The 61,139-nt window shown below is 52.2% G+C and overlaps 1 protein-coding gene across 1 annotated transcript; it reads right to left on the bottom strand.

The window, feature by feature from the left end:
• Window positions 1-2,237: 2,237 nt before the first annotated feature.
• On the bottom strand, window positions 2,238-51,168 carry CPT1A (carnitine palmitoyltransferase 1A). The gene is made up of 19 exons (XM_069471725.1): window positions 51,069-51,168; window positions 34,246-34,405; window positions 31,791-31,930; window positions 28,331-28,502; window positions 26,162-26,263; window positions 25,251-25,388; window positions 24,276-24,353; window positions 22,218-22,325; window positions 21,387-21,474; window positions 18,066-18,261; window positions 15,306-15,494; window positions 14,532-14,637; window positions 12,941-13,057; window positions 10,974-11,138; window positions 7,320-7,454; window positions 5,882-6,034; window positions 4,965-5,078; window positions 4,650-4,742; window positions 2,238-3,913 (listed from the first exon to the last, which is right to left on the bottom strand). The coding sequence occupies exons 2-19, from the start codon at window positions 34,384-34,386 to the stop codon at window positions 3,827-3,829; spliced, it is 2,322 nt and encodes a 773-aa protein (XP_069327826.1). The 5' UTR covers window positions 34,387-34,405; window positions 51,069-51,168; the 3' UTR covers window positions 2,238-3,826.
• Window positions 51,169-61,139: the final 9,971 nt, after the last annotated feature.

Below are 61,139 nucleotides of genomic sequence, written 5' to 3'. Positions count from 1 at the left end.
GGGCGGGGCCAGGGAGGGGCGGGGTCAAGGTGGGGGAGGAGCCAGGGAGCCGGGAGGGCGGGGCCAAGCACCGCGCGAGGCGGAACCTGAAGTCCCGCGGTTGTGAGAGGCGGGGCGGGGAAAGGCGGGCGCTCCACTCCGGGATCAGCTGCTCCAGGCACAGGTTGGGAAACTGAGGCCCCAGCGAGGCTGGGGCAGCGCTAGGTGGGACTCCCTAGTCTTTTGTTTTTGAGACAGGGTCTGCTCTGTCGCCCTAGCTAGAGTGCAGTGGCGTCGTCACAGCTCACTGCAGCCTCGAAGCCCTGGGCTCGAGCGATCCTCTCGCCTCGGCCTCCCGAGGAGCTGGGACCACAGGCACGCGCCACCATGCCTGGCTAATTTTTCTACTTTTTTAAGAGACGGGGTCTTGCTCTTGCTCAGGCTGGCCTCGAACTCCTGGCCTCAAGCGATCCTCCTGTCTCGGCCTCCCAGAGTGCTAAGATTACAGGCCCGAATCACCTCTCTGGTCTTTTTTTTTTTTTTTTTTTGAGACAGAGTCTCACTCTGTTGCCCAGGCTAGAGTGAGTGCCGAGGCGTTAGCCTAGCTCACAGCAACCTCAAACTCCTGAGCTCAAGCGATCCTCCTGTCTCAGCCTCCCGAGTAGCTGGGACTACAGGCATGCGCCACCATGCCCGGCTAATTTTTTTTTCTATATATATTTTTAGCTGTCCATATAATTTCTTTCTATTTTTAGTAGAGATGGGGTCTCGCTCTTGCTCAGGCTGGTCTCGAACTTCTGAGCTCAAACGATCCGCCCACCTCGGCCTCCCAGAGTGCTAGGATTACAGGCGTGAGCCACCGCGCCCGGCCTCTGGTCTTTAAAATAGTTTTTCTGCTCTCAGGACAGAGCCAGGGACAGGGGCTTGCACGTGCGCATTCCCAACCTTGTAGACACTTCCCAACCTAAGTGACAGAGCTTGAATGTGTAGCTGACTGGTGTGTGGGGATGAGGGGAGTCGGTCAAAAAAATAAGTAACAGATACAACTGAACTCTCAAACTTAGGGTGAGGAGTGAGCTAAATCCATCCTTCACAGAAGCGGAAGTTAATAGGTATCATGCCTGCATCAAGAAGAGAAGACAGCATATTTTGGGGGATGGCTGCAACCTGGCAACCTAACCAGGCAGAGTTCAAAGGGTGTTGGGGGCGGTGAGGGGCGTGGTTGCTCAAACCCCTTCTAAATCAGCCTCCCTCCCATGCCAGCTACCACCCCCTTCCCAATGGTCCTCTTGTTTGCCTTGGAAGACCTAAGATCTTGCCACGGGTCAGCTTGGTTCTCTTCTTCCTCAACCTTCCCGACAGCCAGAACCTGGTGGGGTCACTGCTGTATTCCCAGTGCCTAGAACTAGGGCTCAAGAAATCAGCTGGAAAAATGGGCTTTATACAATCATTTAACAGATGTTTACTGAGCACCTACTATGTGTCAGGCACTGTTCTGGGCACTGGGGCAAAGGTATGGACTAATAAATGAACATAAAGCGAAAATCAACAGGCCCTACTTACTCAGAAGCTTTTCTTCCCAGTCGAGTGTAGGGACCTCGTGATACCCACTCTGCCTGCTTCGGGGCCTTTTTTTGCATATTTCTCACCTTTGTCCCAAGTGCCCAAGCTTGGTTTCTGATTTATAATCCCCTTTATTAATATAACAAAAGAGAAGCAAATAGTGTAGTAGACTGGGATTAATGTTTTATTAAATGATAACCTACATTCATACTGTGCGTTTCTAAGATTTACATCCAAAGAGCATATTGTATTTACATGCAATGGACAGTCCAAGATAACAAATTCAAACCATGGCTGTGTTAAGACTATGGTTTGTTCCGCATTAAATTAAATACATAATACTCTTACCTCCCCCTTTCAACATGTACAATAAAAACTCTTCCTCTTTTTAATGAATATAAAATTGCATTGATAACTGCACTGATTAGCAACAACTACATTTGAAACAGTTAAAACCTGAGAGATAAACCCATATATACTGAAGCGCTAACACCGCTACACTTGAATTCCTGTGTGAACACCACGGTAACACAGACTGCTCAGGGGTTGATAGTGCGTGGTCCAGGTGGCTCTGACAGAGACTGATGCCGCTGACAGCTTTTGATTGGATGCTACCCTTGCCCTGGGCCGAGGGGCTATTTCCCCCCAAATCTGCTTGAGTTGCATACCACAGATGGTCGGGGGTTTTGTTACTATTGTTTTTGCTTTTTTTTTTTTTTTTTTGTCTTTTGTTTTCATTTCTTCTTCCTTTTAAGAGAAAAAAAATCTTTGGCCCATTGAAGTGGAATTTTTACATGACAAAATATACATAAAGAAAACACACATGTGCTCTTCAGCAAGCGTCCCCCATCTATGCCAACAGTTCACCCCTCGATGTTGTATGATTGGAGCGCAGAACTCTGAAGGAGGCAAGCCCAGCTAGAACAAAGTGGTCGGAAAAATAAACACATGATTGAAAAAAACAGCTAAGCTTGTCAGGACGGCCCAGAGGCAGTGGGAATCTCATTGCATGATGCTTCACTTTTACATTAAATACTGAAGATGACTCAGTGCATGATTGCTTTGTGGTCAATCAGACGCTTTCGGCAAAGGCACTCCTATCTTTAGTATAGGTTGTTGACCTAGCACCGTCACTCAAGACACTGGTCACCAGGGGGACCTGGCACACTGTTTCCACAGACCTCCAGCTCCTCTGGAGACAGAGTGGGTCTTCTCTCTCACCACTGGTGTAGGGGGGCTGCCCATCTCTTCCCCAAGCCCTGCTCCCCTTGCCGTCCGCGTGGGCGAGCGGTAATCATGAGGCGCATGTTACATTTCATTCTTGAGTGAATTCTCCAGACACATTAACATCCAACCATCTTATTCCTTTTGTTCCCCTCTTCGGAAACACACTTGTTGTTTCTTTTGTTGCTTAATGACAAGCAGGCAGTTCCATGGGAAGACTCCTGCACAGCTGCCCTCTAAGGGCACTGCCTAGCCGGGGGAGGGAGGGGACCGTGGGAAACGCTCATTTGGAGTGACCCATTCAGGAAACTGAGAAGGGAACAGTATACCCACATTCCACCCAAAGACTTCACAAAATAAATCTTTCACTGGTCTTCCTTACATTTATCTAGGGCCTGTCACTTTTAAGGCACTGGGTTTTGAAGACATGCAAGGTCAGTAAAACTAAAGACGTGGCATCCTGCTGGCCCTAAACACGGGAGGCAAGTACAGACAGACTACCAGACCAGATGGTGACAGCACTTCCACGGGGACAAAAACCTGTTTCCAAAAGCACAGCATTTTCAGTTAGTGCATTACAAGTGTGTTAGCTACAACTGTTGACAGCAAAAATTTGAGCAACACTTTCTTTTAACAGAACAACGTTTATACAGCTCTGATGACATTAAATGCCCTTAAGTACCAGGTATTTGGTCACCATCGAGGTGCCATTTCCATTTCCAATCTGTGTGAAGTCACAACCCTACTAATTCCTTCATTAGTTCAATATTTTAATCCCTTAATAAATACAAGCTGATGCAAAGACCTTAGGGGGACTTTTAGCAAATGTCCCCGAAGTGAGGACAAGCCTGGAAGTAGTAGGGTCATGCTTCACATGGTGGAAATATGCTGTTCACTTACTGATCTAGGAGGACAAAAATGCCAACTTTTTCTGGAACGAAAACTTCTGAGTTTTTTTAAGAGCAATTTTTCATCCCGAACTACAACCAAGATGAATACCTATTTTTCATTTGGTTTGTGTCAGAAGAGTTCATTTTCCTTGCCAGCACCTCTAAGGGAATTATTTTTTCATGTTGGGCTTGAGCCCAAACAAAGTGACGATTTCATTCATTGCTTGTTTCAGGTGCTTTCCAAAACGGTGAGAATCCTTTAATTTAAAAACAAAAACAAAAACACATTAAAACGTGGCGATATCCACATTTCAAGCCTTGTCATTTGTAATCCAACTCAAAGCTTATTTCAAATTTCTTTTTGCCAGTTCTCTAAGATTTGACCTAATGGCTTAATGATTAACTTATCGATTCTGGAGAAATGTTGGGAGGAACGAGATGACAGCTGATGTGTTTGTGTCGGTGTGTTTTGGATCTCAGGATTTCCCTAGCGTCGATGCAGTACATAAAACACAGTGAGCAAATGAATGCCGATTTTCTCTGTTAGCAGTGAACTTGGCATTGCTTGTCCGGTTACGTACAACGTGGAAAGGAGAATGTAAATCAGAATTAATAAACCACGCCAGAACGGAGGTCATGTGTTCCATCCACAGAGGACGGCGTGGAGCCCAGCTCCATCATGAACGCATATTTCTTAGCGTGTGCACACTGTTCTTCGTCCACCTTCCAAGTGTTAAATAAAGTTACAGAAACACTTTAACACTGAGCGTCAAAACCACTTCTACCCACAAAGGTAAATGTGTTAAACCAAATCAGATATATTTCTTTAAAACTAGGTTAAGAGAATTTTGAATTTCATTTACTTCAAAATGTCCAAACCAAAACAAAGTAGATCACTGCATTGAAATTTTCTGTCAAATTAAAGATGTGTTCCCATAAAAATAAAAAAGTGAACCCCCCCCCTCAGAAAAGGGACCTTCTTTTCATACTTACTGTCTCGGGGCAAGAGAACTTGGAAGAAATATGGAAGTTGATGAGGTTGTCTCCCACGATGATGTACGACACGCCGTAGCCATCGTCAGCGACCTGGAGAACATGGAGAGTCTCAGTGCACGGCTGGGAGGTGAGACGCCGTGAAAATGGGACGTTCTAACACTCCAGATATAAGACCATCGTTGACGTGTACAAGTAACCAGCAGGAATCCCTTCATCATGGCACAGCGACACAGTGCACAGGGCGCTCAAACCTGAAACGGGCCCCCCCCCCCCCCCCCCCCGCACACATCACGCGGCCCCTGGCGCACTCACCGGTCCGAAGCCCCCTCCGCTGGACACGTGCTGGGGGTTTCTCTCCAAGTCAAACAGCTCCAACTGTTGATGAGGGGTCTGGCTGGTCGATAATCTCCAAGGCTCAGATAAAACCTGTTGAGTGAAAGAAGAAAAAGTTCAAACACCACTTTTGCTCTTCTGCCCCCGAGAGGCCCCCCTGGGAAGAGAAGAAAAGGTTTCCTTCAGATGCCAGAAGTCTACAGTGTCCTCAGTGTCCTACAGAGGCCTCGCTGGCTTGTACCTCTGCAGGGAGGATGCAGAGCGGGCCAAGGCTCCTAGACGGGGGAGCCAGTACCCGCAACAGCGGCTCAGACCGAGCAGGGGCAGATACATCAAGTGACGCAGAACAGAGGCGGTGGTGCCTGACTTGCACCAGGTCCCAGAGCCAACTGCTAAATTTTCAGGGATTTTTCAAGCTGTCTGTTAAATGCAGCTGCTATTACAACTTCAATTTTAGCCAGGCATGGTGGCATGCACCTGTAATCCCAGCTACTTGGCAGGATCGCTTGAGGCCAGGAGTTTGAGACCAGCCTGGGCAACATAGCAAGACTCTCGTCTCAGAAAGAAAAATTAAATTTTATAAACTTACAGTAAAATAAATTATATTAAAAACAAAGGTAAACACTCAGAGCTCATCACTTCCTAATTACTTTAATTACCTAAGCTCTTGAGATCACTTATGTCTATGAAGGCAAGAAGCTAAATCTGGCAGCAAAGTGCTCCAAGTTATTGCAAAAATGTAGAACTAAAACTGCCGCTCAGATTTTCTGTCTCAGGATCGCTATGCCCACAGACCCATCTGTGTGACGCGTTCTGCTCTGAAAGGCTGTCCTAACTCGCTGAACTGTGGTCTAGCCGGCACCACTGAGAGCGCCGCCAGGGAAGAGGTGACTTACTTCCTTAAGGAAAGGGGAGTCCATGCCGAGGTATTTGGACACGACGTACAGGCAGAAGAGGTGACGGTCGATCCCTGAGCCCGTCATGGCGAGGCGGTACAGGAGCTGGTGCTTCTCAGACGCAATCTTGAACAGTCTGAGTTTCTGCTCCACCTGCTCGACAGAGGGTGAGAAGGACAAGAGTCGCACGTCGGGTCGGGCAGTACGGACCCAAGGTTCAGACCCAAAGGCAACGGGTAACTTTCCCTCCAGGGGCTGCCAGAAGCGCCAGCAACCAAACGCCCCTCCCCAGAGCCCGCCGCAGAGGGGGCAGCTCCAAGGCTACAGCGGGGTTGGGGCAACACTTTCGGGTCCTGTGTGCAACTGCCTACCTGGCGTCATTGCACGTTTTACACAAACGACATCACTGAGTAGGCGGGAAAGCTGAAGCTGCAAACTCCCCTTGTTGGAAGTGAAGTTCTGTCCCCTCAGTTCACCGCCACATTACTGTGGGTCCTAAGCAACCCTCCAAGGCGGTCTGGCCAGCAACTCTGCTAGAACAGCACTTATGAGGCCTTTAAATCTGACCCAAAAAGGCTGCCTCAGGCTCTTCTGGGCTCTGTCGCATAAATCACAGGGTCAGGGCACCCTGCCCATGTGGCATCTGCACTTCAAGGCTGTTTTGAAGGCATCGAATGACAGATTAGAGCCCATACAGGACCTGGACTTCAAGGCTGTTTTGAAGGCATCGAATGACAGATTAGAGCCATCTGTGATGACACCAACTGATTTCTTTCCATATAATTGAGAGCCTTTTCAGAAGAATGTAAATTTTCTGCAAAAAAGAGAGCCCTGCTCCATGCTTCCTCCTCGGTCAGTGAGCACCTGTGCCCTGGGGCCAGGTGCACCTGGGCACAGACCTCACCTCAGTCACTAGTCGCATAGCCCAGCACTCGGCAGCGTTCATCTGAGCCTGTTTCTTTATCTATGAAGATGAACTGATTACACTGCATGGGGCTGTTGCTGGGGTTTTACAAGGCAGCGTACAGAGAACTGCAAGGCCCCAGCCTGGCACTCAGGGACCCAGAGTGGCAATAGCTTTAATAACTCCGAGTGGAAGGTTCCCACGTAACGGTCACAGCTTCTCACCCTGACACCGACCACCTGTACCGTCCTGCGGCATCTACCTGCTATTCCCGCGCTCGTTTGTTCTCGTCTCATTCAAAGTCTCTCAGGAAGTAGAATCTGATCTGCAGAAGTCTAGTGTGCAACACGGATCTCTTTGTGCGTGTCCCTACTGTCACCTTTTAATACTGTCTGACCCCGTGAGAGGAGTGGAAGAAAACAGCTGAATGTGGCGTCACTGGAGCAGAAATCAGAGGAGCTGGCATGTCAGCCTCCAGATTCCTTTTGTGACAGTGGGAGAGCACTTTGTGTCCCCAACCTGATGGCACCTTACCGTCTGGGCCGGGTCCACCATGGCCAGCACGAAGTTGCAGGACTCGGTGGTGCAGGAGCGCACGGTTTCCGTCCTCCCCTCTCGGAACAGCCGGGTCATGGAGGCCTCGTAGGTGAGGCTGAATTTGCCCATGTCCTGGGAAAGGAGAAGCATTTTAGTGCAAGGTGGGGCACGGTGACGTCTAAGGCGCAAGGAGCGACTGGGTAAGGCCAGCAAGGGGCGCTGGGCTTCGCCAGCCGTCGTTTTGGCGCGTGGCTGGTTACATGGCGGCAGGCAGAGGCGCCTTTGCTTTGGGAAGGGCGGAGTGAAGGTGGGGGTGAGGGGCTGGGTTTGGCCTGTGGGCCACAGCCTCGAACTCCTGGCCTCAGGCGATCCTCCTGCCTGGGATTAGAGTGCCAGGATTACAGGCGTGAGCCACCTCACCCGGCCCCGAAAACACTGTAATTTAATCCAGCATTAACTTTTAGGATTGCTTCAGATTTGTACAGTCAGCACACTGAACACATTTTTTGTGTGCTGCCCCCTTTTATGGATAGAATTTTCACAATACTATCTGTCCTGCCGGTGGTCACTCTTGCCCCACGCGTGTTTCCCTCCGTCCTGTGCTGCTCGAGCCTAACATGGGGACGTAGGATTTACGATTCCAGCTGTGCATACGCGCGGCCCCTTCTCAGCCACCCTCGCCAACATGGAATAAAAAAAAACTTTACAAATCCCATAGGCAAAAAATTGTCTTATTTAAGTTGCACTTTTTAGATTCCTGGTAAGATTAGGCTTATTGTGTACATTCACTATCTGTGTTTTTCATCTCTCGTGAACCACAATTTCTGCTCTGACTCTGTTTTCCTTTTGGGCTGTTTACTTTTTCCAAAGGGAACCACTTGGCCAGACTTCCCAACTCCGCTTACTCACCAAATTCATCCTCACCCCATGTCCCCGCCACACGCCCTGCCCGGGCCTGCGCTGTGCCAGGGCCACTACGATCTTCTCATCTCCGGGCTCTGCATTTCAGACTTCGACAGAGCAAGGGTCCACCTCCCTCTGCCCGTCTCCACCTGACTCCTCTTCTTTTCTGGAATGTTGCTGGTTACTCTCTGGTGTCAGCCTTTCCAGACAAACTTCCAGATCCACCGGTCAAGCCCTCTCCTAAAATCTCCGTGGGCCCTTCGACTTTACTCTCATAAATGTGGGACCTGGGAATGTTCACCCCTCTGCGGTGCTGAATCTTTTTATCCAAAATCACAGCCTTTTTTCCCTTTCCTTGGGGGGCTTCTTGGCCTTTCTTCGCAGAGTCTGTTCGGCTTTATAAACCTATGCCCAGGGGTGCTGGGTTTGTGTTTCTCGTTTCCATTGTATTTTCTGCTTGGCTGTCATTTTTATCCCAGGAAGACACTGGTCGTTGTATGATTCTGCATCGGGCCTCCTTACTGAGTGTACTTCTTTATCATGAAGGCTTTTGGGCCGGGTGCGGTGGCTCACGCCTATAATTCTAGCACTCTGGGAGGGCGAAGCAGGAGGATTACCTGAGCTCAGGAGTTCGAGACCAGCCTGAGCAAGAGCGAGAGCCCATCTCTGCTACAAACAGAAAAATTAGCCAGGCATGGTGGCGCATCCCTGTAGTCCCAGCTACTCGGGAGGCTGAGGCAGGAGGATCGCTTGAGCCCAGGAGTTCGAAGCTGCAGTGAGCTGTGATGACGCCACTGCATGTATTCGATTTACTAACACTAAACCATCCTCCCGTCACTGGTATATGCTGTTCTCGGTGGTTATTCTTTTCCTTTACCAGTAGATTCTATTTGCTAACATTTTATTTAGGGTCTCTACATTTACATTCACAGCTAAATTGGTCCATGCTCTCTTTTCTGTGACTGTCAGGGTCAGCTGCAGCACAGTGGTAACAGACATGGGTTCTGGAACCAGCCGACCTCGTTCCAATCTCAGCCTTTCCGCTTGGGAGCTGCAGATCCCAGACAAGGACTTTCCCTCCTTGGGTACAAGGCAGAGAAGAGAAAGTCCAGTCCCCAGCTCTTCCGCAAGGTTTAACCAGCTCCTGCCAAGCTCATGGCACAGAGGCTGGCGCTCTGCCACCATTCAGGGCGATGCTGGTTCTGGGACATCACCTGGACAGCTTCCTTTCTCAAGTCTCTTCAAGGCTACACGAGTGGCTCTCCCACAGCTTGTCACTTTCATCCATGGACACAGATCTTTTCAGGTTTTCTACTTTGCCTTAAGTTAGTGTCACGACTTTGTTTGTCTCAGAATACAATGTTATCGAATTTCAAATGACACATGGTGTTCTCTTATCAAAATCCGCTCTGTATCTGAGGTACGCCTCCTTGTACAGTCCTCACGCTGCATATTTACGGGCGAAGATTGCTTATCAACTCTTAAAACCCAGTGTACTGGGTGTAAGACCCGACACCCCCGCTCCATTGTATCTTTCAGTCACCGGGTCCGGCAAAGGCAAGGAGCTAAGTTACCATCTCCCGAGTCCCTTGTGCTCCGTCCTGTGCAAACCGCTTTGGTTTACGCATCGCAGAGAGCATGTCATTTGGGAAAATAAAGCTTCATGATCGTTCTAATTTTTATTAAGAACCGTATTATCACCAATATCATCAATTTCAAGTGCAATTTTGGCCTATTTGTTCTAGTTTATCTGATCTCAACATTGCCTCTTATTTTTCTGCATTTGTTTATTTTCTTAACTTCAGTTGGAGAGGACGTGGAGCCTGCAGGTGTGGACTCTAGAGCTGGCTTCGTCCCTGCCAGAGAGTCTAACGTCACCTTGCCAAGCAGCCGCACCTCTCTGCACCTGTCTCCTCACCTCTAACCTGGGCTAGCAAGGGTGCCTTCCCGAGCAGAGACCAGGAGGCACGGTGAGCGTGCAGCACCTGGACCACTGGCTGGCCCCATGCGACACTCAACAGCAGTACAGCTGTCACCACGGGGACGCCACGTGCTGCAACTGCGTACGGCACTCACGTCGGAAAACAGCTTTCCCATTAAAAACAGGAGGTATCTCGAGCCAATGCCACAATGACTCCTGCTGCCCCGGAAACCAAGGCCTTCTCTGGGTGGAAGGCTCCCTCCGACGGGCAGGAAGTCCCACTTCATCCTCCCACGGGCGCAGGGCCGTCGAGTGCAAGCCAAACGTGACTGGTGCCGAGAGAAAGGACATGGAGATACCACGTCCTTCTGCGTGTGTACAGGGGCTGTGTCCAGCCTGTGGCACCTCCAGGGAGCTGGTAGTTTCCCCTTTTACGGAGGGGATGTAAAGGCCAGAGACGTTCAGAGATCTGCCGTAAGTATATCCGATTTACCCAATTCTACGATACGGGGCTTATTTTAAGGTGTAACTCTCCCCTCTGGAGAGCGCTGAGACCTCACTTCGCTTCCATCTCCTAGACTCTCCCTCTCCCGTGTAGACAGGAGCCTGCCCCTACCCAAGAGGGACTGTGCGAGCCTCACCCTGCTGCACAGGGAAACCGTCCACGCTGCCACACCCACGGAGACCCGGGAGACCTGCGCTTCTGTCGCCAGCAGCTGCGCTCTCCCGTGCCAGGTTTTGGCCTTCTCCCCACTGGGTAAACGCTCTGGGGCGTGTGCGCAGGTGCCAAGAAGTGCTCACGACAGACAGCCTGGCTCGGCTCTCACCTTGTAATGCGCCAGCTGCAGCGCGAGCTGCACAAAGGCGTCCGGGCTCGTGCGGCACTTCTTGATCAGCGCCTTCCCGAAGTTGTCGAACGGGAAGGAATGGAAGTCCACGTCGTTCGCCAGAAGATTCGCAGTGTTCAGGGAGGTCTCTATAATCTCCTGACACTGGAGAGAAAGGAGAAGATGGTTGCGCTTACTAAGGGGGAAGAAGTCCTGCCACATACCCCGAGGGAACCGTTCTGGGGAAGACAGTTTTCAGTGCGGCCACAAAGGTGTTGCTTAAAGATACACGGATCATATTTTCTTACTGGTTCTTTCTAGAAAGGTGATCCAGAAGCCCCGGTAAGTTAGCATCAGCAGCACAGTGTCGTCCCCCGCTCCCCAGGGGCAATGGGAACGCGCTTGGGGACTGGGGGTCCTGGTGTCCAGGGAGGTCCCAAAGGGCATTTCGAACAGTCATGGGTTTTATTTTATGAAGCCCATTGTTACTACACAGGAGCAACTGAGAAATAAATTTTTACAACAAAATTTAAAAAATAAATGGACAACTATATAATGAAATATCATTTAGCACTAAAAAGAAATGAGCTATCGAGTAGGCAAAGACATGGAGGAAACTTAAATTGCTCATTAAGGGAAAGAAGCCCACGGAAAAGGCCACATGCTGGACGATCCGACTTCACTCGTCCCTCCTTATCCATGGGGGCTACATTCCAAGACCCCCAGTGGATGCCTGCAACCTCGGGTGGTGCCGACCCCTACACACGCTAGGCTTTCTCGGTCTGACAGCAGAGACGGCCACCAAGAGACTAACGGGCAGGCAGCCTCTATAGTGTGCATGCGCTGTATGACACCAAGAGTGAGCCCTCACGTGAGCCACACACTTTGGGTGACAATGATGCGTCAGTGCAGGTTTACTGGTCGTAACAGACGTACTGCTCTGTGGGACACTTGCTAGTGGGGGAGGCTGTGAGCGTGGGGACGGGGGTGTGTGGGACCTCTCTGTACTTTCCCCTCAATCTTGCTGTGAACATGAAACTGATCTAAAAAAATAAATTCTATTCAACAATGTTTTTTAATAAATGATAAGTGATGTGGTCAGCTACGAGGACTCTAAGCAGCGGGTGAGTCTGCAGCACGACACATGGTACTTCATTACATGGAAATTATTTACTGGGCCGGGCGCGATAGCCCACGCCTGTAATCCTAGCACTCTGGGAGGCTGAGGCGGGAGGATCGCTTGAGCCCAGGAGTTCAAGACCAGCCTGAGCAAGAGCGAGACCCCGCCTCTACTAAAACAGAAAAAATTAGCCAGGCGTGGTGGTGCATGCCTGTAGTCCCAGCTACTTGGGAGGCTGAGGCAGGAGGATCACTTGAGCCCAGGAGTTTGAGGTTGCTGCGAGCTATGATGATGCCACTGCACTCTAGCCCGGGCAACAGGGTGAGACTCTGTCTTCAAAAAAAAAAAAAAAGAGAGAAAGAAAATTACTTCTTAGTCCCCAGGAATTCCTGCTTGGATTAGATGAGTTAGGATTTGGTATTTTCAACCCCAAAGTTCCTTCCTCAAAGGGCTCCTACTGAGTGAGCTGAATCTGAGGATATTTAAAAAGAACAAAAATTAAATTTTGAACATTACAAATAAGCAGTTTAGAGTATCTAAACTCTAAACGATATGATTTTGTTTTTTACTTTTTCACTGTGAGCACTTTATAGATTTCTAGCTAAGTTCAAGCTGGAAACTGCACTGTCGAGCTCAGCCAAGAGCTTTAAATTGAAGAAGAAATATTTACCGAGGCTTCTGAGGCAGCAGGAGCTATGACAGCCCCACGGCCCGAGTGAAATTCCCTAAAAAAACAACTTTTGGTCTTAGTGGTCTTCAGCTGAGCTTGTGAACACTCAGGAACTACAGCTGGAAACTCAGTTGGAAGAGTTTAAATTTGCTTCCCACCCTCGGTGACCGGACTTACTTCCTCTGGAATGTCCCACTGCAGCCTGGTGGGGTACGGGATGCTTGGATTGGTGTCCCCTTTGCAGTGCCCGTCCTCTGCGTAGCCCAGCTGAAAGCTGTCCGCGGCCATGACGTACTGTCAAAAACAGAAAGATGCAAAAACAAACTCAGACGCGATCGTAACTGACAGTTGACATAACACGTGTTTGATCTCCAGGTGGACAGACCCCTGCACCTTACGGAGATGGTACAAAGATTTACCCATGGTGCTAACTTGTGCGCTTACAGCATGCTCAGCACCTCACTCTCTGCCCGGCCCCTAACCAAGTAGGTCTTCTCTCCATTTTAGAGGCGCCATCAGTGTCTGCAGCGCCTGGGCTCCTGTCCGGCGGTCCCTGGAGTCACAGGCCACTCTGTCAGCTGGGCAGTAACAGTGAAACACCACCATTCTAGTCGGCCACCCTGGTCAAGAGTAAATCCCTTTACCCTCACCTTGCCCAGAGTACTTAAAAAAATAAGCCTGGACCCAGTGCGGTAGCTCACACTCGTAATCTCAGCACTTTGGGGGACTGAGGCAGGAGGTTTGCTTGAGGCCAGGAGTTCGAGACCAGCCTGGACAATAGCAAGACCTCGTCTCTACAAAAAATTTAAAAAATTAGCCGGGTGCGGTGGCACGTGCCTGTAATCTTAACTACTCTGGAAACTGAGGCAGGAGGTTTGTGTGAGCCCAGGAGTTTGAGGTTACAGTGAGCTATGATGACACCACCGCACTCTACCCCGGATGATGGAGTAAGATTCTGTCTCAAAAAAAAGATGTCTTAGGTAAAAGGCACGCTGCGTTTTCATAAACCAAGACTTGAACATGCTTGCTTCTATTTGGCCTAAAATGTTGTAGGCAGGAAAACCAGCAAATCCAGTGAAAAGGGGATAGTTTATTTTGGCCGGGCGCGGTGGCTCACGCCTGTAATCCTAGCACTCTGGGAGGCCGAGGTGGGCGGATCGTTTGAGCTCAGGAGTTCGAGACCAGCCTGAACAAGAGCGAGACCCCATCTCTACTAAAAATAGAAAGAAATTATATGGACAGCTAAAAATATATATAGAAAAAACTAGCCGGGCATGGTGGCGCATGCCTGTAGTCCCAGCTACTCGGGAGGCTGAGACAGGAGGATCCCTTGAGCCCAGGAGTTTGAGGTTGCTGTGAGCTAGGCTGACGCCACGGCACTCACTCTATCCTGGGCAACAGAGTGAGACTCTGTCGCAAAAAAATAAATAAATAAATAAATAAATAAAATAATAAAAAAGGGGATAGTTTATTTCAGAATAAACCGAGCTTCACATCTGCCCTGAAGTCACCGCGTGGGAGCCATCTGCCATTTCCTTATTTCGGTTCCGTAAGGAGATGGCATTAGATGCGCTGCTATTGAAGGAACCGGAGTTATAGGAAATGAAGACAAGAACGCCTTAATTTAGTGATTTCTCCCTATATGCAGTGCCAGTACGTGTTAAGAATTCAGATTATATAATTAGACATGTCACAAAACTAAACTCAGTCTAGGGCTTGGATTTTCCAAAGCAATTTCCACATTCCGGTTAAAGCTGCAGAAACCCACCTCCCAAAGATGGCCCATAATGGGCGCGTCCGCCCAGGAGTGCTCCGCGTTCATGCCCATCTTCCCGTTCTTGAAGACGATAAACGTGAACGACTTGTCAAACCACCTATGCGAAACAAACGTGTTTATGGAACTTCAGTTTTCAAAAAATTAACAGAAACCACACCAGTGTTTCACCCCAGAAGGACGAGTTTACTTTGCACCTGCCCCTAACAGAGAGCAGGTGTTCCCAGGTCTCCGCGGAGAGAGAAGAAAGTACAGACAGGATGCTAAGCTGCTGGTGTCTTCCCCGTACCAGACACCAGGACGAGCATCTATGTTCTGGACACGGGAAGAGCATGTGTTACCACAGGCAACTGGAGAGAGATCCGAGGCTCTTCCTGTAGGCACGCAGCCCCCTCCTCAGCCGACCTTTGCCCCTAACCCAGAGGGAGACAGGCCCCACCTTACAGATAAGGACGGAGTGGGGGGGGGGGGCTCCCAGAGGGGCTCGGCTTCCTAACAGTCATGAGCCGATGAGCCGACACGAAGGTCTAACCCCACGCCCAGCCCCATCCACCTGCCTGGCCCCGCAGCCTACGTCTCAGAGAGTCTCAACATGCTACTCACGCTCTGTGTGTGCGACCGCTCTGGCGGAGGGGAGAGAGTTAGAGGCAGTGTTTTTATGCCAGCATATTCCTTAGCAGCATCTACCCGAGGCTGGGTGCCAGCCACACGGCTATTTCCTCCAAGCTCACAGGCAAACTACCTTCTTTCAGAACGCAGGGACGATACCTGTCGAAGCATCTGCCGTGCAGCAGGGACTTGGCATAGCTGTCCATTGACTTCTCTGGGTCTTCCTTGTTGTATCCTTGTTCAGTCTCATCTAGCGTCACGAAGAACGCGGCCTTTTCCACGGCGTCGAGAGACTGCTTGTTCTTCCCACGCCCAAAATAGGCCTGGCGACACCTGGCCCAGGGGACTCTGCAAAAGATGAGACCCACTTAAGTACAGTCGAACCTGCAGTCACCTAGTCTGGTAACAACTCCTTGCATGTGACATTTGAAATGACACAATGACAGCTTTGCAGTTTCTCAGGAATTTCTCGAAGGAAAACTACACGTTTATGATTTTCTGCACCCGGGGCTGCCTGCCTGCTGTCCTACAACTGTTTGCTGGAAGGGACCTCATCTTCTCATGGCCTCTGGACCAGAGCACAGACCGTGGTGTGTGATTTTTTTTTTTTAAATTGTTTTAATTCTTACTTATTTATTTGAGACAGGGTCTCATTCCGTCGCTTAGGCTGGATTGTAGTGGCCCAAAGTTCACATAGCTCACTGCAGCCTTCTGGGTTCAAGCAATGATTCCATCTCAGCTATGACCACACGTGTGTGCCACTGCACCTGACTAATTTTTTAATTTTTTGTAGAGATGGGGTCTCACTCTGTCACCCAGGCTGGTCTCAAACTCCTGGAGTCAAGTGATCCTCCCATCTCGGCCTCCCAAAGTGCTGGGATTACGGCACGAGCCACCACACCTGGCTGGTGTGTGGTTTTTGTTCAGTAAATGTTGAATGAACAGAGAGCAGAACGCAGACCAGGCCGGTGAGGGAAGCCACCCGGGAGTGGCAGGCTCCCAGGAACATACTCACCTGGGGACTGTCCCTACCCCACTTCACCGCCCCCCCCAGGAACCATCCTAAATCACAGTCAACACGTAACAGCACTTCCCCCCTGCCAGGCTCTGCTCCAAGCCTTTCCCACGTGCCACCTCACTGATCAACACTACGTACCCATCTTTCAGATGAGGAAACTGAGGCACACAATTAGGTCACAGCTATTTTGTGAAAAGGATTTAAAACCGGGCTGTCAGCCCCCAAGTCCATGCCACGAATGACCACATGACACCCCTGTGTCGAGGTCCCGGTGCCCACCCTAGCTGGGACCAGCAGAGCTGATGTGACACCCACTTGCTTCTTGAAAGACGCGCTAGCCGGGGCTTCCTCTAACGCTCCTGGGTCTCTCTCACTTGCTCCCCCAGGCTCCTGCCCACCCTTCCAGACCGGAGTCGTCCGGCCGTCTTCCCGCCCTCTTCTCCTGCTGACTGCTTGGCTGTGACAACCCCTGGTGCCAGCAAGCCCAATGCACGCCCCAGCCAGGGGGTGATGGCGACAAAGGCTGGTGCGTACTCAGCCCCTCGAGTGAGGGGCTCGCACAGGTAAGATGCTGGCACGTCCCCAACCAGCGGAAGCACTGGGGTCAGTGGGCACTCACGGAGCCATGGGGGGTGAGCCTGGTCCCCGGCACCCCTCCTCAGCAGCACTGACCCACCTCCCCAGGCTCCCCTGCTGGGTAAGTCCAGACATTCAGGGGCCCCCGGCAGGGAGCTCACCTTCGCCTGAGCCACTTTCCTGCGGCTGCTCCTTCCAGCTTCGGGAACCCTGCAGCGGAGGCTGCTCCATGCTGGATTCCCCGAACAACCCTCGTCAGTCCCATTCACAGGCCCCTTTCAGGGCCTCGCTGCTTGGGCACTGAAAAGCTGCCCTGCTTTCTGGGGTCCCCTTCTCCATGCCCAGCCGTAACAGTCTCTCTCGTCGTCCACCTATGAGCGTGGCTCAGCCTGAACCGGTCCCTGGTTGCAGAATCTCGCCCAAATGCAGTGGCACCCAGGGCCCTCCCAGCCTGGCACCACGGCCCGGCTGCCTGGTCCACTCCGAGGTTCCTCCTGCTCTGCTGCCTCGAGGCTCCTGGACACTGCCACCCTCCGGGCTCACCCCCACCCTCTGCCAGACACAGCCAGCCACCTGTGGTCGCTCCGCCGGCGCAGAGCCTCTCCTGATCTTTGCAGATGGGCACCCCCACCTGCCCCTCCCACCTTGCTCCCAGCACTAGCGCAGCAGTCACACTGCTGGGACGCGGCAGCGCTCAACCAAGGGCACCGGGCGATGTCTGAAGACGCTTTTGGTTGTCACAACTAGGCTGTTGCCGGCACCCAGTGGGTAGAGGCCAGGGGGGTTGCTTACCATCCTACACCGCACAGGACAGTGACCCCAACAAAGAATCAACCAGCCCCAGTTATCTTGGCTCCATACGCCAGCGTATATAGAGCCAAGGTTGAGGAGCCCTGTGCCATTTATACAAGCTAAGTCCTGAGAAGACAAGCCTTGGCCTTTCGGCGAGGCAAGGAAAGTTAACGCTAACGCGGGGGCCTTGGTTTAAATTTGTTCTGTGTCCTAAATCAATAAATATGCCCATGGCCCAGTGAAAACGCCTAACTCCTCACTTCTGTGTTGTGGGCCCTTGGTGTCTCTTCACACACACAGCTGCCTGCCACACACACATGGCCCAGGGGCCCCCCCCTGTAACCTAACTGCTCTTGTGACCCCCTGGGACAGGAGTGGGGCCTGTCCCAGAACACGGCAGGGCCTTGGGGGCTCAGCCCCGTGCCAGGGTCACCGTGGGTCAGACAGGGACGGCCCCCAGGCAAGGAAGAGCACAGCACCGTAAGGTGCCTCCACCACCTCTAGAGACAGGACAGAGGGCAGGGGCCGCTCACCTGTCCCCCGCGGTGAGGGCCGCCAGCTTCGCCTCCCCAGGCTGAGGCTTCGACTGGTCGTCCAGAATCCTCTGAATCTGCTGCTCGATCTCCCGGGGCTTCAGCAGCCTCCCGTCGTGGTAGAGCCAGACCTTGAAGTAGCGTCCCTGGTGGTACACGATGATGTGCTTGCTGTCCTTGAGGTGCTGGATGGTGTCTGAACCGGGGCGTGGGTTGGAGACAAAAAATCCAGGGCCACAGGTCAGGGGAACCCTGAGCTGATTATGTCTCACTTTTTATGTATTTATTGAATTTTTTTTACAGACAGGGTCTCACTCTGTCACCCAGGCTGGAGTGCAGTGGCGTCATCATAGCTCACTGCAGCCTTGGACTCCTGGGCTCAAGGGTCCTCCCACTTCAGCCTCCAAAGTAGCTGTGACTACAGACATGAGCCACCACGCCTGATTATTTTTGCAGAGATGGGGTCTCACTATGTTGCACAGGCTGATCTCGAACTCCTAGCCTCACAGGATCCTCCCATTTCGGCCTCCCAAAGTGCTGGGATGACAGGTATGAGCCACGCCGCCTGACTACCCACCTACCTCCACGCCTTACTCTGCACTACTTGTTCAGTTTGATGAGCCCGTCTCTCAGGACTTCTTAAATAATTAAGCACAGAATAGAGCTGAGAGTTTTGGAATCAGACAGGCCTCACTTCTAAGCTCGCCTCGGCCACTCATGGGATGTGTGTTCTCGAACGAATTACTCAACCCTCCTAAGCCTCAGTTTCCTCGTCTGTAAGATGGAGGTAACACTCACGCCCCCTACACGGTTGCACAGGCATTAAAAGACGATACCCACAGCGCTCACACGCAGTAGGCATTCAGATGGCGTAGTTATTCTACTAATGACAAGAGGGGAACTCAGAAAGTGTTCTGAAAAACAGTTTCTGAGAAACACCTGAGAATGTTCTGAGAAGGGAAGTGGAAAATTACTAAGACAAAGAGGACTGTTCCATAAAAATTTCAAAAACAGAGAGAATCTTTATTAAACATAAACATCACAGGAATATGATTAAGTCAATCCATCCCACGAATATTTATCAAGTCCTCACGTACCGCTCAGTACGAACAGTGACAGCTGAACAAGACAGACAGTGTAGCGAGGAAGACACGATAAACATAAATAAACAGAGGACGAGCGTCACAAGTGTCTGAAGAGCACAACAATGGGACCAACCTGGCCTGGACAGGGGAGGAAGTCCTGCCACCACCCGCTAAGGAAGCGACATCTAAGAAGGACCAGGCCAGAAAAAGCCCGGAGTAAGTCAATATGCGTGCCTGGTCTCCTGTGTAAAATGTTTGGCAAACTAGGAACAGAGGGGAACTCTCTTCACCTGCTGCAGGTTTCTGCCAGAAACGTGGACCAAACATGTTTTTCTGAGACAGGGTTTCCTACGTTGCCCAGGGTGGGCTCAAGAGATCCTCCCACCTCGGCCTCCCACAGCCCTGAGAGTACAGGTGCGAGCCACCATGTACGATCCAAAGTGCATTTGAAGCCTTTGGTTTAAAGTCAGAAACAAGGCAAGAATGCACTACGACCACTTATATTCCACATTACATCCAAGAAATAGAGGATAAAGGGATTAGACGGGAATTATCAACGCCGTCATTGGAAGCTACGATTAGCCACATAGAAGATCCAAGAAAACCTACTGGCTGTTTAAGTCAACAAGACTGCAGCTAGGTGTGAGCTCAGCTTGCATTCCTGTAGCCCCGTGTGTGGGCTAAGTCGTGCCACACTATACATACGTTGAAGTCCTAACCTCCAGGACTGCAGAATGTGGCCTCATTTGGAGACAGGGCTTTTGAAGAGGTAATTTAGGTAAAAAGAGGTCAGTAGGGTGGACCCTAATCCCATGTGACTGGTGTCCTGATAAGAAGAGGTTAGGACACAGACACACACAGGGGGACGGCCATGTGAGGGCACAGGGGACAACGGCTATCTGCAAGCCGAGGAGAGAGGCCTCGGGAGGCAGGAGCCCTGCCCACACTCTGACGTTGGGCTTTCAGCCTCCAGAACGCTGAGAAGGTAAATTTCGGTTGTTTGCGCCGCCTGGCCTGTGGTATTTGCTGCGGCAGCCCTAGTTGGTTACACTGGGCAACCAACACCTTAAAAATGTATTTGAAAAGGAGTAACAGAACAATAAAGTACCTGGAAATAACTCTAATGAGTAATGTGCAAAACCCTGATGGAGGCCGGACGTGGTGGCTCACACCTGTAATCCTAGCACTCTGGGAGGCTGAGGCGGGATGATTGCTAAGGTCAGGAGTTCGAGACCAGCCTGAACAAGGGTGAGACCCCCGTCTCTACTAAAAAATAGAAATTAAATTAGCTGGACAACTAAAAATATATAGAAAAAATTAGCCAGGCATGGTGGCGCATGCCTGTAGTCCCAGCTACTCGGGAGGCTGAGACAGGAGGATCGCTTGAGCCCAGGAGTTTGAGGTTGCTGTGAGCTAGGCTGACACCACGGCACTCACTCTAGCCCGGGCAACAGAGTGAGACTCTGTCTCAAAAATGAAAAAAAAAAAAAAAAAAAAAAAAAAGCCCCCCAGGTGGCTTTTGCACAAGGACACGGCGAGGACCACCTGGCTACACCTCAGGGCAAGCTGCTGACCAGGGTTCGCAGAAGGACTGGGCTACAACAACACAGTCACAAGGCTGCATCAGCTCAAGACCTTCCACATTTAGCTCCAAAAGCAGCAATGAGGCGGGTGCGGTGGCTTATGCTGCAATCCTAGCACTCTTAGAGGCCAAGGCAGGTGGATCACCTGAGGCTGGGAGTTCCAGGCCAGCCTGAGCAAGAGACTCCGTCTCTGCTAAAAAATAGAAAAATTAGCCAGGCGTGGCGGTGGCGTGTGTCCGTAGTCCCAGCTACTCAGGAGGCTGAGGTGGGAGGATCGCTTGAGCCCAGGAGTTTGGGGCTGCAGTGAGCTAAAACTGTGCCACTGCATTTTAGCCAGGGCAACAGAGTGAGAGAGAGTCTTTTAAAATAATAATAATAATAATAACAACAGGAGTATTTAAGCAGACCTGGAAAAAATACACTACAAGACAGCCTCCTGTGAAAAAGAAATTAAAATCTGGAAATAAGTCAACTGTCCAGACCTAATAAAGGCAAAGTCAAGTCAACAGAAGGAGCGTTCACCAGCCTAAAATCTCAGGAAAGGTCAGTACACATCAGCTTGGTCCCTTCGACACTCCTCTGACATCCCTAACCCCGAGCAGGGGACGGAAGGTGCTCATTTCCAAAGGGAGCCCCGAGGAAGCCTCACTCACCTGTCTCCTCTCCCGGGATCCGAGAAGTGTTGAACATTCGTTCCCACTGAGCAGAGCAGAGTGGAACTGTGGATCCCAAAAGACGAATCTGTAACAAAAATATATTTCAAACAAACAAACTAAAATTCCACACGGGGGAAGAAAGGAGCAATTTAAGACCACACATTTACATTTTGGATTTGCTGTCTGCAAACGCTGCCTGGTTTGACTTAGATCCTTTCTAGTTGTTCCCTGGGATGGTTCGTGGGGGACTTACTGAACCACGCCAGCCTACAGCTTCCTGCACAGCTAAATCCCAAATGACACATGCAAACTGATTACTTATAACTAACACTTAAACCAGAGGGATAGTTAAGGAAGAAATACCTTACTTCTCGTGAGAAGCTCACCAGCAGTGCTACTTTCCTTCAAAAACATGGGTTTCTTTTCAAAGGGTAAATTAGAGAACTAAAGGACAACAGACACATATCTATTTAGGATACACAGGAGAACTAATCTCATAATAATCACGTTGGATAGAAGAAACTAGACCAAAAAAAAAAGTGCATAATGTATGATTCTACTTACACAAAGCTTTGGAAATTGCAAACTAATCTGGGGTGACAGAGCAGACGGGGGGCGGGGGGAAGAGGCAAGAGGGAGAGGTCACACGGGGCAGAAGGAACTTTCGGGGTGACGGATGCATTCACTGCCCTGACAGTGGTGATGATGGTTTCACGGGTGTATCGCTAGAGATACGTCAGAAGTTAGCAAATTGTGCTCTTTAAGCACCTGCAGATCAATTACACCTCAATGAAGCAGAATTTGTTTAAAAAGCAGTCTGATGCGTACTGGTTTGATCTCCTCCCGGTCCAGCTGGCGTCTGTACAGCAGGATGGCGTGGATGGTGTTGCCCGCCCTGGCCGCCTGAATCTGAGTCGGCAGAACATACAGAAAATCCTGGAAAAGCAAAAATGTGACAGTGGAGGGAATGTTCCCAGGAAAAGATGAGCTGATTTAAATACATCTGAGTGCATCTCCACACTGGCAAACATTTCCAGAGATGTATTCAGTTACATCTGCTGTGCTACGAAATAACTGTCGTTTAACGTTCTGACTCTGTCAGTTTTACGTTGTTCGTATTTTATAAGAACACAAGTCCCCAAGTGTTCTTGAGCTATTAAAGATTTTGCCCCAAATATCCTCATATAATACACAGAAAGGAAAGTAGAAATAAAGTCAGGAGCAATTAGAGAATGAGGAAGATTACCGAATGAGAAGTAAACAAAGGTTAAAATAATCATGTACACAGCACCGTGCTGGCCCTTCTCTGAACTTTGAGACACAGTTCTGAGTATTGCCATTTTCTACAACTTGAAGAAAAGGCCAAGGGACACAGGTCTAAACTACATTTTGAAAGAGTCTATGTGCAAAGTGTGTCCGTGGTTACATAGGAAAGTGCCTCTGTTTGTAGTAAATGGACACACAAGTGACCAGCAGGGGTGGGCACTGGGTGGGTGGCTTACTCTGAAGCGGATGCAGGAAGAAAACACTCTGTGCTACATGGACAATCCTTCTCTCAGCCGGACACTGTTTCAGATAGGATAAAAAACGGTAAGAGTTGGGACTGCAAACTAGTACAACCTATGCGGAAAGTAATATGGAGATACCTCAAAGAGCTAAAAGTAGATCTACCATTTGATCCAGCAATCCCACTACTGGGCATCTACCCAAAGGAAAAAAAGACATTCTATAAAAAAGACATCTGCACTCGGACGTTTATAGCAGCACAATTCACAATTGCAAATATCTGGAAACAACCCAAGAGCCCATCAATACATGAGTGGATTACTAAAATGTGGTGTGTATGTATACCATGAGTTCTACTCAGCCACGAAAAACAATGGTGAACTAGCACCTCTTGTATCATCCTGGATAGAGCGGGAGCCCATTCTACAAAGTGAAGTATCCCAAGAATGAAAAAACAAGCACCACTGTACTCACCATGAAATTGGTATTAACTGATCACCACTTATGTGCACGTATGTAGTAACATTCATCGTGTGTTGGGCAGGTGGGAGGAGGAAGGAGGGAGGATGGGTATGTTCATACCTAATGGGTGCGGTTCGCACCGTCTGGGGGATGGACACGCTTGGAGCCCTGACTTGGGTGAGGCAAAGGCAATATATGTAACCTAAACATTTGTATCCCGTTAAGATGCTGAAATTAAAAAAAAATAAGAGAAAAAGGAAAATATTGAAATGGAGAAAAACAGAAAGAAAAAGCAGATGGTAAAGAGAAATAAGGAAAAGAGAAAAACTACAAGTGAAGACCAGAAAGTTGCAGCAAGAGGGAGAATGCTATTCGCCAGCTACTGAACAGTGGCCGAGAACCCGGATGAGGGGTCTTCTCACACCCCAGTGTTTGAAAAGACAAAGCGAGACCAAGACACACGAAACTACCCTCGACTCATGACCCTCTGGCAGCTCAGCACACAGAAGGCCGAAGCGCCGCACACTGGGGCGAACTGTCTCTGAGCTCTGGGGGGTTTCCTGGTGCGAACCCTAGAGGCCACCGTGACACTGGGTTCTGGTGCCAACTTAGGAGTCAGGAAAACAGCAGTACAGGTACACGTATGGCGAGGAATTCCTGTGTGCCGTGACCATATTTTCGCAATCCAAACTTCTCGGCAGTAGCTCAGTGCCTTTAGGGTGCCCTTGAACTACTCCGCAAAGACAGAAGGGCATTCACACGGTTCTCTGGCCCAGAAGGCAGGGTGGAGAGGAGCACGAGTCAAGCCCCCCGAGCTTTCCCAGACAGCCCAAAGGCCGGTGAAGACGCCACTTCTGCAGGACGGACACGTGACCCCCCTGTACCCATCAGACAGCAGGCGGGGCCCGGAGGACTCACCATGGCGTAGTAGTTGCTGTTCACCATCAGCGGCCCTCGTCCTCGGAGGTAGACGTACTCCTCCCACCAGTCACTCACCTAGCGGCACAGACAGGAGACAACCCGACAAGCTCAGCAGGAGCAGCGCTCAAGGCACAGCAGCCCAGAGCCTCGGGGAAGCGCATTTAGTGCTCCCTGGCGGACATCTCAGTGTCTAATGCGGCCTTTCCAGAAAATGGAACGCATCCTAACTAGACAGAATGCACCATGTGGGAAACAGGTCAAGACCGCCAGAAGGGGCCAGGCGCGGTGGCTCACGCCTGTAATCCCAGCACTCTGGGAGGCCGAGGTGGGTGGATTGTTGGAGCTCAGGAGTTCAAGACCAGCCTGAGCAAGAGTGAGACCCCGTCTCTACTAAAAATTGCTTCCCCTGCCAGGCGGCTCCCGGTGCCCTCCCAGCACGGGAAGCTCAGCTGGCTCCCACCATGCACTGCACCAGCTCAGCCTCTGTGCTGGTGGTGATGCTAATGAGAGCCCACCGAGCCGAACTTGACCCCAGGGAGGCAGTCAGCACTGCCCTGGCCAGCGAGCTAAGAAAGGATGGCCTTGGGATCCAGAGGACCAAAGACGAGGACAGGAGCAGGTCACCGGGTCAGCACGTCACTGCCGCGGGAGAATGAGCGCACAACAGGGTTCCCCAGGAAGACTGAGAGGACTCCCACGTGCAACAAATGGCATCATGCCCAGTGTGCGGCGCAGATTCTCCTGCCGGAGTGTCCACCTGCACCCAGGGGAAACTGTCACTGCAGCTGCATGGCAGTCCTAAGAGCACCCTCTGCGCGTGGGCAAAACCATCGCTGTAACTTCTCCTCGGTCCTGAGGTGTGACCCTGGCCATCTAAACCGTCATTCCAGCTGTCATTTCTGTCCCCCGCCCCCAATTAGCTTTTCATACAGAAAAATTCCATCAAGAAAAACAGCGTGCAGGCAGACTCACATAATTTGTAGCCCACCAGGACTTTAGCTTCAAATACCACTGTAATTTTGGCCCGAGACTGACAGCAAAATCGTGTGCCAGCACCGTCATCCGTTTGAAGTCGTCTTCCTTCATGAGAGGCCTCACGGATTCCAGATACTGGGGGTACGGAGAAAAACACCAACCAAGTTAAAACACATTGACCAAAGCCCACGGGTTCCTCGCCTGTGCCTCAGGAAAAGTCATGACACCGTGAAGATTTTAAAACCTTCCCCAAGTTGGTCTTACCAGTGATTAGGCAAGTTAATTCCAATGCAAAATGCTGTTGTAGGTTAATGATAACTAAACAGCTAAACTTATTGTCTTTACAAACACCCCAAATCCTACATCACCACAAACCCACCAAACTAAATTCTAAAAGTTGAAAAGAAAAGTTAACAATGAAATTTCAAGAGTGTCTCTTTTGGGGGCTGGGTGTGGTGGCTCACACTCATAATCCTAGCACTTTGGGAAACCGAGGAGGGAGGATTTCTTGAGGCCAGAAGTTCAAGACCAGCCTGCGTAACATAGTAACGCCCCGTCTCTACAAAAAAATAGGAAAATTAGCCAGGTGTGGGGGAGCACACCTGTAGGCCCAGCTATTAGGGAAGCTGAGGCAGAAGGATCACTTGGGCCCAAGGGTTTGAGGCCGCAGGGAGCCATGATGATGCCACTGCACTCCAGCCCAGGGCAAATGAACAAGACCCTGTCTTGGGGGTAAGAAAAATCTAAGATGTAGTGATACATTAGGGAAAAAAAGAAAGACTTCCTATAACAACCCTACAATGTAGCCAAATTTTAGTAAACTAACTTGCAGTTATAAGTAAGAGATAAGCCTTAATGACAAGACGGTTGCCCGGCATTGCACAGTGTGAGACCAAAGTCGCACCCACCCTGCTCACGGTATCCCTGACGGCTGGGACGGGCAGGCGAGGCAGTGAGGTCTGGAAGCTGTACAGCATGGGTTTCCGGCCCGAAAAGACCTTGATCATGCCCTGAAAGAAAAAAGTAACATTTTCAAAGATGAGACTATGTTAAAGCGCCAAAGGCAATTCTCAAAATGTGCAACTTGCAACTGTTGACTGATTTTCCGTGGCGACTTGTCCTTCCTTTGGTCCACTTTCTGCCCCAACACTGGCAGGCTCCAGCAAATAAACACCAAGCCCCCAAAAAACCCAGACCGAATAGAAGCCAAGTTTGAAAGAGGCTTTGAGATGCCTGGCCAGGGCCCTCCCTGGGCCTGTGATGTCGCAGCCTGACTGGGCTTCTGCACGTGGGGACCGTGGTGTCGGGGTCCTGGGCTCAAGGCTACAGGAGCAGTGAGCAGGGTCTGGCCTGAGGGCCTGGCCCTGAGCCAACCCCAGTGGAAGCAACGCTGTCCCTTCTGTCATCATCTCACCTCCTGGAGAGCACAGCTGTGGACCCTTGCTTAAGGCCAGGTGACTGAGACTTGTATGACAGCTGGTCACCTCATGCAACCAAAACAAAGGAATTCCTAGGGCGCCAGTATGGGGAAGCAGTGAGTCCTTGGTGCTGAAGAGGGACTCAGCTGGACCTCAGCTGTGTCTGCCACCCAAGGGAGCGTCATTTAACCTGCTCTGGGAAGCGTGGGAAACCATCCCCGAATCTCTCCTAGGTGCTAAACTCTGCTTCTCTAGAAATCAGAAATCTGACACCCAAACAACAGCAGGAAACTGGTATGGGAGAGAGTGGAGAAATTTTACACCCAAACAACAGCAGGAAACTGGTTTGGGAGAGAGTGGAGAAATTTTACACCCAAACAACAGCAGGAAACTGGTTTGGGAGAGAGTGGAGCCCAGGTGTGTGGGGCACGGCAGTGACATGGACGCTTCTCCCACAAGCAGGCCCTGGAGGTCGGGACAGCAGCCCGGCCACAGCAGGGGCCACCGAGCAGCAGCTCTGCAGAAGGGCAGGGTCCAGTGCCAGGTGCAGACAGGTAACCAAGGCTGACACGCTCCTCCCACATACACTGAGGAACCCACGGATTCGCCCCAGCAGAGAAAAAAGGTTTAGAAGAAAATGTTCTCATGATGGCCAGGCTCATGAAAATCATCCAGACCTCTTCACAGAGCATGTGCAGACAGCACTCAGCCCCCAAGACCCAGGCTGGGCTTGAAGTGCCCAGTGAACCTAAGGCCACAACCCCAAATAGGCAGAGGGCACCCACAGAGGCCCACACCCCACTCGGGGGCCTGCAGTGGTTTACAGGGACCTGGGCCCCAAAGACGGAAGCCTCGAAGTCCAGAGATGATTCCCACCTTAGATGGTTTACCTTCAGAAAACCTGAGCTCCTAAAAACATTTAGATAGGGCCAGGTGTGATGGCTCATACCTGTAATCCTAGCACTCTGGGAGGCAGAGGCAGGAGGATCACTTAAGCCCAAGAGTTTGAGACCATCCTGAGTAACACAGTGAGACCCCATCTCTACAGAAAAAATAGAAAAATTAGCCAGGCGTGGTGGCACATGCCCCTAGTCCCAGCTCCTCAGGAGGCTGAGGCAGGAGGATCGCTTGAGCCCAGGAGTGTGAGGCTGCAGTGAGCTATGATGATGCCACTGCACTCTAGCCCGGGTGACAGAGCAAGACCCCATCACAAAACAACACCAACAAAAAACCAAAACATTTAAATAGGGAAATTTGGACAAATATCCACAAAGCAAAGCCATTTACCTTACATAAGGGACGCCTGGGTTACCAGCCATGGTGATTTTGGGGGAACACTCGAGTCTGGCCAGACAGGTCAGCCAAGGTAACCGCTTATTGCCCGACTATGAGTCGGTCAGGAAAGCTACCAGAACTGGAGGGACGGCCTTTGTCTGATGAGTGACCTGAACCATAAACCTAGGAGACCTTAACATCAAAATGCTGCAGAACTCTCTAGCGTCATCCGAGAAAACACTCTCTGGCTCACTCTTCTATGTCACGGTGACTCAGGCCTCTGCAGCAGGGAGAGGTCGAGACCCAAGTGACAACCCAAGTGTTGGGAGGCCCCTTCTTGCAAAGGCACCCACGTGGGCCGCACACCGAGGGTGGTGCCATTACCATCCAGATCTTGGTGGCGCGACTGATTTTGCCGTGCTCGGCGAACATCCAGCCGTGGTAGGAGAGTAGCACCTTCAGGGAGTAGCGCATGGTGGCGATGAGGGCCACCCAGAGGCCAGTGCTGAACAGGACACCGCTGACAATGTTCTTGGTCTGGCTGGACATGTAGCCACTGCAGAGACAAACCAGGACAAGTTGCAAAGGCGTCGTCAGCGTAGAAAGGAGACCCCGAGCTGCGGGGCAGAGCAGCCTTCTACGGCACGGTGAGGGACAGCAGCCCCCAGGCAGAGTCGGGGGACACCCACAGGGACCCGACTCCCAAAGACTCATGGGGGTTTCCTTCTTGCCTCAAAAAGCACCAGCCCCCTCTGCTCTGACGGGCCTCGAAACAAACCCAGGCTAACGGTGCCATCTGCAAAAACACGCAACTTCCTCCAGGGTCTCAGGACAAATGGAGAGGGGACGCAGAGACTGGCACTTGCACAGACCCTGCACCATTTGCTTTGGCTCTTTAGGATTTTTTTTCCCATCAGACGTACTCCAGGATTTTGCCTGTATTCATAATCTCAAACTATTTGTCACGACTATGGCCTTAAGTATTTATATCAAAAGAGCTTGTTTGTGACCTAGACAGGAATATTTATCACAAATTAAGAAACAAATCATATAAAATAATCATGTAGACAGTAAGCTTAAGGAGAGGCGCGGTGACTCACGCCTGTAACCCCAGCACTCTGGAAGGCCAAGGCAGGAGGATTGCTTGAGCCCAGGAGTTTGAGGTTGCAGTGAGCTACGATGACACCACTGCACTCCAGCCTGGGTGACAGGGCAAGATTCTGTCTCAAAAAAAAAAAAAAAAAAAAAAAAAAAAAAATTTAGTGCAAAGCTCTCTTTGAGAGAATGTGCTCCTCCGGAGGCTGCGGGAGCTGGGAAGGTGCAGAGGCAAACCCCACATGAGACATGTGACTTCACTTTGAAAGCAGTGGCCTAGGGACACAGAGGTCCTCTCTACAACAAAAACACTGGCCCTTAACCTGGAACCTGGTCTTTCTAAACACAGGCCGGGGATGGCCCAGTTTACCAAAATAGGTTTAAGAGGGACGAAGCGACAAATCTCATAAAGACCCAGATTATAAAGGGCTTTAAAAGCCAACACTTCTAAATATAAGCCAGGCTCAGGAGACGCCCTGCACCGGACAGTCCACGGAGAGTCTTCGCTGACCCCGCAGTAGTGAAGGTGCTTGGGCGAGCTCCACACACACCACGCAGGACAGCTGTCCGCCACGGCCCGTGGACAGGAGACAGGCCCCATGGGAGCACCCAGGTCTGCCAGCTGCTTGCTGAGTGACAGGGGTGACAGGAGTCCCCGCCGTGCCTTCCCTGGTCCCCAGGCGGACGAGGAAGCTGGCAGGCATCCAGGCCTCCCACGCTTCCACTAAAATGATGAGGACTTTTATTCTGTCTCTCGCAGACGCTTATAAAGGCATGAGCCAGTGTTCTCGTGCCAGCTCGGGCTGTGAGCAACCCGGCTGCTGTGTGACTGCTCAGTGACTCCTGGGTGTCCAGGGGCTTCCTGAATAGGGAACAGGGTGTGGAGGGCTCCTCTGCAGACCACGTGCAAAAACAAGTGCAGGCGTCAGGGCAGCTACTCAAGCCCTCCTGAGAATGTTCAGACCATTAAGTTACATCTACTGGATCCCTGATTTCCAGTCATCGGAAATCCAGCTATCAGCTGTGAGCAAGTGCTCATTTATGTCACATTTCTGCCAGTTTATTTTCTTACTCCTTTCCAAGGGGACAGTGTTTACATGCAAACAGCAGGAAGGCACCATTATAAGATCCAGAACGTCCCTGTTTAGCGCAGCCCTGACCTAGCATCGTACGTCCCACCAGCAACTGCTGGCCCGAAAGACAAAGCCCAGGGTCGGAGCAGGACTGGGAGGTCACTACTCCTCCAGGCCCACAATGTTCACCAGTGTAAACAAACAGCACAACTCTGGGAGGCCGAGGCGGGAGGATCGCTCGAGGTCAGGAGTTCAAGACCAGCCTGAGCAAGAGTGAGACCCCCCCCCCACCCCCGTCTCTACTAAAAATAGAAAGAAATTATACGGACAGCTAAAAATATATATAGAAAAAATTAGCCGGGCATGGTGTCGCATGCCTGTAGTCCCAGCTACTCGGGAGGCTGAGGCAGGAAGACTGCTCGAGCCCAGGAGTTTGAGGTTGCTGTGAGCTAGGCTGACGCCACGGCACTCACTCTAGCCCAGGCAACAGAGTGAGACTCTGTCTCAAAAAGCAAAAACAAAAACAAAAACAACAACAAAAAAAAACCCAGAAACTGAATCAAATGTCTGGCATGGGACAGCAGGGACACTTCCGAGATACTGTGGTACTTTCACACTAGAAAGTAAAAATGTGTGTTCAAGTGCAAGGGTTGCAGCCACCCAAGGGGACCGTGGTTGCCCACGTTTCATCGTCTGGACACTCGAGCAGCAATAAAGCGGTGGTGACCAGTCTGCCTTCGTCTCATTTAGGTTCGGGGTGGGGGCTGGGGGACCTCGGCAGTGAATCCCAGCTTCCCCACTCCTCTTTCTGTGACCTGGGCAGGCGGCCACATCTCTGAGTGCTTCCTCATTGGTACAAGGGAGACCCCAGTTCGGGGTCATGGCAGTGTGGGGTCTGACCCCCAGATCCCAGGTGGGACTGAGGACCATCCCTGGAACCTGCAGGAGTATCGGTCAGTAGACGTGTGCCGAACGTGACAAAAGGCACCCCTGCCCCCCCACCCCCGGGCCATCTCTTGGTAGAATGAGAGCCCACTTTCAAGCTCCTAGAAACATCTGGAACTCTAAAAGGAGGGAGTGATGGGGTTGTAAGCCACTCTGGCAGGGAGCTGGGAGCTGAGGTCCCCCGAGCACTCCGCAGCAGGCAGCCCAGGGGTTGCAGAAGCCCAGGATGGATGGACTCCAAATGCCAAGGAATGGCCACAATGGCAATCAGCCCTTTGGGCAGAAATCCCTTTTGAGGAACCTGCTGCCACGCTAAGTGCACTGCCACTGTTGGCCACCCCCTCGGGCCCCAACACCCTCCATGGGGGTGCCCCAGGGCCACCACTGATCTTCGTCTTCAGAGGAACCACAGGGGACTACAAACCCCCAGGGGGACCCTAACACCAGTCCAGGAAGGAGGAGGAAAGGTGACGTGAAAATAGCAGCAAGAGCTTCAGATCGGACCCAGAACAGTAACAGTCCCTCCGTGTAAGGAGACAGAAAGCAGCAGTGAAGCTCTGGAGGCCGAGCCAGGGGGATGGCTTGAGCCCAGGGCTTGAGGCTGCGGTGAGCTGTGATCACGCCACCGCAGGGCAACAGAGCGAGGCCCTGTCTCAAAAGCAAAAAAAGCAAAAGACAACAATAAAACTGGCAACCTCCCAGACAACTGGAGATTTCACAGGATTACTTACGTCGTGTCAAGGGTCCGGTTGATTTTCGCAATTATTCCCAAGGAGGGGTCGATTTTGGCGTACATCGTCGACATCACGCCCACCACCACGATGAGCCAACTGGAGGGGCTTGCCGGGTACACGCCGGTGATGATGCCATTCTAAACACAGACACGCAGAGCTGTGAGCCTCACCCTCCCCCGCAAACCATGCTGTGACTGCGCCCCACAGCTCCTGCCTCGGACCGCTGAGACATCAGGTAGAGGGAGGAAGGTGCCTGCAGGTTGTGGGCAACTCTCGCTCCCGGGAGCTGGAAATCTTCCCAGAGGTTACGGCCCGCAGCCATTCCAACTTTTGTCCCCTATTTCTGAGCCAAACCCCTTCCTGAAACAGTTTCCCCAAGAGTGGCCCCAGGATATTAGAGTCGTCCAAGGCACTAGTTTAACATACAGGTTCCTGGGCTCCACCCGGACTGAGCCTCCATGCCCACTGGTGAAGGACGTCCCAGAGCCACCATGAGGTCCTGAAGTCTTCTCCCCAACCTGCTACCGTCCAGGACGCCCCAGACCCTGGCTCCGAACTGTCGCTCCCCACTGCTCCTGCCTCAGGACACAACTTAACCCTGAAGTACTTATAGGAGACCTTGCTCCACATCGAGAATGTGCTGTAAAATACCCCAGTCAAAAAGACAGGAGAGGGCGGGCACGGTGGCTCACACCTGTAATCCTAGCCCTCTAGGAGGCCGAGACCAGAGGACTGCTTGAGGCCAGGAGTTCGAGACCAGACTGAGCAAGAGGGAGACCTCATCTCTACTAAAAATAGAAAAATTAGCCAGGCATGGTGGTGGCACATGCCTGTAGTCCCAGCTACTCGGGAGGCTCAGGCAGGAGGATGGCTTGAGCCCAGGAGTTTGAGGTTGCTGTGAGCTATGACGACAACCACTGCACTCTAGTCCCTGTCTCCAAAAAAAAAAAATAATAATAATAATAAAATAAAAGGGAACAGCGTTGGGGGAGGATTATATGAAACAAAATTGGCAAAAATGCTGAAACAAGGAGGCGAGTGGTGGTGATCATTAATTGATTCTCTTCACTTTTGTGTTTGAAAACTCCCAATTGAAAAGCAAACTCTTACTAAAGCCATCCCAGTAAGATCTTGATCTGACCAAGATAACAGACTTAGACGCTCTCCAAGCCTTTCTCTGAATTCTTTGGGAGGATATTTGCACCCCCCACGTGTCAGCCCCACTGAATTCACAATCCCCAAAAGATATTCTCCAAAGTAAAAAATTTTCTTTGAAATACATGAATTGATTACAATTAAATAGATAAGTAAATAAAAGGGAGGGAAGAAAGTTCTAGATACATTGTCTCCCATTCACTGTGGCCTCCCCCGTCCTTCCAAAACCAACCGCACCCCGGACCCCAGCTGACCCCTCTTTCTCTGTGTGATCAGTAAACCAAGTTTACCGGTTCTAGTAAACCAGGAGATCAGCGCGGCACATGCTATTTATCGCCTATTTGTGTATTTATCTGTCTCTCCTTTCCAGGTCTTTAAAATCAAAGAACAACACTTCCACTGGGTTGAATATGATGGCCACGCTTCTATTTTCCTAGACTCCAAAGGCCCAGCTCTCAGCAAGAGTCCCGTGGGTCACACTCAGCTTCCCCTGTAGGTGGCGTCCTCCCCCACTGTGGCAGATCACAAGGACAGCAGGCGAGAGGCACTGGAGGTGACTGTCCTTCCTTTGGTCATTTGCCTGTGCCCAGGACCCCACCAGCTGAGCCCCAGGGACACCTGTGCAGCTGGGCTGCCTCCCAGGGACTGGCCCGCCTCTCCGCTGTCCCTGCTGCCACCTGCTCTTGCATTTGGGTCTTCCTCTTCCGAGCCACCCTCAGAAAAGGGACTTTGGGGAATCCACAAACTCAACAGCAGCTGTCTGGGGCGGGGGTTCACTTTCAACTTGATGAACATTTTTCATTTTTTTCAAACATGCATTTATCCCTTCTGCGATGTTTAAAATTAAAGCAAATGAAAAACAAGACATGCTTAAAAAAGAATAAATTTCCAATGGTAAACGGATGAGAACATGTGGAGTTAACTGTTTTGAATGCATGTAGTTTTCAACGTTTGAATATTTGATCAGCAAGGTAGTTATTACATGACCTTGCTGAAGTTTGGGAAAAACCCTTTCTCGACAGGATGTAATGGATTCTGACTCAGAGCAGAAGACATGGGTCCCAGTCTTCACTCTGCCTTCCGCCGAGCCGGCCACTGGCCCTCGGAGCCTCATCTCCTGCCCACTGCCCAGCGCGATTCACTCCAGGAGTTCTGTGGCCAAACTATATGCAAAGGTGCCTTATAAATTACGTGCCAATTACCAGCCTAACACACCTATATCTCACGATAGCATCAAGAGACCCATTCTTAGATGTTAAAGTCAATACTGTATAGATTGAAACAAACGTCAGAAAACCTTGAATCTGATGAACTTCTTCTTCCAGGAGTGAAGTCCGGAGAGATAGATTTGCTTAAGGGCTTCATGGCTCAGCTGCAGGTCGATCCCTTCCGGGGTGACCGTGAACTGAAAGGCCACGGCTTGGTGAGCCTCTGCCATCTTCAGTGATGACGATGACCTGGAAGGGGAAGAGCGTGTCAGTAGATACTAGGAGGACCCCTCATCTAGAAGCATTGTTCATTCTGGATTTAAGTTTCGACTTTTCATTCACAGAGCCAATGCCGTCACCACACTTGGCGTCCACCTGCCTGCCCAGCACAGTACAGACAGTTGCTGCCTCTGCTTAGGAGCCCCCAACTCCCTGGCCATCACCCCAAAACCAAACCTCCCAGCCAGCATCTCAGGCCACCCCCCCGGACACAAGGTTAGTAACTTGCACAGCAGAGACAAATCCCCTTCCTGCCGCCAACCCGCTGGAGGCCGACAGAGCATTGGAAACCCCAAGCCCCGAACCCCTGGTCTTCAGGTGGCAAGGCCAGACCTGCGCCAGACGCCTCGGCCCTGGGCAGCATACGGCTGCTGTTCTGATAAACCGCTTTAGGGTTTGAGACAGCACCGTAAAGATCACAAAAATCACATGCGCAGAACCCTCCAGAACGGGCGTCCACAGGACGGAGCTTCCTCCTCAGGTCATGGCTGAGGTCACACTTCCTTGGGCAACCCCAGGGCTGAGTGGCGCGGGCATCACTTTATCCGGCCCCCAAGCACAGCCCCCCTCAGCCAGCTTCCCCGCCCAGCAAAACAAGCTGCTTTCGCAAATCTGTAGCATATTCTTGCCTCCCCTCCACCCCGGTCCTGCCGCTCCAGCTGTCTCCCTTCGCAGACTCTGCCGCACCTGCTCAGCACCAAGCCCTGGGCCTCCCTGCCTCCCGGGAGCCGGCCCCTCCTGCCCGCCCCATGCCCGTGGCGTGCGGCCTCCATCCCTTCCTACGCTGTACTCAATGGACGCAAAGGAAGCTAAGAGAAAAAAACTATCAAGAACCGTCATAAAAATCCAAAATCGTGTGTTCTCCTCACTGGTCGGCTTTCCTGTTTTTGCCCTGGATGCCCACCGAGGGCCACGTGTAGGACCTGTCAAAACCGGTGGGTGTCACCGTTCCAAAGACCCCCAGCCACAGAAGCCAAGCTCACTGGGTCCCCAGCCAGCCAAGACACAGAGAGACCCCACAGGCAGGCCTAGATCAGCCCTACCGTGCACTCCTCTGTCCACAATGAACACTCACCGACGGCCTCCAAAGCGCCAGCCGGCAGGAGCGGCCCTGCCGCCCCCGCAGCTAGACAGTGAGGCCAAGAGCAAGCAAACAACGCCTGGGCAGCACTCGGGGTCAGAAGAGGAGGGGGTGCCCAAGGGACCTCCTGGGCGATGCTGAAGCCCAGGACAAGGACCAGCCAAGGGCAGAGCAGGCAAGTCCTTCAGGCCCCGGGCAGACTTGGAGGCAGGGAAGGGGGTCAGCAGGGGCCGTGAGCAAGGCCAGCAGGCGGGGGCCAAGGGCAGGTGGCCAGGTGTGGAGAGGAAGGCAGCGGCTGGCATCCAAGGGCTTCAAGGAAGGGTGCTCGCTTCTATTTCTGTCCTAAAGACCATGCTGGATGGAACGTGAATGGGGGCAGGGAAGTAGAGGCAGCTTCCAGGAGAGTGGACAGGCCTGGCCCACAGCAGCGACAGTGACAGTGGGAGGATGACCTGCACAAGACGGGCTTCAGAGGCACCTCGGGCTGGGTGTGCTGATGGCATGGACCCTCGGGCTTCTTGCCTGAGCCATCCACTCAGCGGAGCCACTTACTGACCAGGAAAGTCTCCGTGAGGGAAGGGGATAGGCGGGGGGTGGAAGCTGAGAATTCACACGTGGACCCGCTACACGTGAAATGTCACCAGGGGCATCCAGGTGGAGAGGCAGAAGGAAGGAGACTGGGGACTGTCAGCACACGGAACCGAGCTCTGCTCTGGTGACTTTGAAAGAAGAGCAAGTCAGCAAACCCACCTCCCGCTAGGCTATGACCTGAGCTTATGGCACTTTGCAAAGCACACAACAATATTTCCATATTACTTGGTGGGTGTGGCGCGAACTCCCATGGCCTGGCTCATTCTGAAGAAATAGATCCCATTTTCAAAAGCAGCAAGATTGCCAAGCAAACGCTTGCAAGAAAGAAATATACACTGTTGAAGAAGACAAAGCAAACAGCTCTGAATCCACTGCTCGAAAAGCTGTCCCCTCGGCTCTAAGCCTGCCCCAGAGTCTCACGGTTAACTCTTGAGCCCTCCCCAATTAAAGCCTTCACAGTAAACGTGCCACAGGCGTCACAGGCGAGAGCTCTGACAGCCGGCATGTGGCAAATAAAACGACCTGACGGCTACCCTTCCCCTCTCAGTGAGGTACTAGATTTCAGGGGCTTTATAGAGCACACGAGGGGATTAATGGTAGAAGATTAGACACAGTGTTTGCAGCCAATTCTATCCAGAGCTATGCATCCAATGTTTGCTCAGAAATCTCCCCTCTGCTAGGGAGTCAGACACACCGGGACTACATACAGCACCTTCCCAGGAGAAAATGCCCCTGGCAGAGCTATCTGAATTTAACGAAGGATTTGCTCATTTTGGTTGGTTCAGAGTAAACCTAAGGATACTAAATGCCCCTAAAATGGACAATTTGTTTTTCCAGTCGATTGCAGTAGCAGAGATGAGCTGTCCTGAACCAGCCGCTCCCTCTTAGGGCCAGAGGCAGTAATTAGTGAACCAGACAGCCAGGGGCTGAGCAGCTCCCTGTGCAAATCTAAGGGGTGAAAATCCCACCCTCAATCCCAGTATCTGCAGCCTGATGCTTAAAAGCATTTATACAATAGTCCCCACCCCAAGTCCACGGTTTTGCTTTCTGCTGTCTCAGTTACTCACAGTCAGCTGAAGTCTGAAAATACTTAATGGGAAATTCCGGAAATCAACAATTTGTCAATCGAGAAAATCTGCACACCACTCTGAGCAGCGTGATGAACTCTCGCACCGTCCTGCTCCCTCCACCTGGGAAGGAATCGCCCCTTTGTCCAGAGTATCCACACTGGACACGCCACTCGCCTGTCACCACACAGGAGAACACAGCATATACAGTCGTCCCTCAGTACCCGACGGGGATTAGTGCCAGGACCCAAGGATACCAACATCCACGGATGCTCAGGTCCCTTATATGAAATGGCACAGCACTAATATTTGCATACAACCTATGCACATCCTCCCCTGTACTTTAAGTCACTTCTAGATGATTTATAATACCTAACACAGTGTAAATGCTATGTAAATAGCTATACTGTAATTTTAAATTTGTATTATTTTTAGTGTTGTATTGTTATTTTTTGGAGTTGTTTTATCCCCAAAATATTCTCAGTGCTTGGTTGGTTGAACGTGAAGGTGTGGAACCCACGGATGTGGAGAGCTGACTGCATAGGGTGCAGTACTATCCAGGGTTTCAGGCATCCACGGGGGTCTTGGAACATATGCCCCAAGGATAAGGGGCGGTCACTGTAATTATAATACTGCCTTCTGTGGCCCTCGGGGAGTGCAAATCAAAATCCTAGTAAAACACCACTTTGCACCCAATAGGACGGCTAGAATCAAAAAGATGCAAGACAGCAAGTGTCGGTGAGGATGTGGGGAAGTCGGAATTCTCACCACGGCTCGTGGGATATAAAATGGTGCGGCCACGTTTGCAAACCCCTGGCAGTTCCTCGGAAGGTTAAACACAGAGTTAGCACAGGACCCAGCAATTCCACTCCTAGGTATCCGCCCAGGAGAACTGAAAACATGGATCCACACAAAAACTTGCACCCAGAAGTCCACAGCAATATTACTCAGAATAGCCAAAAGGTAGCACTATGTCCTTCCACTGAGGAATGGGTAAACAAAATGTGGTCTAGCCGCACAACAGAATGTTATTCAGCGATAAACAGGGACACAAAAGACCGACACCTGCTACAACGTGGATGCACCTTGAAGACGTGCCACCGCGTGAAAGGGGCCAGACACCAAAGGCCACACATTGCATGATGCCGTTTACTCGAAATGTCCTGAACAGACACACCTACTGAGACGGAAAGTGGACTGGCGGCTGCCAGGGGCTGGGGGCAGAAGGGAAGATTGGGAGGTCACAGCAAAGCAGCGGGAGTTTCTTTTTAGGGTTATGAAAATGTTCCAAGAGGTGTGGTGGGGACGGTTCTAAGTGTGCTAAGAACCACTGAAGCGCGCACTTCAGATGGGTGAACTGCGCAGGGTGAGAATGACATCTCATAAAAGCTGTTGCCAAAAACATGCTGTCTCGTGAGACTGAAGTGTCGTCTACTAACAAACACACACTGAGCGGGGCCGGGCACGTCATCCCTCCTTCCTTCCCCGTCCTGCCCACCACAGCGCTGTGACAACTGCTACCTCATGACACGAGGGGATTTCTGTGCAATATTTTTTAGGTATGATACGACATTGTGGTTATTTTGAAAAAGATGTATCTTTTAGTGATATGCACTAACATATTAGTAAATGCAATTTTATCTCTTATCCCCTCTGGGATCTGCTTCTCCGTCATCTGTGGTTGGGGTGGATGAATCAGCCACGCGTGGCAATGGCCACACCAAGTCCGTTGGGCCCGTCCCTCTTGTGCATGTGTCTGAGATCTCCCAGTGTCTTACACTGCGTCTGATGACATGGGACACTTGTCCGCTGCCATCAGCGCCAGGCCTGCCACGTGTGCAGAGCTCTCCAGCCACACTCCGAGCTCCCGGGTGCACACCTCGCCCGGAACCTCGCAGCTCCGCGTTGAGAAACAGCCGCACACCCAATCCGCAGCCAGGAAAGACAACCAGGACAGCCAAAGGTGTCCGGGGCCAGAGTGCTTGGAGACTCGAGGTGAGGCGAGGTGAGCCGCCTGTGGCCCTGGTTTAGGTACTGAAGACAGGGGCCGATCAGGTGAGCACCCGTGGAGGGCAGCCCGGGATGTGGGGAACTGGGCGAGGAACAGGACAGGGCCACTTTCCGCCGCCAGGGATGCCTCAAAGCCGGAGCCCTGCTGACTCCAGAGGTTTCAGGGCAGGGAGGGGAGGAGGAGAGAGGGCGTGAAGGAGAGGAATGAGGAATGAGAGATGGGGGGCGAGGCGGCCCCAGCTCCCCTGGCCTGGTCCACACTGGCCACAACGTGGAAATACCTGAACAGTCAGCATCCTTGACCCACCCAACAGGGTTTTTAAGTCCCTGGTGTAAAAAACAAAAAAGGAAAAGCCAGCCGCCCTGCCCCCCCCAATCTCCCTCCCCCCACCCTCTTACAGGTGCTTCCTCCTGGGCAGGGGGCCACGCCCTTGCCCACGTGTCTTACCTTTCACCCAGTGGGTGTGGATGCAGCTTGGTGACCTCTCCCACCTCCAGTCACTGCAAACAGCAGCCAGAGTGACAAAGACACAGTCAGCTTCAGAACGCTGACCTTGGCTGGCAGGTGCCGCTGGCTGGCGGGTGCCGGTCAGCTCCAGGGTGGGGCCCTCACTCATTCCAGACAACAGGCAGAGGGTCCCTAATGTCTCTAAAACTGAGGGACTCCATCCTCAGATGGAAACATACAGGAACCCTAACCAGATTAAGCCAATTAAGCCCTTCATGCCCTCCCTCCTCCTTCCTGGCCCCCACCAGAGTCTGAAAACCTCTGAGAGGCAGCTCATTTCCTGCTTTGACCATCCCTGACAACAGAAAGCCACCGGTTCCTCGGCTGCCCTCTGTACAAAGCTTACAGCAAAGAGAATCCTCACCCGGGATCTGCGGCCCCAGGGTGCTGGCTCAAGTGCCCGGACAGGGGCCGCAGGTGGCTCCCCCTCACCCACCTGCAGACAGTCTGCCAGGGAGGCGGCGAGCAGCTGAGACTGGGGGCGGGGACAAGCCAGGCAGGAGGGCACAGAGCTGGCAGAGCATGCGGGGCTCAGGGGGAAGGGGTGGGGGAGGCAGGTGTCCAGGTGGAAGGAGGCATGTCACTGACAAATCCCAGGACCTCAGATGAGCTGAGACAGCCCAGTGAACATTACACAGCAAGACTGAGAAACCGCAAACATACAGAAAGGTACAGCGTAACACCCACGTCCCCTCCTGGAATGAACAGATATAGACATTTTGCAGTATCGACTTGAGATGCCCCCACTTTTAAAGAATGAACCAGATACAACCTTCCCTCCAGCTCCCCAGAATGTGGGGCTTATCTTCCCCACACACGTGAGTTCCCACAACCACACACAGCACCGCCGCGCTCTGCGCATCTTCTGCGACCTGCTCCTTGTCCACACAAAGTTCCGGAGATGCCTCCGCTTCTGCCCACGCGCTCTGGCCCTGCCGTCCTGCACGCCACTGCTGGAAGAAACCAGTTTGCACCGTGTCCCTCCCTGCCAGGGCTCAGGGGCCTTCTGTGTTCACTTTTACACTCTCACAGACAGAGGCAGCGAGTGACCTTGTCCGCGTTAGAACATCGTATTTTAATGGGGAGACCCTCAGGGGAAGAGCTCAGGGTGGCAGCAGACCCCCCTGGTCCTCTGGGGGAGCGTCCCTCATCTCCGGCGGGCCTGCCTGCTCTGCCCATGTCCAGCCCCCTCAGGATGCTGGTCATCGTGTCCTCTTTGTCCTCACTGAAGCCCTGTCTCCCTGTCTACCATGTCAGCCCTCCCAGGGGGTCTGAGTGTCTCGCCCACCTCACCATGAGCCTGGCCAGGGCTTCCCCAAGAGTGTGACACACCGGCCACTTTGTCTTGTTCTCCTTCCACTCCAGGTGTGGCCAGAAGGTGCCACTTCTTTGCTACAGCAGGGGCTCTGACCTGCCGGGGAGGCCCTGCCCGGGAGGCCCTGCCCGGGCTCACTGCCGCCTCTCCCTCCCTCCTTTCGGTAAGGGTAAGAGGCCAGGGACACCCACGTGCTCCGTCTCCAACTCTCCTTCCTAGAAGGCCTCCTTGGAGTCCCAGGCACTCCCTGTCAGGCTGGGCACCCAGGCTGGGAGCCCCAGCATGCCGGGAAAGGGCCCTCGGGCCAGCTGGCCGGGCCGGTGCAGCCGGAGGCTGAGCCTGTATCTGGATCCAGGCCACCTACACCATGCAGCCTCCTTCCTTCATCCCTTCAGCCTTCCAGAGGGGACAGCAAGGGACATGGCAGGGCCAAGGTCAGGCAAGCGGACAGGTATCCAGGTGGAAGGAGGCAAGTCGGGCTGGTGGCAGCTCCCACACACGGTGCACAACTAAACCATTGGTATCCGTGGATTTGCCCTCCTTCCCGTTCCTCCTTCCTCCCGGGTGAGGCCACAGCTGTGGCTTCCTGGTTCACCGGCTGCTGCCGCTGGCCCCAATGGCTTCTGAGTAGCTGGTGGGCCCCCTGTACCCCCGGGTCAGACAGCCTCCAGGCCCTGCCCAGGGTTTTCACTTCAACCTATGCCTGCTCCAGGCTTCAAGCACGTTTCACTAATCCAAAACTACACGGATGAAAAACAAATCTCGCCACCTTCCCACGTGCCCGCACCCTCCCTCCACCAGCACCTGCCTCGCCTGGGCAGGAATGGACAAGCGCTGTTCGCACTCCATTCCCCACCTCGGGCTGATGCAGTCCCCAAAACCTGCTGATACAAAGGCACGCTGGCCCCAGCAGTGACACGCCTGCTCCCTGGCCGGCCCCACCTGGATGGCGGGGGCAGCTCTGCACTCACTGCCTCTCCCAGCTCTCCTTCCTCCACGCCACGCTCCGCACCAACATCTCCCAAGAGACCTGCTCGCTGCTCTAATCCACGCCCCCCAGGGCTGGCCTATTTGTAGCGCCTCTCCTGAGATTTTCTTCCCTGCCCGGATCCCTGAGACACATCAGAGCCTGGGATGGAGAGAGGTGGCGTTCCCAGGGACAAAGTTTACACGGCGTGACTGCCGGAATCCAAACAGCACAGCATGGTGCACACCTGCACTCCAAGTTCAAGGATGGCTACAGGAGAGAAAGCATATATTGGAAAGGAAAGCAGAAAAGAGAAGGGGGAAGAAAAGTTGCAAAGAAGAAATGAGAAAATATAGATGGATGAGGAGAGAACGTGACCCCCCCCCCCCACCCCCGGCTCCATCGTCATCCAGTCACTGCCTGGAATAGGGAACACGCAGGAACAGAGCAGCAGAGGAGGCCAGCCCCTGCCTAAACAGGCAGGCCCCTCGGCGACTGTTCCTGACATAAGGCCACTTGCTGTACCCCAGACCAGCGCAGGGGTAAACCAGAGGTCTCTGCTGTGGCAGCAATGCCCAGCTGCTTCCAACACGCCAAGACAAAACCCTCTGTCCGTGTGTGTGGTCCGGCACTGTGGGGCTGTGGCCGGAAGGTACAGAAATCATTTCTGAGAGGCTGAGCTTGGGGCCCGGTTCATGCCTCTACCCAGAGTGAACAAGAGCCCTGAAAGGTCGTCCCCGGGAGCCCCACCTGGCGGGAGCTCACACACACCACCCTGCCTGGAGTGCGCCTGGTGCCTGCCAAGTCCCAAGCGGGCATGGGAGCTATGCCGTGGCCACTCCAGAGTCAGGAGGGGGCTAACGCAGAGACTCATCGCCCAGGTCTGCGCCAAGCAGTTAAGCACCTTAGGCTAATCGGCTCTCGGATGAACAGGTGAAGAACGAGATGCTCAAGCTCGAAACTACGACCTATTTATCACAGTTTTTAAACATTTGCATCTCCTGTCTCAAGTTCATCTATGCTGTGGTTGTTATCGTCACCCTCCGAAGCTCAACTCTCTGTCACCAGCCCCTCAGCCAGGCCCACCGGCCCTGACTTGGGGCTGCTAACTCTGACCCACAGCCGGGAGCCTCCGGCTCTTCCTCGACTTCCATTCTCTCCTTTCTTCACACATAGCATGCAGCTCCCTCTCCCAGGGACCTGCTCTGATGGCCACGAATCCACGTTGCCAAAGCCCGGGAATTCAGCAGGATACACTCAGCAACTTCACCTGCGCTCGCTGGCACGTGACTTTCCGTGGTAAGTTATGTGTTCAGACTTCCAAAATAAGGTGTAAGTTTCAAGGACACGAATCCAGGTGTGATTCTCTGAATCAAATCGTGAGGAGCACAGATAGTTCTCCAACACTGAATGGTAAATGGAAAATTTGGGGGGAAGATGTTGACATATCCCATTCAATTTTGGTAAGATCATTTTCGTTTTAATGACTGTGCACAATACCTCCCCCAAATCCTTGGCCAATAGACTGCTCTGGTACTTTGTTTTTCCAATGTATTCACTTTGTACCCTTTCTCCATAATCAATTCCTCTTACCTAAAACCTTTCACCTCTGAGGTCAGCAGCCTGCGAAATCCTAACAATGGCCCCGAATTCAAGAAGCCCGTCCCTGCAACAGGTCCCTCCCGCGCTCCCCCGCCCATAGGCGGTGCCTAGAAAAGTAGGTAAAAGGTCAGCAGGATGCCTGCTACCGCCCTGGGGAAAACGGAGATGTCGAAATCACCCTCATAGTATGAAGCAAACAATAAAACTTGATGTGACAACGGACGTCCAAAACGGTCTTTATAGCAACCAAAATGTAAATAAATTCTGTGCGGCAGACGACTTTCAACATAACTTTGCAATGCACAGGTCCGAGACAGGAGGGCGGGTGAGTGGGTAGGTAGATACACAGACAGGTAGACAGATTCCTTTTTGTGCTTTTAACAATGAAAATACAGAAAACTCCTTCTGCCGAACTCTTTGGCACATGCTAGACAATGTGATCCACATATACATATTTTTATTAATGTATTTGAGCAGCTCATTTAATTCCCTCCAGAACCCTAGGAAATGAGTACTGCTAATGTCCCCGTTTTCTAATGAGAAAACCAAGATGTCAAGAAATTTGCCCAAGGTCACCGCTAGTAGACAGGGGAGCTGGAAATCAAACCCAGGTTCAACTCCAAAACTCACGTTCTTACCTACCAAGGTGAAGTGGTAGGTACTACACAGAAAGTTCCACTTAAGATTCCCCGAAGTTACAAAACAAATATAAAATTAGGTCACTGTTACCGGAATGATGTGATTGCAGCCAGCAATAAACTACAGTAACTACAGACACGATCTGTGCCAACTCTAAAATTATTCACATGCTCCAGTCTTCCCGCTGGAACTGCACAATTCACAAGCACACAGAAGCAGGCTCTGCCTTCTATGAAAACCTAGCTAACAACTGCCCAACTTGGCTAGCGGGAAACAACTGTGTTGGAAATCCTCTGAGAAAAGGTTACCCGCAGGAAACAGCTTAGCTCAGCATGAATACCAGGCAGGGTCTCCAGGAACACAGCCTGTATCCCTCACCTGGGAGCAAGTGTGAGGCTGGGTGACACCGGCCCCTCGCCCTGGAAAAGCCCAAGAAGACCCTGCAGCAGCTCTGGTGAAGGGCAGGGCAGTTATCTTGTCATCTACAACACAATTTGGATGCCCAGGTGACCGATGCCTGGGAAGCTTCTTGCTCGGCGAGACAAAGCTAGTGCCAGCCTCCAGGACTGGCTCCAACTTGGGGAAACCACATTGTGCCATGCATGACTTCCCGGGTGGCAACCCAGGCTGGCCTGGTCACTGCTATCCAAAGAACTTCAGAGAACGTACCAGGAAGGTTCTGGAAGGGTGACATCAGCCCAAGGGTTTCCCTAAAACCAGCATGCATGTGCTGAGTCTTTTACAGTCAGGTGCAGACAGAAACTAGCTTCTCTCCAATTGGTGAGTGTGAGCACACACCCTCTGCACCCCAGAAGCCAGAGGTCATTTATTCACCTGAAGATGTGCTTCTGTGCTCTTGCAGTTTTTCAGTAAACGTGTATACATGCAAACATAAATATTATTGCGCAAACCTGATGGAAATAATGTAAGCAAGGATTCACTGAAAACTTGCCTTATTTTTTTTTTTTTTTAAGACAAGGTCTCACTCTATTGTCCAGGCTAGAGTGCAGTGGCATCATCATAACACAGTGCAGCCTCAAATTCCTGGGTTCAAGCAATCCTCCCACCTCAGACTCCCCAGTAGCTAGGACTACAGGTGCACGCCACCATGCCTGGCCTGGAACTTTCATCATGGAAGGTTGTATCTTTAATTCATGACACAGCATTCAACAGTCACAATAGTGAAATTGACCGCACAGTGAATTTCCTGCAGTGAAGTACATCATAGTGCACCATTTGCATTGACAGGGTAAATATGATGCATCAAATCAGGTTATAAAAGAAATTCTCAATCACACTTTTTTCTACAGTTCTTGAAAACAACACAGCTTGCATCTACCAAGGTACTGTGAAAATAAAGCAAACTGAAGTGCAGACCTTGCATTACAGGGTGTCAATAAGTAATGGTTAACCAGGTAAATATAGAGAAATGTAATCTTAGAAAAATAGGAATTAGGGAAAAGCTACTGGGGATCACAATTTTATAAAGAAAATACCCAACATATTGACAGGCCCAATTACCTGGCCTATCTACTCAGATCCTACTTGGAAGGTAAAGAGCCTGTGCTCCGCTGGCTCGCGCCTGACCTGGCTCCAGACTGCTGGGGAGAGGCACACATCCACCCAGGGAGACCCCAAACCCCTCATGGCACCAGTATTCCGTTCCCAGAAATACTCCTACGACCATGGAGGTTGTGCACCCTGCATTTCCCTTGTGTATTCCTCATCTTTGCACGCAGAGTAAACTGAATTTATCAAACCACACGTTCCCATTTGAGGACTGCAAAATGCAAGTAGTGCCCGTAAAACCCGCCTGCAGCCAGGACACAGTTTCCTAGAAGCCGTATTTATTTCACACACTCAAAACTCCTTCCACATCCGACCTCTTATTGGACTGTCATAAAACTCATGTGACACCGAAGGACAGTTGTTAGAGCCACCATCCTACAGATGAGGAAAAGGAAACCCAGAAACATTCGAGGCTGATTCAGTGTCACATCCAGCCCAAGTGGGGTGGGGGCCTCTAAACTGAGGCCCTCTGGCTGCCCACTGGTCTGCGAAGCAGCCTGGGAAAGAGAGAGAGAACACACAGATCTGGGTTCAAATCCCAGCTCTACCGTATACTCAGATGTGGGACTTTGAGCAAACGTCATCGCCTCTCACACAAAGTCCCCAGGCACATACAGTATGCATAACACCCACACCCCACACAAACTGAAGAGCAGTACGGTGACCGGCCCCAACACACGTTAGGTCTTTAATGCAGGAACACAGTCTTCGTACCTTTCCAACTGCCGCCACGGGCCACTAAGGCAAGTGTGCCAAGAAGGTGGATCTCCTGTCCTTCCTCTTTGCACCCCCATGTCAAATCTCAACGCCAGCACTTGCTACCTTGGCCTCCTTTCTAACTTTGACATTTAACTTTTAGTAATTTGCTGATGCATTTTAAGCATATGGAATTGGGCCTCACATTGCACCACGGGGTGTCACTGTGTATCAAATCTCTTTTAGGGCACTACAGGAGCAGATTTGGAAAAATCACAGACAAATGCTTTAATGATCATTTCATAAAAAATCAAATTTGATTTATAGCATATGACAATTTCTTAAAAGTAAGGTTATTTTATATTTGCTTTTAATACAAACATGTATTACTTTTTTAATTTGGCAAGAGGATTCTAAAAAGATAGAATTAACTCAATGTTCCTGCCCTCACGGAGCTCACCCCCACCAGGGCATCACGACACAGCATGCCGAACGCCCTGTGGGTGGCATCACAGGACTCCAGAGCAAGCCAAGACCAGTGGGACAAGAGGTCAGGAATGAAGAGGATGGTGTCAGGTCCAGAAGTTCCCAATTATAATATTCAACACGAAGGACATGAACTTCCCATAACACAAGCGGAACTAATGGTGCTCCAAAGGGCCCCACCATGTCAGGAGGCTGCAGCAACCCAGGGGAGAAAGGACGCCTCACAGCATTCTGTCATTCCTTCAGCAGGTATCTGAACACCTGCTCGGGGCCATGGGGTACGTGAGAAAGGCAAGTTTAAGAGCAATTTAGGGCCGGGCGCGGTGGCTCACGCCTGTAATCCTAGCACTCTGGGAGGCCGAGGTGGGCGGATCGTTTGAGCTCAGGAGTTCGAGACCAGCCTGAGCAAGAGCGAGACTCCACCTCTACTAAAAATAGAAAGAAATTATATGGACAGCTAAATATATATATAGAAAAAATTAGCCGGGCATAGTGGCACATGCCTGTAGTCCCAGCTACTCGGGAGGCTGAGACAGGAGGATCGCTTGAGCTCAGGAGTTTGAGGTTGCTGTGAGCCAGGCTGACGCCACGGCACTCACTCTAGCCTGGGCAACAGAGTGAGACTCTGTCTCAAAAAAAAAAAAAAAAAAAGAGCAATTTAGGAAGATAAATAGCAGGACTCGGCGCCAGCTGCATGTGGGGGCTCAGGGAATGGGAAGAACGCAAGACGACACTCAGGTTCCCGGGATGCACCACAAACCACCGGCATCAGCACTGTGTAATACTCCTTTCCCTTTTTACCTAAAGCACTCCCAGTGACTAGCCAGTGACTAGCCAGTGACCCCCAAGAAGCAGAGGGATGGCCACCCTACTTCCCCACCTTGCAAGGTGACAGTGACCTTACTGTACACTCCGGCGGAGAGGCACACCTCACTCTGCAGCAGTTTCTTCATTATTAGCTTCCCTCCCACAAGAAAAAGGCAATGGCAGACATTCCTCAGAACTGAGGCTGTCACTCTACTCCAACAGGGCAAGCTGGCTTCAGCCCAGGGACTGCTGGGGACCCAAGGTTCACCTAATATTTGCATGGGGTAAAAGCTGAAGTTTACAAAAGGCAACAGGTACTTGCAATCAACAAGCAGAAAATATTTTGTACTTGTGTTAGCCACAATAGATTTAAAAAAAAAAAAAAAAATGCCCCATACAGCCCAGACTAGTTCCAAAATCATCAAGGAAACTTAGAGTGGTGGCGTCCGGAGAGGGGATGCGAGCGAGGCCGACTGCTCTGGATTCCCATGCGTTCCCCTCTAACTTTGCACCGTGTGCTGCTAGTATCGTTTATTTTTAAAACAAACCAAAAAAAAAAAAAAAAAGGTTCTCGCAAAGAAAGCTTGACACTGGCATGAGCCGTTCTAAGACAGTTGAGGCTTCACTGTGAGAGGGACTCTCTCAAACACGCTTTAAACATACAATCCTGACTTCTCAAAGCACCAATTCTTCCGGAATTCAAGTTCAGGCTTCCCCCAGAGGTACAACTGTGGCCTGCCAATAATAACCATGCGCAGTGACTAAACACTTTTTCCAACAAAGGAAAAAATGCAAACGATCAAAGTGCAGAAGCAGCCCCGGGCCTGAGCAGGCGGCCGTTTCCGCCTCCCACCGCCACCACCTTCCCCCGCCTCTAGACTGCAGGCAGCATTTTTAATTGCTAGCTTGGAACGCGTCCGGCCACCGCGGCTCCGCGCCCCGCCCCTTCCCCACCCCTGGGTGGCGTCACGTGACGGCGCAGAAAAGTAGGGGAAAGGTCGCCGGGGCCCCGCCCCCGCGCGTCCCGGGCGCTCAGATCCTGTTCCACCCGCCGTGCCCACAGAGGCCTTCCGGAGCTGGCTGACGCGCGTCGCGGCGGCCACCCCGGCCACAGCGGGCGCAATGCAACGCGCTTCTCCGTGGGAAGGCCGGGCCCTGCAGTGCTCTGCCTTGGGTACAGTTAGGAGGTCAGTGCGTCTGATGACTGATGCCACATCCAGTAGACCAGAAGCGCAGGCACTGCGCCCAAGAGCCCGGGGCGCGTCTGGAAGGGGTTCTCTGCGAAGCCCGAATAAAAATTAATGGTGTTTTTATGAATGAGCACGCGGGGCCAAGGTTGGGTAAGCGCAGGCCCTTGCCCAGGACTCCCCAGAGCCCAAGCTTGACCGCTCGGTGACCGCTGGGCCGGGGCGGGGGCCAAGAGCCGCGGCAGCAGCAGCGGAAGGGACCCAGTCTAATCCCTTCCCCTTCAGGTTAGGCAGTTTGTTTTTAGTACAAACTCGAAAGATTTTGGCCTGTGCATGATGCCAATTTCTGCCACTTTGATACAAAGTATGTGTACTCCTAAAACTAGCCTTTTTTTTTCTGCTTGATTCCAACGACTGTAAAGATGGAGTTCAAGTGCAAGGTCTAGTCTAGCAACGCTTCTTAGGAAGGAAACCAGTTAATTTACGAGCGAAAGAGCCCATGCGCTGCTAGTACTGAGGCAAAACGAACCCAAAGAACCAACTCTGAATGCCGATGCGCCCCAAGGCAACGTACAACTGCAACCTCACTGGGCTCCGCAGGCACCCGTCTCACCTGCACCGAGGTCCTCACACCTCCGGCTGCGCTCTCGCTGCCAGGTGGCCTTAAATAATTTGGAAAGGGAGAGGATGTTGCTGGTTTAAATGAAAGACCAGCGCTGTTCAGCCATTTTTTATTCATTAGGTTTGCGGCTTAGAAGGAAATAAACATACTTAAATATCTGGAATGGCCAGAAACCGGACGCCTGTGGAATGATGTAACAAAATACACATTTCAAAAGGTTAAACTGATTTTCATTTTACTCGGTAACTTACAAAGTTACCAGCTTTCTGCTAAAAATCTGCTCTTAGTATTTCAATACATGGAGCCGAGGGAAAACAAAAGCCTGTCCTTCACTGGGAACATTGAGTCTGTCCTGTGTTTAACCTAGGAATTACTTGGGATTTTTAACTCTCGAGTTGGGAAAAAAGTAAGATCGGCCCTCATCTTTGTTGTCCTTCGGCTTTGACGAAAGCCAAGCACCGATTTACATTATAAAGGCGCCGATCCACGGCCTTTCCCAACAAAACCGACGAAGCCGGCTGTTGGCTGCCACAGCGGTGGTTCCTAGCTGGGGGATGCCCAGAGTGGGCCGACCGCGCCGTCGGGCTCACAGGCCAAGTTCACCCCGGCCTGATCACGTGGAGCCACCCACCGCGACTCCGCGGTCTTCAGGCCGAGCTCGACCTTGGGCAGACTCTCCGCGCCCACCTGCCCTGGACCCAGCGCTGTCGGGGGCGGGGGGTCGCACAAGCCCGGACTGGCCCGGTACCCCCATCCCGTTCGCCGCGGCGCTCGCACCGCGCAGGAGTCCCCGCGCCAAGGGCGTGTCCCCGCGCCAAGGGCGTCTCCCCCCGGCTGCACTGCGGGGGCGGGCGCGAGAAGGGGTCGACCGCGCCCTACCCAATCCCGAGGGCCGAGCATCCCTCCCGCTGCCGCGCGGGACACGACTGCTGGCAGACCGACCCCTGGGAGGACCCCCAGACCCAATGCACTCCGGGGGTGGGGATGGGATGGCACCGGGAAAGGAGTCGGCGGTCCTACTGGCCCCAGGCTGGAGACTTCTCTCTCGCCGCCGCAGGGGACTCGCCCAGGGTCAGACAGACCCTGGGGCAGACCCCCAGACCCGATCCAGTCCCGGGCGGACTGAGGAGTGGGGAAAGGAAGCCGGCGGCTCCACTGGCCCCGTGCCAGAGGCGCCCTGCCAAGGCCAGAGAGCAGAGCATCCCTCCCGCTGCCGCGCGGGACACGACCGCTGGCAGACCGACCTCCGGGAGGACCCCCAGACCCAATTCACCGGGGGGGCCGGAGAGCCCCCAGCCCGCCGCAGTTTTGAGCTCTCCACCAACTCCCGGTCCAAGGGCAATGCTGGGGTTCCTCCCGGCGCCCCCCAACCCCGCCCGGGTACCAGCAGCACCCGCGCGCCCCCCGCCCCCGGCCCGCCGCAACCCGCAGGGCGGCGCCCGCCAGCCCTTCCCACGGCGCCCGGCCCGGCCTGGCCTGGCCTTACCGAGTGGGCGACGGAGGCGCGGCGGCAGGACAGCGGCGGCCGCAGCAGAGTGAGCTAGGCGAGCGAGCGCCGGGGCCAGCAGGGCTGCGGGCGAAACAGAGCGCACCCGACGCCGGCCGCTGCCGATTGGCTGAGGCGGGCGGGGCTGCGGCGCCGGGGGGCGGGCCACTCCCCGCGCGCGGTGGCCCGGAGGCGGGCCCTGGGCGGGGCGGGGCGTTGGGGCGGGGCATCGGCGGGGCGCCTCGGGAGGGGAAACTGAGGCTCGCACCGGCGAGCGCAGCCTTGGCCTCTGCCAGGGTGGGGTGTAGGACGAGATTCCTCAGCCTGCGAGCCTCAGTTTCCCTGCCTGTAAAATGGGTCAACTCATCAAGACGGTGCCCGTGAGAGCGCCTAGCACGGTGCCTGGCTCATGCCCGCGCTTTATGGCATGGCCCCACACAGTCCTCAGGGCACTCCTACCTGGCTGGTGCTATTCATCCCCCACCCCTTTTTACAGACGAGGAGCCCGGGCCAAGTAAAGGATGATTAACTTGCCCACGATTACGCAGCTGACAAGTGATGGATCCGACATTGACCTTAGTCTGACTCCAGAACCCATGCCCCAAATCGGACTTTATCCCCAGCGTGACTTCTCATCTAGCAGGGGTGAAAATGCCTCCCTTGCCGGGCTTTGGTGAAATTTAGTAAAATAATTATTCCAGCGTCAAGAACAAAATAGGTACCAGAAGAGCGGCTGGAGCCCAGGGCAGGGTGACCGAGAGACCCTGTGCAGGTGCCCGGGAGCGGGCCCGCAGTGGGAAGTGCACGACGGCCCCAGGCAGCTGCGGGGGAAAGGGGCGCCCGGATTTCGCTCTCCCCGCGGAGCGAGGCGCTCCTCCCCGGTCTTTGCCCGCAATGCTCCCAGGCTCGAGCAGGCGGCTCTGCGTACAACATGCTCCATCAATGCGCCGATTTGATAAGCAAAGACTTGGCTCCCTTAAAGGCCAATTACTCCTTCCGGTTATGAAAAATACATGTTTGCCACTCTTTCTCCCTGGGCTATTTGGTCGCTACCGCAGAAGGATTTAGAAGAGAAAATGAAAGTTCTCCCTTGATCCCGCCCCCGCCGCCCCCACCGTTGCAGTTAACTATTGTCGCGCATTCCCCAGGCTCGTTTCAAACCAAGGGTAGGATGTCTGCCATTTGCAGCACTTGTTTTCACGTGGTCTAGGTGGGGGACAAATTAATAGTTCTGTGGACAATGGAGAAGGCCCCCGGGGAGCTGTGATCCATTTACCCGGTCCCCAGTGGAAACTGCCCCCCTCCTTTTCACCATTGCAAGTATAAACAAAAGCTGCATTGACCGTCGATGTACCTCTTTGAGCTCCTGATTCTTCTGTAGAATTGATCTCTGGAAGTGAAATAACAGGGCACATGCGACATTTTGGTGCCACTTGCCAAGTTACCATCCGTAAAAGCTTAACTTCCACTGCCAACCACGCATGGAGTGGGGCCTTGTCTCCTTTTATGGATTATTTTAATCTTCGCTAATCCTAAAAGGATGGGCGGGAAGGGAGAGTTTCTCACTTTAATTTGCATTTCTTTGAGGTTATAAATTGGGCGTTTCTCACGTCTGTAATCTCAGCAGTTTGGGAGGCCCAGGCAGGAGGATCGCTTGAGGCCAGGGAGTACGAGGTTACAGTGAACAGTGATCTAAGATCAGGCCACTGCACGCCAGCCTTGCTGGGTGAGGGAGCGAAACCCTGTCTCTAAAAAGAAAAAAACACAAAGAAAGAAAGAAAAGGAGTTAGAGGGTTCATCCCCCTGCTAGCTCTTTCCTGGCGGAGAGCGACCTCAGGCTCCCGACCCCCGCAAATTTCATGGCCCGAAAAGGATGGTGGGCAGGGCCAGGGCACCCCTGCCAGACGCGCGGCAGCACCGCACCTGCCTCGGCCGCCCCCGCGGAACCTGCGTGCCTCTCGCACGTGGGCCTCTGCAGCTTACGCCACGCGAGCTGGGCTGTGACGCTCTCCTTAAATGCCCTTCCCTCCTCTCCCAGGAACCCCAGCCGCCCGCAGGTTCCCCCCCACCGCAAGGTCACTTCCTCTCTCGCTCGGTGCGGGGTCGTGCGCCCCGCGGTGATTGGCCCTCGCCCTGTCCGTTCCCAGGACTCCGCAGGCTTGACCGTGCGCTCCTCCCTGCGCGCCGCCTCGCTGCCACCTGCAGGCCGGGCGGGGCAGGGGCAGGGGCGCGGACCCGGTCTGTGGGAGCTTGCTTGTGCCTGGGTGGCGGGGCTCTTGGACGACGGCAATGAGCCCACGCCCGCACCTGACTCCAGCCGCGCTAAGGAGGCCTCGGTCCCCTCCCACGGGCCACGCTTCGGCTCTGCTCGCCGGGACTGCAGCTCCCCGGGGCGGCTTGGCCGGGCTATTAATAAAGAGCCAGAGAACCAGGCCCCGGGGAGCTCCAGGCCAGATCCCGAGTTCCCTGGGGCCAAAAACATCCAAGTGTCTGCCTCAGAAACCAGAATAATCTTTCTGAAGCCCTGTTTCTTCCAAATTCTATCCTAGTTTGAATCAAATATACTGTAGCAGCTGCCTGCTGTGGCTGTAAGAAAACTTAAAAAAAAAAATACATGTAATACTTTTATTTATCACTAAGAGATTTCTTTTTTTACTCTAAAAATACCTTTTTATGAAAGATTCAAACCTTTAAAAATTAATGAAAATAGTACAAAAGCCTATACAATCAAAATTCAGTTTCAACAATTATGGAGGTAGGGCCAAAGTGTATGTCTGTGCACTCCTCCCCCATTCCTGGAGATTACTTTAAAGCAAATCCAGAAATACTATCATTTTGTCCACAAATTCTTGAGTACAAAACTCTAAAAGGCCAGGCACCGTGGCTCACACCTGTAATCCTAGCACTCTGGGAGGGTGAGATGGGAGGATTGCTTGAACTCAGGAGTTCGAGACCAGCCTGAGCAAGAATGAGATCCCATCTCTACTAAAAATGTAAAAATTAACCAGTCGTGGTGGTGCGTGCCTGTAGTCCCAGCTACTCGGGAGGCTGAGGCAGGAGGATCGCTTGAGCCCAGGAGTTTGAGGTTGTTGTGAGCTAGGCTGACACCACAGCACTCTAATCAGGGCAACAGAGTGAGACTCTGTCTCAAAAAAACAAAAAACTCTAAAAGATAAGTATTCTTTTTAAGAAAACATAACCAGATTTTTGTTGTCTCACCAAAAGAGATGAGCAATTGTGATATAAAACCTGTAAAGGCCGTTGCCCGCCAAGAGTAGGGCTGCATCCACTTGACCTTGCCAGCCTCCTTTCTTCCTGGCAGCTCCCAGCAGGTTCTGATCCAGAAGTCTGTAAGATTTTTTGGAACTCAGCTCCCGTTTCCCATAGGAAACAATGTTGTGATCTCAGCGTGCTGCACATTCCTCTCCTCTCCAAAGGCTTGAGTCGCTCTGAACTTGAACCTTGAGCCCCTGTGGGCCTTGAGTGAACAGCAGCAGTTCCACTCCATGGCCCACTGTTTACTCAGCCAGCATCACAGGGGGTTGCTGAGGACAAAATGAGGTGTTGCACATGAAAGCAAATTGATGCAACCAGAGCAGGTGCCAGGGAAGAGCTCAGCATGACAATACGCTGCTCAGCTGCGCCTCTGGTCCCCTTCAAGCCAAACTCTGTTTCTTCTGCACCTCGCAGTACCTGCTGCCCTGACCGGCCGGTTGAAGGCAGGAGGAAGGTTGGCAGGGGGCTGCCTTCCTGCGGAAGCCAGGAGTGGGCCCGCCAGGCTGTCAGGCACAGACCTGCTTCTGGCCGGCTGCACAGACACTCCACTGCCCATGTGGGCTTCAGTTTCCTCACTTAAAAAAAGTGAGGATGTTGGGCTAGGGCACTAACAAGCAACTTTTTCATCAACGTTTTTTAAAATCTTGTTTTCATTAGTTTATTTATTTGGAGAAGTAGTCATTCTAGTGCTTGAGAGTGTGAACTCCAGAACTACTCGGCCCGGGTTCAAATCCTGACTCTGCCACTTCTAGCTGAGTGATCTTAAACCTCTCTGCTCCCTGGTTTTCTCATTGGTAAAATGGGAAAGTGACAGAAGCCGCCCTGGAGAGTCTTAACGAAGATGACAGGAGGCACTGATGGGGGTGCTTAGAGCATTCTCTGGTACACATCAGGCACCACATAAGCATTAGCTGTGATTGTTATTTTTCCTCCACGAGTGTTTTAAAACTCTTTGCCTGTAAACATTACATTTCGTGGGGTGTAACCTAATTTCCTCATGCATCCAGCAGAGACATGGCACGACTGCCAGCGGGAGCTGTGATCAGCAGGAGGTTCGTTCATTCCTTTAACAGATGCTTATCAGTAAGTACAACTGCTTCGGAGACTTCGTGTATTGCCCAAGAGCGGAAAAAAGATGGACAAGGGCCAACGTGGTGGCTCACGCCTATAATCCTAGCATGCTGGAGGCAGAGGCAGGAGGATCACTTGAGCTCGGTAGTTCAAGACCAGCCTGAGCAAGAACGAGACCCCATCTTTACTAAAAATAGAAAAATTAGCCAGGTGTGGTGGCGCACTCCTGTAGTCCCAGTTACTTGGGAGGCTGAGGCAGGAGGATCACTTGAGGCCACTGTAACTTTGAGGTTACAGTGAGCTATCATTAAGCCACTGCACTCTACCCAGGGTGACAGAGTGAGACTCTGTCTCAAACAAAAAAAAAAGTTGGACATTTTGATCCATACAGGTTAATGTCAGAGAGACCTGAGGCCTCTTTAAGGCTTTCTGAAAGTCAGAAGAGTTCAAAGGTCACTATTACCTCCTAAAACCCCAAATCATCCCCCACCAGGCCAGCCCACATGGAGAGTGTGCATTGAGGCCCAGACCTGAGCTTCTTTGTGGGACCAGAGCAACACGGTGCGCACAGAGCAAGCACTGACACACCTGGCCATCGGCAGGGCCAGGCCGGTCTTGTTCCTGACTGCAATGCCAGCAGCCTGCACACGGGACCTCACGGACAGGGAGGAGGTGACCCTCCTGTAGCTCATTTTAGCAAATGCCTGAGTATTGAAATGAAAGTGTTGGCAGGAGCCTTCTGTGTTAAAATGTACATCCTCCCCCTTTGGAGGTAGAGATGGCAGGAGGAGGAGACAGGCAGATGAGACCTTGAGTCGCCATAGTTTTAAACTTGGGGGAAGGGAGCGTCACTTACCCTTTGAAAACCTGATGACAGCTACGTATCCATTCCCCAGAAAAATACACACACACATAAATAGTAACTAATTTCAGTCATGGCCCTTCCAAGGCCCATTTATAGACTCCAGCCCTACACAGGTTAAGAAAAATGATCCAAAACTTGAAAATAAGGGAAAACAATGTCTGAATGTGCTTTCAGTGTCATACTGGCTCGTTCCCTAACAGGTCCATCCAAGGATCAGCCCATTTCCTAGGGAAATGTATCCAGACTAGGCCCCCGCGTCCATGAAGTTACGTGTGAACTGGTAGACTTTCGTCCAACAGAAAGTCAAAGGATTCCCCAAGGTCGTGGTTTTATTGCCTGTAGGACATTAGCCAGCTTCAAGGCCATCACATCCCAGTTTTCTTTTCTTTCAGAGCCTCTAGACTTGGCCTCTACAATCCTCTCTTGGACCGCTTTGCCGTCCTGCTGGGTCCCGTGTTAATAAGTGTAAATCTTTGACATGCACTCACTTTGTATTTGAGAATCATGTTTTTAACTCATTGAAATCATATCTGACACATTATCATGCAAGAGAGCAAGAAATCTCTTTTTTTTTTCTTTGAGACAGAGTCTCACTCCATCACCCTGGGTAGAGTGCAGTGGTGTCATCACAGCTCACTGCAACCTCAAACTCCTGGGCTCAAGGATCCTCCTGTCTCAGCCTCCTGAGTAGCTGGGACTACACGTGCTCTCCACCATGCCCAGTTACATTTTTTTATTAAAAATGGTGAGTCCAGGCCGGGCGCGGTGGCTCACGCCTGTAATCCTAGCACTCTGGGAGGCCGAGGTGGGCGGATCGTTTGAGCTCAGGAGTTCGAGACCAGCCTGAGCAAGAGCGAGATCCCATCTCTACTAAAAATAGAAAGAAATTATATGGACAGCTAAAAATATATATCGAAAAAATTAGCCGGGCATGGTGGTGCATGCCTGTAGTCCCAGCTACTCGGGAGGCTGAGACAGGAGGATCGCTTGAGCTCAGGAGTTTGAGGTTGCTGTGAGCTAGGCTGACGCCACGGCACTCACTCTAGCCTGGGCAACAGAGTGAGACTCTGTCTCAAAAAAAAAAAAAAAAAAAAAAATGGTGAGTCCAGACTTTAGGCAGATAAGGGAACTTCAGAGAACAGCTTCAGCTTGTTCTTTGGGAGAGACAGATGATTGAGAGACGAAGAGGGGGGAGAATGTCAGAGAGAACGTGAGGCGGCTTCTTCCATTCAGCATGCGGCAGCGCCGTGTCTGGGGCGTGGGTTCCTGAGCCCCAGCACAGGCAAGCTAATGGGGGAGTGACTGCAGAGCACGAGGTCCTCAGCAGCCTTGTCCGGGAGCAACCCTGTCCGGGAGGCAATCACAGCCTTGGGAGCCTCTTCCATCCAGCGTCCCCTCTTCCAGGGTCCTCCCCACTGGTCCTAAAGCCCTGTGGTGACCACCAGCACCTGTTGGGACCCCTGCTCCTGGGAGCCATCTCCCCATTAACCGAGTCACCAGCTCCTGGGTCTCCCCCTCCCAGCACCTGCCCCCAGCAGCTTCTCTGGCTCCCTTTCATCTCCCCCTACCCCCAATCTAGACAGGCCCCGAGGCTCTGGCCTTGGCCCTGCCCTTGTCTCCAGCCTGGCTCTCCCCCTCGAGGTCCCACCCTGCCACACTGTCATCTCCTTTCCCATCCTCCCAAATCCTCACCAGAGCCCGCTCCCACCCCACTGAAATGACTTCATGAGATTGCTGCCTAGGCTGAGTTACTCACTGGGAGGAGAGGTTAAGCCTCAGTTGCCAGCAAAGCAGAGTCACAAAGAAAAGAAAAACCAGTGTGTGTGTGTTGTGTATGTGTGTGTTTTCTGTGTCCAAAAAAAAAAAAAAGCAGCAAATAGCCATCAAAGGAAAATTAGAACTCTTTCTTACACTTACTTTACAGTTTAGCACATACTTTTCCTGCTAGGTGTGAGGAAGTTGGCGTGATCCTTTTAGCTCTTAGGGCCTGGAAAGATCTGAGTCCAGCCCTGGTCTTACCCATATTCATTCATTTGATCATTCACTCATTCTGCAGATACGAATCGAGCCCCTACAATTATGCCAGTGCTGCCCTAGACACCGGGACTCCTGGGAGCAGGCAGAGCGTTTAAACCAAGCCCCATCCTCAGAAGACCGAATTCTAGTGGGACAGGCGGGCAAGAGACAGAGAGTCAGTGCAAAGGGCGCAGGAGAAAAACAAATCAGGGAGTGGTGCAGAGTGGCACGGCCATGGGGTGGCTGGGTGCTAGTTTACATGTTCAAGGAACCGTAAGCTCCTAGGAGTGGGAGCCCTAGAAACCAGAACCTGCTACATCACAGGGTCTCAGGAGTGTTAGCTGAATGACTGGCAGATGGTTGCGTGGAGAGATGGGTGGAGGGCCGAGGCCCTGCAGGCTTAGCTGCCTGGTGTGCCTCCATCTGGCCCTTCCTTCCCAGACCTTCACCCCATCTCCAGTGTCCTGCAGGAACCTCCGAGCCGTGCTCCTGCATGTTCTTCATAGTGACCTTCTGTGTCTTGACATCCCGTGGCCTCCAGGAAGACCAGGCTTCATAATTTGCCAGTGCGAAAGGAAGTGGAGTACTGAGCCCCTTGTTCAAACGTTGTTAAGAATTTCAAGACAGGCCAGGCGCAGTGTCTCATGCCTGTAATCCTAGCACTCTGGGAGGCCAAGGCGGGCAGATTGTTTGAACTCAGGAGTTCGAGACCAGCCTGAGCAAGAGCGAGATCCCGTCTCTACTAAAAATAGAAAGAAATTATATGGACAGCTAAAATATATATAGAAAAATTAGCCGGGCATGGTGGCACATGCCTGTAGTCCCAGCTACTCGGGAGGCTGAGGCAGGAGGATCGCTTGAGCCCAGGAGTTTGAGGTTGCTGTGAGCTAGGCTGACGCCATGGCACTCTAGCCTGGGCAACAGAGTGAGACTCTGTCTCAAAAAAAAAAAAAAAAAAAAAAAGAATTTCAAGACAGTGACAGCAGAGCATGAAACCAACCACGAACCCCTTTTATTCTCTGGCCTTGTGACTGCATGGGTCATGTCCCCCTGAAGCTGGCCCTTCTTTGGGGCAGGCCTGCAAGACCTTCTCTGATCTGCACCCAAAGGACCACGGCAGTCTGTGCTTTACCAGCCTTGGTGAGCTCTGTGCTCCTTCCACTCGAGACGTCACCCCACTCCCTGCCTCTGAGCATCCATTCTTGCCGGGATGCCCCCAGCTTCCTCCGCTCCTCTCGGAGCCCACCGAGAGCCCCAGTTGCCGGAGCAGCCGGGGCGGGACCGAGAGTGGGAGAGGGCTGGGCGGCCTGGGCAGACGCTCGAATCCCCTCCCCGCCCACGCCCCGGTAGGCCAGGGTCAGCTCGGCTGGTGAAGACGCCCTGCGGCGATGCCGTGGGTCAAGGTCCGCGCGGGCGCGGGGTTAGACTGCTGGAGGGACTGGCCGTGCCAGGGCTTTAACCTCGCAGACACCCTGCGGGAGGGTGAAATCGCCCCTTTGCCCGACGCCGAGCTTGGAGCGGGAACGGCGTCCGGTTTCCCCAGCTGGGAGCCAGGCGGGCGCCGCGGACCGCGGACCGGGCCGAGCGTCCAGACCCAGACGGAGGCCCGAACGCCCCGCGCGCCCTCCGCCGGCTGCCGGGCGCCCCGGGTCGCTCCCCAGCCCGCCCCCTCGGGGCTGCAGCGAGTTCGCTCCCGGAGCCCGGCGCTCAGGCCCGGCTTTATTAAGTGTCTAAATCACGAAATGACAAGTACACTGGAGGTGGGTGAGGGGGTATTTTGTTTTTTGAGGAGAGAATATGTTTGAGTCATTAATATGGTTCAAATATCAAATCAAAATTTAAAAGTATCTATAGAAAAGTCTTCCTTCCACCCCTGCTCCATCTGACACACAGTCCCCTGTGTATCTTTCTAGAATTTACTTATGAAAATATAAGCAAAAATGAATATGTGTCTATTTTCCTCCTTTCCCGTGTAAAAGGAAGCATGTTACAGCCTCCTGCTCCGTGCTTGCCTTTTAAAATTTACTTACATGTCTTGGTGCAATTTCCCATTAAGTAAATAGAGAGCTTCCTTGTTCTCTAACTTTATTTATATGTTGCTTAAGGGTGCCAGGTGTTCCCTCATATGGTTTTATCTTACCACAATTGTTTGTCCCCTGTGAGGTTTAAGTAGTTAAGGCTTTTGGTGCTATAAACACTGTTGCAATAAATAACTCTGTACAAAGGTCAGTCTCTCTACCTGCCCGTTGGTAGAGTCGATTCTCAGAACTGTGATTGCTGGGTCAGGGCCGTGTGCACAGACAGTGGTGATGTCTGTTCCCAAGTTGCCCTCTGTATTAGGACCTCCAGAGAAACATAACAGAGAGAGATTCGTTACAAGGAACTGACTCACACAGTTCTGAAGGCTGACAAGTCCCAAGACCTGCAGGGTGCTGCTGCTGGGGCCCCGTCTAGTGGGTGCTGCAGGTCCAGTTTGGCGGCCCAGGGAGGGCCCACCTTTCCGTCTGAGTCTGCAGGCAGGACAAGGTTGATGTCTCCATCCATAGGCAGGCAGTCAGGCAGCAGGAATTCCCTCTGACCGGGGGAAGGTCAGCCTCTTTGTTCCATTCCCACTTTGGCTGATGGCAGGAAGGCCATCTGAGTGAGGGGCGCTCTGCTCAGTCTGTGGGTGTGAACGTTAGTCTCACCCAGAGCACCCTCCCAGACGCACCCACAGTGATGTTTGACCAGATCGCTGTGGCGCAGTCAGGTTAACAGGTGGAGTGAACCATCCTACCCTCCCAGTTTGGGATCCCACCAACCAGCTCTGAGAGCGTGTGCCAAAATGTTGGATATCCTCACTC

The sequence above is a fragment of the Eulemur rufifrons genome, chromosome 6 (genome assembly GCF_041146395.1).
Source record: "Eulemur rufifrons isolate Redbay chromosome 6, OSU_ERuf_1, whole genome shotgun sequence".
Lineage (NCBI taxonomy): Eukaryota > Metazoa > Chordata > Mammalia > Primates > Lemuridae > Eulemur > Eulemur rufifrons.
The sequence above is the reverse complement of the archived record's forward strand: the minus strand, read 5'-3'. Positions and strand labels throughout refer to the sequence as shown.

Bases quoted from the DNA above. Each gene is read 5' to 3' on its own strand.
- CPT1A (XM_069471725.1), bottom strand. From the start codon at position 34,386: ATGGCAGAGGCTCACCAAGCCGTGGCCTTTCAGTTCACGGTCACCCCG. The intron at 22,326-24,275 runs GTGAGTCCTCCG...TTGCTTTTCCAG, and splicing joins ACAGCAACTACTACGCCATG to GATTTTCTGTATGTTCTGCC. The intron at 14,638-15,305 runs GTATCGTCCCTG...TGTTTCGCATAG, and splicing joins CACGGCAGATGCTTCGACAG to GTGGTTTGACAAGTCGTTCA.